At 43.2% G+C, this 66,684-nt stretch overlaps 1 protein-coding gene across 1 annotated transcript; it reads left to right on the forward strand.

Annotated features, from left to right (window-relative positions):
* Positions 1 to 20,750: 20,750 nt before the first annotated feature.
* Positions 20,751 to 59,149, forward strand: GIMD1 (GIMAP family P-loop NTPase domain containing 1). The gene is made up of 3 exons (XM_075849750.1): positions 20,751 to 20,837; positions 22,248 to 22,641; positions 58,738 to 59,149. Exons 2-3 carry the CDS (start codon positions 22,255 to 22,257, stop codon positions 58,996 to 58,998), a joined length of 648 nt encoding a protein of 215 aa, XP_075705865.1. The 5' UTR covers positions 20,751 to 20,837; positions 22,248 to 22,254; the 3' UTR covers positions 58,999 to 59,149.
* The last annotated feature ends 7,535 nt before the right edge of the window (positions 59,150 to 66,684 follow it).

A 66,684-nucleotide genomic window follows, 5' to 3' on the forward strand; every position in this document is an offset into this window, starting at 1 on the left:
TGTGGCAGGTGGGCTCATACAATTTGATCAAAATGTGCGCTAAGAACCTCCATATTGTAAGTAGATTTAGCAGTAATGCATATTTATTTATATTTAGTGGCTTAGGAGGCATTAGTGTTCATAGTGTGCTGTCACAATTTTTTTGTGTGCTGTATAAATTTGCAGTCACAGGCGTTCTTGCGCCTGCATACACGTTTTGTTTCTTTTTGTTTAAATGTGCTGTATATATGTATTGAGCTTGGTTCTGGGGTCATATATATGTCAGAGCTTGGTTCTAATGCAGTAATTATGTAGGGTATATTTATAATAACAAAATTGCAGGGCAGATGGAATTGTTTTCAATTCATTGTATATTTAATCAAAGTTAATGCCCAGTGTGATGTGTTAAGGAAGGGGTTGACGTTTTCACCCACAAACCCTTTTAATTTTTTCACAGCTCTGAAGGACTTGCACCTTTTTTCTAGAAAGGTAGTTCTGAAAAAATTACACAATAGGGGTGGTGTGGAATTGAATAGTCAAGCCGAGAGGGAGGCTCTTCGAGCCTTGGAGGACCTCCTACTGGAACAAACCTCAGAATTACAAGGTACGTTTCCATCTGCTGTTGTGCCCAAATCCACCAGATTTCCCCCCTTGTCCCTATGTCCACAGGTAGAAATATTTACAAAAATGGTTACCGAGGACTTCAGAAAGTTATCAACGAGAAATGTCAGAGATAATTTAACTCACATCCAAAGAAAGGCATTGAAAGAACTGCAAGCTTTGGATGATGTAGTAATTAAGGCCGCGGACAAGGGGGGTAATGTTGTGATTTGGCCAACAGTCAAATATGAGAAAGAGGTTTTCAGGCAGTTACGTGATAAGACGACATACGAAAAATTAGCAAGCAACCCAGTTGATCGCTTCTCTCAGGAACTAAGAAGTATCCTAGACATGGCTTTAGATTTAGGTATCATCCCTAAGAAAATATACTATGGGCTAACTATTGAGGACCCTAAAATTCCGACCCTATATCTTCTGCCCAAGATCCACAAGGATCCCACTGACCCCCCGGGACGCCCAATCGTGTCCGGGATAGAGGGATTATGTGATCCCGTATGTAAATTCATTGATCACTATTTGAAACCTATGGTATATGACTTACCTTCCTATGTCAGGGACACGACGGACGTCCTCGGTAGGGTCAGTGGTATCCAGGTGGAACCAGATATGTACCTTGTGACTGCAGACATCGAGTCACTCTACACGAGTATTAGGCATCAGGATGGACTGGAGGCGATCCGCTTCTTCCTGGGGACTGGTAACCGGGATGGTCAACTTTGTGACTTTATTCTTGAACTACTACAATTTATTTTAAGTCATAATTTTTTTGTATTCAAGGATTGTTTCTATTTGCAGCGACGGGGCACAGCGATGGGGGCGGCGTGCGCGCCGTCCTACGCGAACCTGTTTCTCGGGCTCTGAGAGAGACAGGTTTTTCTGGGGGACGGCGTTCGCGCTGCCGACCAGGTGCACCTGTGGCTGCGATATATTGATGATATTTTCTTTATTTGGCAGGGATCGGAGTCTGGCCTGATGAGTTTCATGCAGCAATTGAATGTAAATCCATTCAATATTAAGCTTACATATAAATACCACCGCCATCATGTGGAATTCTTGGATATACAGATTTTTTCTGATAATCAGGGTTTTCTACACACAGATGTATTTCGGAAATCAACATCGGTTAATTCATTGCTGCATGCCTCATCGGCCCATACTCCATCCACGATTAAAGCCATCCGGTTGGCCAATTCCTGAGGATGAGGCGGATCTGTTCCTCTGATGCCCTATTCGAATGCCAATCAGCAGATCTGAGGAATAGATTCATGGATAGAGGATATATCAATAGGGCTATTAAGTTGGGTTACAGGAGAGCAAAAACGACATTACGGAATGAGCTTCTGAAACCTAAAAAACAATCGGACAACCAGTCTGGGGTACGCTTCATATCCACGTACAATGGGCAGTGGAACAAGATGCGTAGCATTTTGGAGCACCACTGGCCCATTCTCCTGTCTGAACCTCACTTAGCTCAAAGTCTATCTGAGAGACCCTTGATGACTGCAAGACGAGCCAAGAACCTAAGGGATTTTCTTGTAAAAAGCCATTATGTCCCCCGTCAGGTATCACCCTTTGGTTCACGTGGACCGAGAAAAGGGTGCTACCCGTGCGGCAAATGCAGAGCATGTGCTAATATTTGTCGGGCAACAAGCTTTTTCTCAGCAGATGGAACACGCAATTTTAATATCCGTGAATACATTTCATGCAGCACGACACATGTGATTTACCACGCCACATGTGGGTGCCCAAAGATATACATCGGACTGACCTCCCGAGAACTGAGAATCCGTACTAGAGAACATGTACGTGATATCTTGGGGGCCAGTGAGGTAGATGATCCGACACAACTGAAGACTATACCTCGGCACTTTAAGAGGTATCATGACTGCAATCCGAAATCATTTTCGGTCAAAGGCATTGATAGGATACATTGTGGCATCAGGGGGGGGAATGTGAAGAGGGTTTTGGCGCAAAGGGAATCCAAATGGATTGTCATGTTGGGCTCCATGACACCACGGGGCCTTAATGAAAACCTTAGTTTCGTTCCATTTCTGTAACAACCTATCTCACAATCTCTATCACCGACTTGTTTTTATTATATATTTTCTGTATTTTAATTTTGTGTTGCTCTATATGTTTCCTGTTCATTAGGCATCATATGTGGTATATTAAATATCTGCTGCCCTGCTATGTGGATCGAGTCGGATTGGACTCTTGAGAGACGGCGTGCTCAATATCAGCCTACCTGTCTCCAATATATTTGAACTGTACCTGCTGTACGCAGACAGTGTGGAATAATATATTTTCTCCTGCTGTGTCTCTCATTGTATGTATGTCCAGTCTTTGATATGTATATTGAGCCGTGCGAACTACTGTCACTATTTGTATGTATGTTTCTGTGTATCTAATTGATGCATGTGACCATTATTATACTATTGGGGATATTTTAACTGTTTTATTCATTGCTATCACGTTTTTTATCGATGTGCGTGATATGGATCTATAACCTAATATATATACACTATGATTCAACTATTGTCTGTATAACACGCTGATTGATGGCATAATCATGTATTATGAATATTATATATTGGTATCGGGTGGGGATTGATTGGTGTACCTAACTAATAATCCTGTTATATGATATGCGGGATACTTATGATTGAAAGGACTAATTTTATGTATTGTGTCACTGTAATATTGTGCGAAACCTTTGTCGTACAGTATACCAGTGTCCTTTGTCACTGTATGGCTTATGCCTCTTCTGTTTGTAAATGCACGTGAGTCACTTGTGTACCCCCTAATATTATTGTTTGTACCCTTTTACTTTATTTGGTGTCACGCCAGGCACTAGAAACTTTTCTTCTGTTTTGTTCCCCTTTTTTTCTTCACTTTTTATATACTTTATAACATATAACGGCATCTATTCGCCTCCACACACACAAATGGTTGGTGGCCGTAATTTTATACTACCCCGTTTTTACATCACCACACACACACATTGCTCCATATACACTATATGACCTTTCTACTGTAAATATATCTAGATCTCTCTACATGCATAGATACATATGTACAGACAAATAGGTGGCTCCTGACCAATGATATGGTTATGACAGGTGCATTCGGCTTTATTTTACGGGGCTTAGTGTAGATATTTCAATAATATGGGGACGAGGTGATTCGCTGGTGTGTTACATCAGGGTCACGGCTACATTGGATACTTCTATGCCCGGACTGTGGCGCCGTTGTGCGCATGCCCGCTGTGGCGGCTGACGGCGACGCTCTCCCCCTTCGCTTTCTATGGCTCATTGCGCATGTCCGGAACTCTCGTTACGCGTCGGGAGCCCGGACATGTGCTGCAGTGCCGGAAGCCGGATGTGGGGATTTCCTCGCTTCCGGCGGTCCCAGCTGGGATGCGCCGCTGAATGGCATCACGATCCTATGGCATGGGTAGTATAAATGGGACTAAACGATAGAGCACACATCAATCTACATCCCCCTGAGGAAGCACTACGTGGCGAAACGCGCGTCGGGGTCTATGTTACGGAGCGGACACCTCTCATTTCATACCACTTCATCCCATCTATGGGTAAGTCTGCATTTTAGTCATTTTTGTTTGATTCAACTACCATCCAGCACGATATATATTGCACCCTTCTTCCACTCAAACCAGTTATTTATGGAGACATTGCTCTCCCTTCCTTACTCTTGAGCTAAATGGTGTATTATTGGTATACTTAATTGTGAATCTGATACTCAGTCTAACATGTATGCAGCTACCCTTGGTTAATTGGTGGTTATAACACTCGGTGCGGTCTCCGCTTTTTTACTAGAGTTCTCTTTGTGCTATTTTAGTATGTACATTGTCTGTATAATAAAGATTTAACTTTTTATATTATGTACATTGGCGTTAAAGGCTCTTATTTGTCTCTTAGTGGTATAAGTAATTATTTATGGTATATTTATAATAACAAAATTGCAGGGCAGATGGAATTGTTTTCAATTCATTGTATATTTAATCAAAGTTAAAGTACGAGCGCTGCACCCCTTCAAAACAGCTGATTGGTGGGTTGTCCCTGGAGTCGGAACTCGACCCATCAGCTATTGACTGTCTATCATCCGCTGGTCGTATCGTCTTAAAAAAGTTAAATATTATCATTGGCGGCAGCACATCTCCCTGTGTAAATGGGAAGATGGGCTGACAACATGATAGTAATGGATGGGGAAGAGCGATCGGAGTAACGACTGCTCGTCCCCATCCATAGCTCCGTGCAAACGAGCGCCGATCAACGATGTAGAAACAATTAATTTCTTAGATCAGTTTGCGTCTCATTTTGTCCTAAAAAAAATCTAAAGGATGTTCGAAAAATGATATCATTATAAAGTAGACATATGAGAAATGTTAATTAGTAACTATTTTGTGTGGTATAACGATATGCCTTACAAGCAGAGAAAATAAATACTAAGTTTTCCAAATTTCCAATACATATTGGTTTTTTTTCACAAATGAACAATGAATGTGTCGACCAATATTTACTACTAACATATAGTACAATGTGGAGCGAGAAGAGAGTCTCAGAATCGCTTGGATAAGTAAAAGCATTCCAAAGTAATCACATAAAGTGAGACAAAATTTGGCTTCAGTGGCAAGGGGTTACATTTGGTGCACGCCATGTACGCTTTCTTTTAATTCAATTTGCAGCAGAATTCTAATGCATTCTGCTTAGTACACTTTCCTCATTGTGGCTCGTCTGCATCCTGTTGGAGATATTTTGATCCCATTTTCCGGTATTTGTTTGTAATGTTAGTGTAGAGCCTTACAAGGCAATAAGGACCCATGGCGCAAGTTGCGAGCTTGCATATTTTGGCCAAAGTATCAACTAATACCTCGTGTTAATTATTTTTGCAGAATGCAGTCTGGCCTTGTGATGTTGGCTGGAGAATGAGAGTCAGCACTTGTGGTGTTTGGTATACTTAAAGGGACAGTTCAGTCAAAACTAAACTTTCCCATGTGTACCATTATGGTAGTCCATGTGTCAGCCTCTAATCTGTTATTTTTCTTGCTGCTTCTAGCCCTATATATCAGACAGGGATGGTTGCTTAGCAGCAGTCTGAATCAGGCTCGGTGACACGCTTTTTCTACTTGTTTCCATGGAGATCTAAGTGTCACCCATAACAGGCTTCAGCAGTCCCTGTACCACACAAGTTTTGCAGAGGGTGGGGAACTTCTATCATCAGCTACCACTGATACTTAGACAGGTTCCGGTCACACATATAATGTAAAGGAATATAGTGCAGCCTCCCTGTCAGTATTCTTATAATTTTGCATCTTATTTAGGAGAATATAGAGAGAATTATAATCAGTGTCCCCCAGCATGCAGAAATGGTATGGTCTTTAGCTGGTCATGTGATGCTGTGCTGAAGCATCATGGGATTGATAGCAAATCAGAGAGGAAAAGAAAGCTGGTGAAATCTAAAAATCAAGACGGAGGCTTTTTCTAAGCACAGACAAGACAGCAGTTCAAAAAGTAAGTACAGTATACAAAAAAGAAATGTAGGGTGTGGTATACAATCAGGTGGGGAATGCAGACATGTAAAATTGTGTTTCCACTGGATGTCTTCTTTAAAAGATGCTGAACAGCCTGTCTGAACGAATGCACTACCTTCCCCATATAATATTTGGGTCCCCCTATATAACATATATGTATGCTGCTTTGAACAGGTATTTTAAGCTGCCCTTATATCAATAAGCTTTCATCGTCTCTCTCCTCACTGGCAGGGCCCTTGCAACCGGTGAACCCTATCTGGTAAAGAAAAGGACCAGATACCCGTGACTTCCAGGGGTTTATACAGACTTTTCGCATGGTGTTTGAGGAGCCTGGGCGAGTCTCGTCTGCAGCCGCTTCCTTGCTGAACCTACGCCAGGGAGACACCTCCTTGGGCAAGTACGTCATCCCCTTCCGCACCCTGGCTGGAGAACTGTTGTGGAACAATGAGGTCCTGGTGGCTACATTCTGGCATGGACTGTCTCCTAAGATTAAGGACGAGCTTGCCACCCGGGATCTACCATCTACCCTGGATGACCTCATCCTTCTGGCCGCCCGGATTGATATAAGGATCCGAGAACGGCTCCAAGAAGCTCGTCGGGAGGGAGGACTCCCTAGCCCGGTTCCTACCTTGCAGCAACCCCTGCTGTCCTCAGATGCTGATCCTCTAAAGGGGTCTGTGAGGACGGACCAGTGTAAGCGGTCTACCCAGGAGAGACAACACAGACGCACCTCGGGACTCTGTCTATATTGCGGCCTTGGAGGCCATCTTGTGCGTCTGTGTCCCTAAAAGCCCCAGAGCCTAGGGTTGGTGGCAGAGACAACCTTGGGTAAAGAAGGACTTTCGTCTAAATTATCCATTCCCGTGACCATAGCGTCCGGCAAGAAAACGCATCGGGTCTCTGCGTATCTGGACTCTGGATCCGCTGCTAATTTCATTCGTAGAGACCTGGTGAATCTTCTCCAATTGCCCACTACCCCTCTGGAGAGGCCGTTGATGGTTGCATCTGTGAAAGGACTACCTCTGCCAGATCCAGTTATAGCTGTGACCAAGCCACTGAGGCTTCAAGTGGGAGCCCACCACTCCGAGCTCCTCTCGTTCTTTGTCCTGGCTAAAGCCATCAATCCTGTGTTGCTGGGCCTGCCCTGGCTCCGACGACATGCCCCAGTCCTGGACTGGAATTCTGAAGAGGTTCTCCAGTGGGGCTCCGAATGTCTCAACCGTTCCCTGGTACAGATTTGTTCGGCTCAGTCTCCTCTGCCTCGGTCCTTGGCAGGACTGTCCGGTCATTATTCAGCATTTTCGGATGTCTTCAGCAAGAAAGAGGTGGAGACGCTGCCCCCACACCGGGTGTATGACTGTCCTATTGACCTAGATCCTGGTGCATCCCTTCCCGTGGTAGGGTATATCCTCTCTCCTTGCCAGAGACTCTGTCCTTGTCCGCCTATGTTAAGGAGAACTTGGAGAGGGGGTTCATACGGAAGTCTTCCTCCCCGGCAGGAGCCGGGTTCTTCTTCGTCAAGAAAAAGGATGGTTCTCTGCGTCCTTGCATCGACTACCAGGGTCTCAACCAGATCACGGTAAAAAATAGGTATCCGTTGCCATTGATCTCTGAACTGTTTGATCGAATACGTGGTGCCAAGATTTTTTTTTTACAACCTAATCCGGATTCGCCAGGGCGACGAATGAAAGACTGCATTTAACACCCGTGACGGACACTATGAATATCTAGTAATGCCCTTCGGCCTGTGTAATGCTCCCGCGGTCTTCCAGGAGTTCGTTAGTTACATCTTCCGTGACCTCCTCTATGTTTGTGTTGTGGTCTATCTTGATGACATTGTAATGGCAGGAGGAAGGTGAAGGGAAAGTGAGCCCTAATCTACCCACCGCCCTGTCCCTGCCTACTTGCAACGACCCACCCTAGGCGACGGCGTACAACTGGGCGGCGGTCCCTACGCTGTCTAAGTGCACGGGAGAACAAACAGGGAACACGCAAGGGAAGGGGCAGTAGCCCACGGAACGCCGCGAGGAAACGGAGCGGTGAATGAGTAGTCAGGACCAGGATGAAGTGGAGTATACCAACGTGAGCACGGAGAAGGAAGCAAGCCAGGGGCAAAGCGAAGCAGGTTAAGCGGAACTGCAGCAAGGCAGAAGCACGGCAGAAGCAGGCTGGAGCAAGCAGCAGTGGGGCCAGGAATCCAGAAGAATTACAAGCACTGAGGAAGAGAACACGGCAGGTAATAAAGGACAGGGGGCGGAGCTAACTCCGACTGACCAGGCCGCGATAGGCTCTCCGACTCCTGAGCCTGCCACCCTGGTTGGTGGGAGACGGTGTCAGTCTAACAGGTCTGGCCTCAGGTGTGGATTGATTAATCCCAGGAGTATACCTAGACGTAGTACCTGGCAGATCCCTAACAGTACTTCCCCTTTTATGAGGGGCCACCGGACCCTTACTAAGAGGACCCGGTTTAGTAGGGAAGAGAAGGTGGAACCTCCTGATCAATACCACAGCGTGAACATCACGGGCAGGTACCCAAGTCCTCTCCTCCGGCCCGTATCCTCTCCAATGGACCAGGTACTGGAGGGAGCCCTGGACCATCCTACTGTCCATAATCTTGGCCACCTCGAATTCCACCCCCTCAGGGGTGAGAACGGGAACAGGAGGTTTCCTCGAGGGGGACTAGGACGGGGAGCAGCGTTTAAGGAGGGAGGCATGGAAGACGTCATGTATGCGAAAGGATGGGGGCAGCTCCAGACGGAAGGATACAGGGTTGAGGACTTCAATGATCTTATAAGGTCCAATAAATCGGGGAGCAAACTTCCTGGACGGGACCTTAAGGCGCAAGTTCCTGGACGACAACCAGACCAAACCCCCGACGACAAACCGGGGGTTAGCAGAACGTCTACTATCAGCCTGAATCTTTTGTGCGCTCTGGGACGCCTCTAGGTTCTTCTGAACCTGGGCCCAGACTGTGCACAGTTCCCGATGAACATCCTCTACCTCAGGATTATTGGAAAAACCAGGGGAAACGGAGGAGAACCTTGGGTTAAACCCGAAATTACAGAAAAACGGGGAGACCCCTGACGTGTTACTGACCCGGTTATTCAGGGAAAATTCAGCAAGGGGAAGGAATGAGACCCAATCGAATTGACAGTCAGAGATGAAACACCTTAAATATTGTTCCAGGGATTGGTTAGTCCTTTCCGTTTGGCCATTATTTTCAGGATGGAAGGCGGAGGAGAAGGACAGATCAATCTCCAACTTTTTACAAAAAGCTCTCCAAAATAAGGAAACAAATTGTACCCCTCTGTCAGAAACGATATTGACTGGGGCCCCATGGAGACGCAGGATGTGTTTCACAAACAAAGAAGCTAACGTCTTGGCGTTAGGTAGCTTCTTAAGGGGCACAAAGTGGCACATCTTGCTGAAGCGGTCTACTACCACCCACACCACCGACTTGCCCTGAGATGGGGGCAAATCGGTGATAAAATCCATGGAGATATGGGTCCAAGGTCTCTGGGGAATGGGCAAGGAACGTAGTAGGCCCGCAGGTCGGGACCTAGGGGTTTTGGACCTAGCGCAAACCTCACAAGCGGCGACGTAAGCCCTAACGTCTTTAGGCAACCCAGGCCACCAATAGTTTCTGGTAATGAGGTGTTTGGTGCCCAAGATGCCAGGATGACCAGATAGAGCGGAGTCATGGTTTTCCCTGAGTACCCTTAGCCGGTATTGCAGGGGAACAAACAGTTTGTCCCCAGGGACGTTCCCGGGAGCTGAACCCTGATCAGCCGCAATATCAGAAGCTAAATCAGAATCTGTGGCAGAAACGATTATACCAGGGGGTAAAATACAAGCAGGATCCTTCTCGGAAGGAGGATTGGCCATGAAACTATGTGACAGAGCATCAGCCTTAATATTCTTGGACCCAGCCCTATAGGTAACCAAGAAATTAAATCTGGTAAAGAATAGTGCCCACCGAGCTTGTCTAGGATTAAGCCTCCGGGCCGATTCTAGGAAAACCAGATTCTTGTGATCCGTAAGGACCGTTACCTGGTGTCTGGCCCCCTCCAGGAAGTGCCGCCACTCTTCAAAAGCCCATTTAATGGCTAGAAGGTCGCGGTTGCCAATATCATAGTTACTCTCCGTGGGCGAAAACTTCCTAGAGAAGTAAGCACAGGGGCGGAGATGGGTGAGGGAGCTGGTACCCTGGGACAAGACGGCCCCCACTCCCACCTCGGATGCGTCAACCTCCACAATAAATGGCTCCTCTTAGTTGGGCTGAATCAGCACGGGGACCGAGATAAAGCACTTCTTGAGGGTCTCAAAGGCCTGGACGGCCTCAGGGGGCCAATGGAGGACATCAGCACCCTTGCGAGTAAGGTCCGTAAGAGGCTTAGCGACGACCGAGAAGTTGGCAATAAATCTCCTGTAATAGTTGGCGAACCCTAAAAAACACTGTAACGCCTTAAGGGAGGCAGGTTGGACCCATTCCGCCACAGCCTGAACCTTGGCAGGGTCCATGCGGAATTCATGAGGAGTGAGGATTTGCCCTAAAAATGGTATCTCCTGTACCCCAAAGACACATTTTTCAGTCTTAGCAAACAGATTATTCTCCCGAAGGACCTGGAGCACCTTCCTGACATGCTCCAAGTGGGAGGACCAGTCCTTGGAAAACACCAGTATGCCATCAAGGTACACAACAAAAAAATTACCCAGGTAATCTCTCAGGATTTCATTAATAAAATTCTGGAAGACAGCAGGGGCATTACACAACCCAAAGGGCATGACCAGGTATTCGAAATGACCCTCGGGTGTGTTGAACGCAGTTTTCCACTCATCCCCCTCTTTGATGCGGATAAGGTTATATGCCCCCCGTAGATCGAACTTAGAAAACCATTGGGCTCCCTGAACCTGATTAAAAAGATCCGGAATCAAAGGAAGTGGGTACTGATTCCTTACGGTGACCTTATTCAGGTTACGATAATCAATGCACGGCCTAAGACCACCATCCTTCTTCCCCACGAAGAAGAAGCCAGCACCTACAGGAGAAGTCGAGGGGCGAATGAAACCCTTGGCCAGGCATTCTTGGATATACACCCTCATAGCTTCACGTTCAGGACATGAAAGATTAAATATCCTACCCTTAGGAAGCTTGGCACCAGGCACCAAATCGATGGCGCAATCGTAATCTCTATGGGGGGGCAACACCTCGGAGGCCTCCTTAGAAAACACATCGGCGAAGTCCTGAACAAACTCAGGAAGCGTGACATTCATTACCCCATTTGGTAAGCTCCCCAGTATTCCAATCAAACGTGGGATTATGCAACTGCAACCAGGGAAGACCTAATACCAGATCAGACGATAATCCCTGCATCACCAGTACAGAGCACTGCTCCAAATGCATGGAGCCAACCAGGAGTTCAAAAACAGGAGTATGCTGAGTAAAATAACCATTAGCAAGGGGAGTTGAGTCGATACCTACTACAGGGATAGGATAAGATAAATCAATAAAAGGCATCTTTAGAGACATAGCAAATTCCACAGACATAATATTAGCAGATGAGCCAGAATCCACGAAAGCACTGCCCGTGGCAGACCGGCCAGCAAACGAGACCTGAAAGGGAAGCAAAATTTTATTGCGTTTCACATTAACGGGAAATACCTGTGCGCCCAAGTGACCTCCCCGATGATCACTTAGGCGCGGAAGTTTTCCGGCTTTTTATTCTTGCGCCTGGGACAGGTGTTCAGTAGATGCTTGTCGTCCCCACAGTAGAAGCAGAGACCATTCATTCTGCGAAACTCCCTACGTTGTTGAGGGGACATGGAGGCCCCGAGTTGCATAGGTACCTCCGAGTACTCCGTGGAGGGGCGAGGGGACGGGACCTCGGGGGGGATCGCAGAAAAGTCAGAGGGGAGCACATTGAAACGTTCAAGCTGACGTTCTGTGAGACGTCGGTCAAGTCGTACTGCTAGGGCCATAATCTGGTCAAGGGAGTCAGAAGAGGGGTAGCTAACCAGCAGATCCTTCAGGGCGTCAGATAATCCTAACCTAAACTGGCACCTTAGGGCCGGATCGTTCCACCGAGAAGCTACGCACGACTTTCTAAAATCAGAACAGTATTCCTCAACCGGTCTCCTACCCTGACGTAAGGTCACCAGCTGACTCTCGGCTAAAGCAGTCCTGTCAGTCTCGTCGTAAATGAGTCCGAGGGCAGAGGAAAAACGATCAACAGAGGAAAGTTCAGGGGCGTCAGGAGCCAAGGAGAAGGCCCACTCTTGGGGCCCTTCCTGGAGTCGGGATATGATGATACCCACCCGCTGGTTCTCGGAACCTGAGGAGTGGGGTTTTAGGCGGAAATACAGTCTGCAACTCTCCCGGAAGGAGAGAAACGTCTTACGGTCCCCTGAGAACCGGTCAGGTAACTTGAGGTCGGGTTCTAGAGGTGAGGTGAGGGGTACTACTAAGGCAGCGTCACCCTGGTTGACCCTCTGGGCCAGGGCCTGGACCTGTAGGGAGAGGCCCTGCATCTGCTGGGTCAGGGTCTCAAGGGGGTCCATGATAGCGTCAGCGTAGGAGAAATGGTAGACTAGGTATGGGCTTGTAATTATGTAATGGCAGGAGGAAGGTGAAGGGAAAGTGAGCCCTAATCTACCCACCGCCCTGTCCCTGCCTACTTGCAACGACCCGCCCTAGGCGACGGGGTACAACTGGGCGGCGGTCCCTACGCTGTCTAAGTGCACGGGAGAACAAACAGGGAACACGCAAGGGAAGGGGCAGTAGCCCACGGAACGCCGCGAGGAAACGGAGCGGTGAATGAGTAGTCAGGACCAGGATGAAGTGGAGTATACCAACGTGAGCACGGAGAAGGAAGCAAGCCAGGGGCAAAGCGAAGCAGGTTAAGCGGAACTGCAGCAAGGCAGAAGCACGGCAGAAGCAGGCTGGAGCAAGCAGCAGTGGGGCCAGGAATCCAGAAGAATTACAAGCACTGAGGAAGAGAACACGGCAGGTAATAAAGGACAGGGGGCGGAGCTAACTCCGACTGACCAGGCCGCGATAGGCTCTCCCACTCCTGAGCCTGCCACCCTGGTTTGTGGGAGACGGTGTCAGTCTAACAGGTCTGGCCTCAGGTGTGGATTGATTAATCCCAGGAGTATACCTAGACGTAGTACCTGGCAGATCCCTAACAGACATCTTGATTTTTTCTCCAGATCCAATGACTCATCAGAGACATGTCCGTCAAGTTTTGCTGCGATTAAGGGAGAATCGCCTTTACCCCAAATTGGAGAAGTGCGTGTTTGAGAAAGATGCTCTACCCTTCCTGGACTACATCATCTCGAATCAAGGCCTCAAGATGGATCCTGAAAAGGTAAAGTCCATCCTGGAATGGCCACGCCCTCAAGGCTTGAGGGCCATACAGCGCTTCCTGTGATTCGCCAATTTCTACGGACAGTTCATTCCAAACTTCTCCTCACTGACATCTCCTATTTCTAACCTCAACAAGAAAGGCATGAATGCCAAGGTGTGGACTCCAGAAGCAGAGGTCACATTTAATAGCGTGAAGAGTGCCTTCACGTCAGCCTCTATCCTCCATCATCCAGATGTTTCTCGACAGTTCTCGTTGAAGGTGGACGCCTCCTCTGTCGGTGCTGGTGCACTCCTGTTGCAGAGAGGTTCCAAGGGCAAGTCAATGGTATGTGTCTATTACTCTAAGCTCTTCTCTTCTGCAGAACGCAACTACTCGATTGGGGATCGGGAGTTAATGGCCATCAAATTGGCTCTGGAGGAGTGGAGACATCTATTAGAGGGCGCAGTTCATCTGATCTTGATATTTACGGACCACAAGAACCTCACTTATCTCCAGACGGCCCAACGACTGAATTCCCGTCAGGCCAGGTGGTCGCTGTTCTTTGCTGTTTCAGTTTGAGCTCCACTACCGTCCAGCCGACAAGAGTGTGAGGGCCGATGCCTTGTCGAGGTCATTCGAGACAGAGGACACTATGGAGTCTCCACAGAGTATGATTAACCCGTCCTGCATCATCCCTGTCAACCCTCTGCAAGTTAGAGACATCCCCCGGGGAGGACTTTTGTGCGTCTGGCTGACAGAAGAAGAATCCTCCGCTGGAAATACAGTTCCAAATTGGCAGGTCACGCGGGTGTCCGTAAGACCCGAGAACTGATTGCTCGTCAGTTCTGGTGGCCCACGCTGCCCAAAGACATCACAGCCTTTGTCTCCTCCTGCACGGTGTGCGCAGCAAATAAAGTTGCTCAATCCAAACCGGCGGGTCTGCTCCTGCCTGTGCCCGATGCCCCCTGGCAACATATTGCTAAGGACTTTGTCGTGGACCTGCCTCTTTTTGCTGGTTGCAGTACGGTCTGGGTGGTGGTGAACCGATTCTCCAAGATGGCTCATTTTGTTCCACTGACCGGCCTACCGTCCGCTTCCTGACTGGCCAATCTCTTCGTCCCACACATCTTCCGTCTACATATTGTGTCGGATCGGGGGTTCAGTTCACCTCAAAGTTCTGGAGAGCCCTCTGCGTACTCCTCGTGTGAAGTTGGACTTTTCCTCTGCCTACCATCCCCAGTCTAATGGTCAAGTCGAGAGAATAAACCAGATTATGGAGAACTATCTACGACACTTTATCTACAGGCAGCAGGATGACTAGGTGCAGCTGCTTCCTTGGGCTGAGTTCTCCTACAACAACCACACTAGTGAGTCCACCGCTAAGAGTCCATTCTGCATTTTTTATGGCCAGCACCCTCAAATACCTCTTCCTGTTTCCACTATGTCCCATGTGCCTGCAGCTGACTCTGCATTCAGGTACTTTCTACAGATCTGCCAGCAGACTCGATCTTCTATTCGACCGCATGAAGAGAAAGGCAGACACAAGAAGATGAGAGCCTCCCCAGTTCCTTCCAGGCACTAAGGTCTAGCTGTCCACTAGGAATATCCGGCTGAGGGTGCCATCGTACAAGTTTGCTCCCAGGTTCCTTGGATACTTCAAGGTTTTGCAAATCATGAACCCTGTTTCCTACAAGCTTCGGCTGCCTCCTACCCTCAAGATCCCCAACTCCTTCCATGTCTCCCTGATGAAGCCGGTGATCTTGAACCGCTACTCCAAGACTTCCACTCCTGCTGTGGCTCCCAGTGGTTCATCAGAGACTTTTGATGTTAAGGAGAACCTGGACACCAAAAGAGTGGGTGGAAGAACCTTTTCTTTGGTGGATTGGAGGGGGTTTGGTCCTGAAGAGAGGTCCTGGGAGCCTGAAGAGAACCTCAATGCCCCTACCCTCCTGAAGAAGTTTCTCTCTCGTTCTGGCCCCAAGAGGAGGGGGCATAATAGGGGGATACTGTCATGCCCATGGTCCCCATCTCCTCCTCAGGAGACGCCAGTGCTCACTTCCGCTTCTCCCAGCCGGGTCCCGTAGGGTGCTCTTAAAGGGCCAGTGCGCGCACCCGAAATTAGTACAAAATTAGCCCATGAGCCCTGGACTATAAGAGGGGCCCAGCCCCTTCCTGCCTTGCCTGAGCCTTGTTGTCGTTACCCTAGTCTGTCTAAGCAAATGGTCTTCTAAGTGTTTTTCAGTTCCCCGTGTTTCCCGTTCCTGCTACCTGTAACCTGTGCTTTCCTGGTCAAGTACCATGTTGAGCTGAAGTCATGCTGTGCTGGATACCATGCCTGTCCTGCTACACCACGCCTGACGCCTGCCTGCTGCCTAGTCCCAGCCGAGCCTGTCTTGCTACTGTCTAAGCTACCACAGGTACACTATATGAACTATAGACTGTGACCTGTGTCCTGTTGACCAGCTGCAATACCGTCAAGTTGGTACGGCCCAGTGGATCCACGTACCCAATGTGACAGTATGTGCGCCTATGCCTAGAGATATCAATACTTAACCCCTTCCCGCTCCTTGACGTACTATTACGTCATGGCAGCTGTATCGTTCGCGCTCCATGCCGTAATAGTACGTCTCGGGAGTAACGGCCGTTTCGGCCGTCCTCCCGACACATACAGGAGCTGTGACGCTGCTGTCTTGTTCAGCAGCTGTCACAGCTCCTACAGCGGGGACCGATCGCTGTGTCCCCGCTGATTAACCCCTTAAAAGCCGCGTTCTATAGAGATCGCGGCTTTTTAGGGGTTAAGCTGCCATCGCCGGCCTGCTACGCGATAGCGGCCGGCGATGGTGACTATGGCAACCGGACACCAAACAATGGCGTCCGGCTATGCCATAGACGGAAGCCTAGTGGGTCCTGACAACGTCAGGACCCACTATGCTTGCTGTCAGTGAGTAGCTGACAGTTCTAATACACTGCACTACGCATGTAGTGCAGTGTATTAGAATAGCGATCAGGGCCTCCTGCCCTCATGTCCCCTAGTGGGACAAAGTAATAAAGTTAAAAAAAAGTTAAAAAAAGATGTGTAAAAATAAGAAAATAAAAGTTTTAAAAGTAATAAAAGTAAAAGTCCCACTTTTTCCCTTATCAGGCCTTTATTATTAATAAAAATATATAAACAAACAAATAAACTATACATAATTGGTATCGCCGCGTCCGTAACGGCCTGAACTACAAAATTATTTTGTTATTTATCCCGCACGGTGAACGCCGTAAAAAAAAATATTAATAAACCGTACCACAATCACAATTGTTTGGTCACTTCACCTCCCAAAAAATGGAATAAAAAGAGATCAAAAAGTCGCATGTACCTAAAAATGGTACTGATGGAAAATACAGTTCGTTACGCAAAAAATAAGTCCTCGCACGGCTTTATTGATTGAAAAATAAAAACGTTATGGCTCTTAGAATAAGGTAACACAAAAAGTGAATGATTGTTTACAAAACGTATTTTATTGTGCAAACGCCATAAGACATAAAAAAAAACTATAAACATCTGGTATCGCCGTGATCGTATCGCCCCGCAGAATAAAGTTAATATATCATTTATAGCGCACGGTGAACGCTGTAAAAAAAAAAGTATACAAAAACAATAGTAGAATTGCTGTTTATTAGTCACCACGCCACCTAAAAATGGAATAAAAACTGATCAAAAAGCCGCATGCACCCCATGAAAACTACAATGGATTCCTCAAGGGGTCTAGTTTCCAAATTGGGGTCACTTTTGGGGGGTTTCCAATGTTTTGGCACCACAAGACCTCTTCAAACCGGACATGGTGCCTAATAAAAAAGAGGGCTCAAAATCCGCTAGGTGCTCCTTTGCTTCGGAGGCCGGTGCTTCAGTCCATTACCGCCCGAGGGCAACATGTGGGATATTTCTCTAAACTGCAGAATCTGGGCAATAAGTATTGAGTTGCGTTTCTCTGATAAATCCTTTTGTGTTATAAAACAAATGGTATAAAAAGAGTAAATGTCACCTCTACTTTGCTCTAAATTTCTGTGAAACACCTAAAGGGTTCATAAACTTTCTAAATGCTGTTGTGAATACTTTGAGGGGTCTAGTTTCTAAAATGGGGTGTTTGATAGGGGTTTCTAATATATGGGCCCCTCAAAGCAACTTCAGAAATGAACTGGAACCTAAAAAAATAAATAAATGAGGCAATACTTCGCTTCTTACATTATACTGATAATGAGCCGTGCCCACTCCGAGATGACCCCATTTTTGACCGTTTGTATAAACGGAGACCCCTATTAGACCGTTCCAGTGCCCGGTTTTCCCAAGCATACACCCCCGAGAAGTGTTTTTCTATTGATGAGTCCCTGGTACATTTTAAAGGGAGGGTTCAATTCCGCCAGTACCTGCCAGGTAAGAGGGCAAGGTATGGCGTGAAGATGTATAAGCTGTGCGAGAGTGCATCAGGGTATACCTACAGGTTTAGGATATATGAAGGAAAGGCCACCCCCAAACCAGACTGCATCCTGGACTACAATAGGTACATGGGAGGGATGGACTTGTCAAATCAAGTCCTGAAGCCCTACAGCGCCATGCGGTGTAGTATAAGAAGCTGGCCGGGCACATCATACAGATGGCTTTGTACAATGCGTATGTGCTACGTCGATGTGCAGGCCAGAGGGGAACTTTCCTGGAATTTCAAGATCTAATCTTTAGGGACCAGGAAGGGGGGGCGCATCGTACCAGGGCAACACTTTCCAGGAGAAGGTCCCCAAACCGGTGGAAAGGGAAAGAGTCAAAAGAGGTGCAGAGTCTGCTATAAGAGGGGGATAAGGAAGAACACAATATACCAATGTGACACGTGTCCCGAAAAACCAGGGCTCTGTATAAAAGATTGTTTTAAAATGTATCATACATCCCTTGATTTTTAATTTACCCTGATGCACTCCACACAGCTTACCCCCCTCATCTTTCCCTTCTGAGCCCTGCCGTATGCCCAGGCAGCTGATAACAGCCACATGTAGGGTATTGTCGTACCCAGGAGAACCCACATTACAATTTAAGGGGTGTATATCTCCGGTGGCGCATGCTGGGCACACTATATTGGACACTGAAATGGCATATACATATATAAAATTGCAAATCTCACTCTGCACCATCTGCTGCGCATTATCTTTTACACAGTACCTGTGGGGTCAAAATGCTCACTACACCTCTAGATGAATGTCTTAAGGGGTGTAGTTTTTAAAATGGGGTCACTTCTCGGGGGTTTCAACTGTACTGGTACCTCAGGGGCTTCTGCACACATGACTTAGCACCAGAAAAGCTCCAGTAGGCCAAATGGTGGTCCTTTCCTTCTGAGCCCTCCCATGGGCCCAAAGGGCAGTTTATCACCACAAATGGGGTATTGCCGCACTAAGGACAAATTGTGCAACAAAATGGGGTATGTTGTTCCTTGTGAAAATAAGAAATTTTGATCAAAAATGACATCTTATTGGAAAAAATATAATTTTTTTCATTTCACAGCCCAATTCAAATAGGTGCTGTGAAAAACCTGTGCGGTCAAAATGATAACAAAAACCATAAATGAATTCCTTGAGGGGTGTAGTTTCCAAAATGGGGTCACTTCTGGTGGGTTTCCATTGCTTTGATACCTCTGGGGCTCTGCAAATGCGACATGGCACCCGAAAACCAATCCAGCAAAATCTGGACTCCAACAAACACATAGCGCTCCTTTCCTTCTGAGCCCTCCCATGGGCCCAAACGGCAGTTTATCACCACAAATGGGGTATTGCCGCACTAAGGACAAATTGGGCAACAAAATGGGGTATGTTGTTCCCTGTGAAAATAAGAAAATTTGATCAAAAATGACATTTTATTGGAAAAAATATAATTTTTTTCATTTCACAGCCCAATTCAAATAGGTGCTGTGAAAAAACTGTGCGGTCAAAATGATAACAAAAACCATAAATGAATTCCTTGAGGGGTGTAATTTCCAAAATGGGGTCACTTCTGGTGGGTTTCCATTGTTTTGATACCTCAACGCCTCTTCAAACCTGGCATGCTGCCTAAAATATATTCTAATAAAAAAGAGGCCTCAAAATGCACTAGGTGCTTCTTTGCTTCTAGGGCTTGTGTTTTAGTCCACGAGCGCAGTAGGGCCACATGTGGGACATTTCTAAAAACTGCAGAATCTGGACAATACATATTTAGTAGTGTTTCTCTGGTAAAACCTTCTCTGTTACTAAAAAAAAATTGAATAAAATTGAAATTCAGCAGAAAAAATGAAATTTGCAAATTTAATTTCCACTTTGCTTTAATTCCTGTGAAATGCCTGAAGGGTTAAAAAACTTTCTATATGCTGTTTTGAATACTTTGAGGGGTCTAGTTTTTAAAATGGGGTGTTTTATGGGGGTTTCTAATACATAGGCCCCTCAAATCCACTTCAGAACTGAACTGGCACCTTCAAAAAAAGGCTTTTGAAATTTTCTTAAGAATATGAGAAATTGCTGTTTAGGTTCTAAGCCTTGTAACGTCCAAGAAAAATAAAATAATGTTCAAAAAACGATGCCAATCTAAAGTAGACATATGGGAAATGTGAACTAGTAACTATTTTGGGTGGTATAACCGTCTGTTTTTCAAGCAGATGCATTTAAATTCTGAAAAATGCTATTTTTTGTAAATTTTCTCTAAATTTTGCAATTTTTCACAAATAAAGACTGAATATATCGACCAAATTTTACCACGAACATGAAGCCCAAAGTGTCACGAGAAAACAATCTCAGAATCGCTTGGATAGGTTTAAGCATTCCGACGTTATTACCACATAAAGTGAAATATGTCAGATTTGAAAAATGGGCTCTGAGCCTTAAGGCCCAAACTAGGCTGCGTCCTTAAGGGGTTAAAGCTACTGATGTGATGTCTAGCCCGTCAACATAGCACAGCTTTAGACATACCTTTATTACCACCGACTTTTGTTACTTTGGATTTGTATTTAATTATATTGAGTTATATAAGGATAGAGCATAAATTTACTTTCCACTACAAAAAATTAATACTCCGGATCGTCACTTGTTGATACAAGGCATCATACTGTATATCCTGTTGGGAGTAGTAAATAAAGGGATGAGAAACCCGTGCTCCACTACAAGATCTTGTATGCACACAATATTATCTACAATAAACTTTGATCTTTCTGTAACACATTAACTAATAGAAAGATTCTGCATTCCCCTCAGAGTGGTACCAGGGACGCCATCATCTCAGAGTCAAAGTTCACTCATATCCGTGGCTGTGCCATATCTTGTTCTACAGTAGATGCAGTCTGCATGCTAAGGTAAGCAGACACGATAACCATTTTATTATTATTAGATGACAGGATAGTAATACTAATATACTTAGACATTTAAACTTGTGTGTGTATGTATTAATAATTAGTTGTATGTTAATCTGTCATTAGTATATTCTCTACATATCAAATTGATAGTATTAATTCATACTTTCTCGTAAAAGATATTTAAGAACAAAGCAGCTGCAGTATACATAGTATGGGGTGTACTTATGGTGAATTGTGACTGCTGTGGTACCAACTGAGAGAAAGGCACCTTTTTCATTGGTGGTGTAAACATACACATAGAACTCTTTTTCCAGGTAAGAATGGAGCGAATAACGGCCGTATTCAGCACCAGGCCGGGCACCCTATCCTTTATGCATACCCCTGATGAATGATCGCTAGGGCTGGCCTTAGGTTGGTGCAGTATCTTTTTTTTTATGACACCCCCTTATGGTTTACTACATAGTGCCCAAGTATTATATTTGCATTGTACAGCGCATAAATAACCATACCAGACAATGCCTAAATAACGTTATAACACTGTTAGACATTTGCGTAAATAACAGTTCCTATAGATGCAGGCAAGAAGTGTGGGATCAGGTGCACATTCTCTGGGTGCCCAGGTTATAAGGGCCAGTGGTGCTCCCTTCAGTAGTGACAGGTGATGTGCCCTGTGCAATCACATTGGCCGCACACCCCTAAGGTCTACTGTCTTCTGTATTAGGTTCGATAAAAATGAGTGTTGTAATAGTATGGTAGAGTATTGTAACTCTCTGTAATATTAACAATATATCATTCATATTGTTATTATTGAATCTACAAAGATATCTTTGCAGGTGGTGACTTCATAGAACAAAATAATAATTTTAAAAAAAAGATATCTTTAAGTAGGTGACGTCTCTTTCTCAATTTGTTATTTGATTTTCAATATACCCTATTTCTCATTAGGGGTAGTCCTATCTTATCATTACAAATTAAGTCGCCTTGGCACCTTGACTTCTTTATTTGATAAAATAGAACTATACTTTATCTGTAATCGAAAAATATGGCATATTAAAGATCTAATTGGAGACATCAACATAAAGATATCCCTAAATGTACAGAAGTTTGTTCTTGGAAGTCGTCACAACCGATGAAATGATTGTATTTTGTGTGACAACAATATGAACTAGGCTGTACAATAGTGTATAGTATGAAAAAAAGCAACTGCTATTATCTCTGTTATTCAATGGCCATAATAAAATCTTATCCACATGTCCTCAGTACTTATTTTTGTATAACGTCACAGAGTTATTTCTCTAAATACTTGGCTTGAAACCCAACCATTTCTAGGTATTCATTATGTAACCTTCATCACATAAATCTTAAGAGAACGCGTATTAATGTTGTCCAATTATTACTATTGTTTGACAGAGAATAAATGGATGATAACAATGAGATCACTATTAATCTCCTTCTCCTGGGAAAGACGCAATGTGGTAAGAGTTCTCTTGGAAACAGCTTGCTGGGAAGTTATGAATTTGAAAGTAGGATTTTCCCACAATCTGTGACTAAGGAGTGCCGACTCCGCAGTATGCGAATACCCAATTTTGCTCGGCGGATGGGGAAAGAACTGGGCCTGAGACTGCAGGTGCTGGACACACCTGGCATTCCTCATAGCAGCCTGAACCAGGATGAGGTGAAGACGAGAGTGAGAAAAGCTCTCTCTGAGCACTTTCCAGAGGGGTTACATATGGCTCTACTTGTCCTAAGGGCTGACATACCACATTGTGAAGAAGATAACCAGCACACTGTCAAATTAACAGAGGTAATTCCTGTAATAAGATGAGTAATTTCTCGCACTTGCTAAAGATGAGCGATTCTCTCTCCGTCTGTTTTGTATGCATGTCTTTATCAATTTTCGTGATAAAGAGAAGAATAGATAAATTAAGATGTTTAGCCATTGTACAAGGGGAGGTTTTTCATTCTGCTGCCAGGCCCTCCAGAACTGGAGTTTTATCTTTAATCCCATATCGGGAGATCTGCCTTGTATGTTTTTCAAAAAAACATGGATGAAATTGTTAATTGCTACCAGATGAAAACAGCCTTGATACAAGCTTACCTTCCTTATTCCCATCAAGGCCAGGCCAGGTTACGCTATTCACACACGTCCTGTCAAGAGGTATTAGGGTCTAAAGGAGAGAGAAAGTGTTGGATGTATGTTAGACCAATATTGTGACCTTTATCATTGCAATGGCTTTATTGGCAAAGAATTTACTGAAAAAAAACCTGAAGATTAGATGATTTTTATAAATATGTGAACATTTTTTTTGTGCTTAGAATCAAAAAGTGGCAAAAATCATTAACATAAAAAATGTATATATAATATGTTGGCATGGAAGCCATATGGTGTGCATAAAAATTTGCGATGCATGTGATAAACTACAAATAATAGACAAATGTGATATATTGGTAGAGATTTATCAAAACTAGTGCAGGGGATGGGTGGTGCTGTTGCCCATAGCAAATAATCACGTTGTTGCTTTTATTTACTAAAGGCCCTTTGAAAAATAAGAGCTAAAATTGGATTGGTTGCTAAGTTGCACCACTGTTTTCTTTTCCTTAGCTACGATATATTCCCCCTTTTTTGTATTTATAGGGCATCTCCAAACTGTTAATGCCAGCATGCCTAGCTAGTAAATTATTATTTTTTTTTCACCTCTAATATGGTGAATTCACACAGTATTTGTTGCGGAATTTAGCAAAATTCATCAACAGACACCATTTACTTACAGTGTAAAAAAAAATCACAGCAAATACTAGAAATGCTTCAGATTTTTAAGTCTGCAGCATGCCTTATATGTTGTAGAAATGTGGGAGATTTTTACAGCGGATTTAATTAATTGTAATACTATATCCACACAAAACTCTGCATGTAACACAGCATAATATACACTTTTTGTGTGCCTAATAAGATAATTATGTAATCGCTACAAAGTCTCTTTTGGGGTCCCCAATTTCTAAGATGAAAGAATTAATCCAGTCTATGCCAAGCAGGAGTGAGCAGAACTGTCTGAATTTACTGGTAACTAATAGTAGTGAGCAATAAATCCCTGTCTATAGAAATGCATTAGGCTAGTGCTATTCATCTCGCGACAAATAAGATCACTGTGATATCGCTGTCCATAGGAATGCATCGAGTAACTTGAAAATCTCTTCTTGCTGGGATTTCAGAGCTGCACACGAGTCTGGAGAAATTCTGCAGAGATTTTCAAGCTGCTCAATGCAGTAATATGGACAGCGATTTATCATTAGCGATATCACAGCGTTTTATTGTAGCGAGATAAAGAGCTGTAGTCTAATGCATTCCTATGAATAGGGATTTATTGCTCACTGCAAAAAAAAAAGTCTAAGTTTAGCCCTAGCCTAAGGGAGGCTTGAGGGAAACATTTACGACAGTCAGGCTCAATTTTCAGAAACTTCCTATTTACTGTATTTCAAATTTTGTAGATTGCCCCTTTGGAGACGCAGCCAATATTTGATTTTCTATTTTAGTTATTTCCTCCCCGCATTACAAAAGCCTTAACTTTTCACATTTTCCGTAAACATAGCCGTATACTGGCTTGTTTTTTGCGGGGACGAGTTGTAGTTTTTAATGGCACCATTTAATGTACCATATAATATACAGGGAAACAAAATAAATTCTTTGACAGGTGAAATGCGAAAAAAAAACAGCGATTTTGCCATTGTTTTTGGGATTTCAGAACAATAGTGGTAGCTGCAAATCTCTAGAACTATTTTTTTGGAATTCCTAACTGCATACACAAACAGGTCGAGTATCGTAATTAGATAAAAAATGCCATAAAACACATGATTTATGCTCCATTATAAAATGACATCCTCTTGTTATATATTGGTAGCTGTTTATGGGACTCTTAGCATCTGGAGACATGGTGAAATAAGAGTGCAGAAACCAACTATTACATCGCAAAGAGTATAATTATGTAGGGAAGTTCCACATTTTAGATTATTGTATAATATATATTTCGTAATGAAGCATAAATCCTGTTTTTTATGACATTTTGTAATCTAAAATTACAGTCTCTACCTGTTTGTGTATGTAGTTAAGAATTCCAGACAAATTGTTCTAGAGATTCATTTGCGGCTACCACAATTAGTCTGAAATGGAAAGAAACCAAAAATAACAATTGGCCATGTTGTCTCTAGACAAAAGTTAAGCCTGGAGGCGAAGTTTATTCATAGTCCTCATTTACCATGACATTACTGAGTACAGATCTGAAACGCTCTCCAGTGCAGCCGGCATTTTTCATATTGGTAACTAGATTTTCCACAATTTTAGGTCTCACGTTGGTAAAGTTAAAAATGAACTTTAGTATAAATTTGTATGCGCATAACATGGCGCCGCCAGGACCCAGCTAATTAATGCACAATCTGCCATTTTGGTAATGTCTAAACCTATCACTACAAAGATACGGCTTAAATGATAGTCTAAATAACAGCATTAGATAAACGCGTGGTTATTACCAAACTAAATATTTTGTCCTCCTCGGCCAGTGCTGATCACGTATCAGCTGCGCTGCTCAATGCCATCTGCCTGTCCATTGACCTATAAATCCTTATAACTAAAAGTAATTTGTATAAGTCTTTTTTAGAATTGTGTCATGATTTAAGTACGGTATTTAGGATATGCCTTAACATTCTGATCATGAGGCCGACACACCAGGTGGCCAGGAGCATTACTGCACCAGGAAACCCTGTAATGGGCCACAGCGCTTAGCTGGCTGATTTTTTTGCAAACCAATATCCAAAACACGCAGTCTATGGAGGCATGAAAGTTTATGTACATGTGTCTAGACTGTGTTGTAAGGAGGAGTGTGCTACAAAACACATTAGACCAGATATATCAAAACTGGTGCAAAAAAAACGAAAAACGTTGACTATTTACCCTTGGTAACCAATCAGATTCCACCTCTCAATTGTTTTTTTTTTAATCAGTTCAAATTTATTTACAAATGCAGCAATAACATAGTCCAGCTGACAAATACATTTGAATCTACATCTCATCACGGACTGTCATGTACAATCATGTACTTAAACAAAACAGTGAAACCTTTCCCAACTCCCCCCTGCCCCCCCCCCTACCCGCCACAGCTCTCCATCCCAGTTTTGTCAGCTCTTTCCAGAAAAATCCCTTCCGTCAACTCTCGTCCCAGGAGTTGTCAAAGTGCATATCTAGATACCTCAAATCACTTGTGTTAAATGTCAGGCAATATATATTCATAAACTGTCTCATCCCCTTCCTGTCCTAATTTTGCTTTCACCCCCACCCAACCAGCCTTCATTCTAGTGTCCCTCCTCTTAAGCAACTGATCAAAGTGTAAGTAGTTCACCCGAAGCCAAACCTGAGTGGTTTATCCATCTATCCCGTTGTTTTCCAAATTTCTTATCAGCCACCATTTTTAAATAAATTTTATACTCCATCAGAACCGAGTGGTTTACTGTCCCAATAATTTTATTTATTGAGGAAGGCATCTCATCCAACCAGTGTTTAACTATTCCTTCACGGGCCAGATATAGCAGCTTAGCAATGGCCAACCTTTCCCCCTCCAAACCTCCAACATATCCCAAAAGCAGCACTATCGGGTCCATTGGAAGCTGTATGCCATACACTCGGATCACCAATTCGGAAATCTCTCTCCACAGTTCCCTCAGAGACCCACAAGTCCAAAACATGTGCAGCATGTCAGCTTTCTCCTCTGGGCACCTAGGGTATTTAGCATCTGTTCTGATTCCCATCTTCATCAAGACCCATAGGGTCCCATACACCCTATGTACTAGAAAAAGATTAGAACTTCTCTGAGCTACATTAGGAGATAGCGTGCTGGGAGATGCAATAATGTCTTCCCAGTGTTCCTTAGGTATGGGATCTACGTCTCTCTCCCTTTTCTATTCAACAGGTTCCATAAGATCCCCTAGGTGCTTTGATAGTAAAAGAGTACGCCCATGAAATCAACCCCTTAGATGTAGACACTTTCACTATACAATCCATTAGTCCCAAGGCGTGTATCTCTAGAACAACTGAATTGGATTGAGTCTGAATTGCATGCCGTATCTGCAAGCATTGGTAGAACATATTATGTTCCAACTGAAATTCTTCTTTCAGCTGCTGGAAGGATTCAAGATTGGTGTCCTCGAACAGCCGTATTATGCCCTTTTGTTCCCATCCATTCATCCCCTCTAACTGCTATAGTTCCCACAGAAAGGGATTCCTCCAGATTGGGGTGTAGTTATTACATACCCCCATCTCCAGTATCTGCTTACATTGCCACTATACTTTGTGCAGTAGGAGTAAAGATTCAACAAGATTAAACAGACTGTTTCTTGCTATCCTCTTATACGTATCCGCTTCCAGTTCCTCTAATGGACCACTCAATTTTTAGAGGCCACTTTTCCTTTGCACCAGATTTGCTATATCACCATTATTGGGCCTTATTTATGAAACTGTCTAACAGAAAAACTGGCCTTGTTGCCTATAGCAACCAATCAGAGTTCAGCTTTAATTTCTTAAACTGCTCTAAAAAAATAAAAGCTGCCCTGTGATTGGCTGCTACGGGGAACAAGGCCAAATTTGCTGTTAAACAGTTTTGATAAATGGGGCCCAATGTATGTTCATAAAGCTTTGGTCCTAAATCGCTCAGCACAAAGACTGCATTGGCACTGTTTAAATTACACGTCACGTTTTTGTTTCCAATTTACATAAGCAAGACCTAAAATGGCATTGAACCCCTTTAACCCCTTAATGACCAGCCTATTTTAGACCTTAATGACCAGGCTATTTTTTACGTTTTTGAATCGTCGCATTCCAAGAGCTCTAACATTTTTATTTTTGCGTTGACATAGCTGTATAAGGTCTTGTTTTTTGCGGGACAAGTTGTATTTTTTAATAGCACCATTTTGGGGGACATATTATTTATTGATTAACTTTTATTAACTTTTTTTTGGGGGGAATAGAAAAAAATCGGAAATTTTGCCACTCTTTTTTGCGTCCTAAATCTACGCCGTTTACCGTGTAGTATAAATAACACAATAACTTTATTCAGCGGGTTGTTACGATTGCAACGATACCAAATTTGTATAGATTTTGTAGATTTTACAACTTTTACACAGTAAAAACGCTTTTTTTCAAAATTATTTGTTTTTGTGTCTCCATATTTGAAGAGCCGTAACGTTTTTATTTTTTCGCCGATGCAGTTGTATGAGGGCTCTTTTTTTGCGGGAAGACTTGTAGTTTTTATTGGTACCATTTTGGAGTAGATGTGACTTTTTGATCACTTTTTAATCACATTTTTTTAAAGTCAGGATTCACAGAACACAGCTATTTTTCCGTCGTTTTTTCTTTAATTTTTTACGACGTTCACCGTGCGGGTTAAATAATGTAATAGATTTGTAGTCGGGGTCGTTACCAAAGATGTGTAACTTTTTTACTTTATTTTGTTTTTTCATACTAAAGCAGTTTGTAAGGGGATAAAGTGGGTTTTTCATTTTTTTCACATTTTTTTTTTATTAACTTTATTAAACTTTTTTTTTTCACTTTTTCACTAGTCCCACTAGGGGACTTTAATATGCGATGGTCCGATCGCTATTATAATACACTGCAATACTTTTGTATTGCAGTGTATTACTGCCTGTCCGTTTAAAACGGACAGGCATCTGCTAGGTCATGACAGGCAGACCTGGGGGCCTTTATTAGGCCCCCGGCTGCCATGGGAGACACAGACACTCGGCGATCGTATTGCCGGGTGTCGGTGGGAGAGAGAGGGAGCTCCCTCCCTCTCTCCAAAACCACTCAGATGCGGTGCTCGCTATTGAGCACCGCATCTGAGGGGTTAAACGGGTGAGATCGATACTGATATCGATCTCCCCCGGCAGAGCAGGGACGCCCCCAGCCCTCACCTGCCTCTAGCAGCTGAGAGCAGGGAGATTTGACAGCTCCCTGCTCTGTTCACTTATTCCGATGCCGCGACGTAATAAGGCGACCGACGTAAAAACACGATGGGCCGGTCACTAACGGGTTAAGGCAGAAGCACCGACTGGGATCTTAACGCCTTCCCGCTATTGGGCGTGACTGTACGTCCTCATTTACAAAGCATAAGTAGTGCAGTGTATTGCACCGGGGATCAGATCTTCAAGTCCCCAGGTAAGTGTAAAAAAAAAAAAAGTGAAAAAAAAAAATGTTAAAGAAAAATAAATAAATAAAAAGTTTTAAACTAATAACAATAAACGCCCTGCTTCCCTGATCAAGTCCTTTATAATTGGGGAAAAATGAAAACATGAAAAAAAACTATACATAATACACATCGCCGCATTCGGAACGGCCTGAACTATAAAAATATAGTGTTATTTTTACCAACCGGTGAACACGGTAAAAAATTTAATAAATAAAAATGACAGCATTTCATTTTTTGGTCATCTTGTGTCCAAAAAAAATTTACAAAAAGTGATCAAAAAGTCGCTAGTACTCCAAAATGGTACCAATAGAAACGACATTGTTTGTCACGCATAAAACAAGCCCTCCCACAGCGATATTAACTGAAAAATAAAAAAGTTATGGCTGACAGAAAATGGAAAGTAGTTAAACGTAGAAAAAAACAATATCAATTTGGTGTCAAAATGGAACCAATAAAAATTACAGCTCATGCAACAAAAAACAAGCCCTCACACGGCTCCGTCAACGGAAAAATAACACGTTATGACTCTCAAAACGCAATGATGCTAAATGAAGGCCCAGACAAATTTTTTAGGTCCAGTAGAATTTCACTAAAAACCCAACATCATCATTTGCTAGATCCCACAGGTGGACCCCATAGATGCAGTGGAGATGAGGAAATTGTAGGGCCTTGTGCTGCTTATAGGGCTAGTGAAGAAGTCAAAGATTAGGCAATACTGGAGCGCAGATATTTTGTATAATACCCAAAAAACCCGGCCTGTGCATAAAGGATTGGTTCAAAGCGTACCACACAAATCCATGGATTATTCATTTTATTATTCATTCACCTCATTATTACATCATCCTATTATGCCCTGATGCACTCCACCCAGCTTACATATACCCTGATGTACTCTGCCCAGCTTACATATACCCTGATGTACTCCGCCCAGCTTACATATACCCTGATGTACTCCGCGCAGCTTACATATACCCTGATGTACTCTGCCCAGCTTACATATACCCTGATGTACTCCGCACAGCTTACATATACCCTGACGTACTCCGCCCAGCTTACATATACCCTGATGTACTCCGCCCAGTTTACATATACCCTGATGCACTCTGCCCAGCTTACATATACCCCGACGTACTCCGCCCAGCTTACATATACCCTGATATTCTCCGTCCAGTTTACATATACCCTGATGTACTCCGCCCAGCTTACATATGCCCCCACATTAGAAGCTGAAATACCAGTAAAACCCCAAGCAAAATCTGCGCTTCAAAAGCAAAATGGCGCTCCTTCTGGGCCTGGCAGTGTGCCCAAATGGCAATTTATGACCACATATTGGGTATTACTGCACTTTGGAGAACCCGCTTAACAATATGTGTGTGTGTGTGTGTGTGTGTGTGTGTGTGTGTGTGTGTGTGTGTGTGTGTGTGTGTGTGTCTCCAGTGGTACAAGCTGGGCACTGAAATGGCATATCTGTGGAAACTGCCAATTTTCAATCTGCAACATCTATTGTGTACTAATTTTTGCAAAACACTTGTGGGGTCAAAATGCTCACTACACTTCTAGATGAATTCCTTGAGGGGTGTGGTTTCCAAAATCCGGTAATTTCTCGGGGGTTTCCACTGTACTGGTACCTCAGCCCAATGCAACATGGTGTCAAAAAACGATACTTGTAAAATCTCCACTCCAAATACCAAATGGCGCTCCTTCCCTTGCCTTGCTGCGTGTCTAAATAGCAGTTTACAACCACATATGGGGTATTGCCTTAGTCAGGAAAAAGTGCTTTACAAACGTGGAGTTGCTTTTCTCCTATAGACCTTGTGAAAAAAGAAAATGCAAAATTTTGAGCTAGAACTACATCTTATTGGAAAAAATATATATATATTTTTTATTTTCACATCCCAATTTTAATAAATTTAGCAAAAAATGCTCACTACAGTCCTAGATTAATTCCTCATGGGGTGTAGTTTACCAAATAGAGTCACATTTCAGGTTTTGTTTTTTTTACTGTACTGGTACCTCAGGGGCTCTGTAAATACAACATGGTGCCCAGGAATCAATCCAGCAAAATCTGCGCTCCAAATTCCAAATGGAACTCCTTCCCTTCTGAGTCCTGCTGGGTATCTAAATAGCAGTTTATGACCACATGTTGGGTCTAGGGAAGTTGCTTTACAAACGTTGGGATGCTTTTTCTCCTTTATTTGTTGAGAAAATGAAAAATTTTGAACTACAGCTACGTCTTATTGGAAAAAAAAATAATTTTTCATTTTCGCTGCTCATTTCTAATACAATCTAGGAGACACCTGCGGGGTCAAAATGCTCACTACACCCCTAGCTGAATTCCTCAATGGGTGTAGTTTGCCAAATTGAGTCACTTTTGGGTAGTTTCCGCTGTACTGGTACCTGAGGGGCTTTGCAAAAGCGACATGGTTCAGAAAAAACAATCCAGCAAAATCTGCTCTCCAAAAGCCAAATGGCGTGCCTTCCCTCCTGAGCCCTGATGTGTATTCATACAGTAGTTTATTACCACATACGGGGTATTTCCGTACTCTGGAGAAGTTGCTTTATAAATATTGGGGTGCTTTTTCTACTTTATTTGATGAGAAAATTAAACATTTTGAGCTAAAGCTATGTCTTGTAATGTAATTTTTCATTTTCACTGCCCAATTCTAATAAAATCTATGGAATACCTGTGGGGTAAAAATGCTCACTACACCCGTAGATGAATTCCTTGTGGTGTGTAGTTTGCAAAATAAGATCTTTTTGGGGGAGTTTCCACTGTTTTGGCATCACAAGACCTCTTCTAACCCAACATGGTGCCTAAAATATAATCCAATAAAAAGATGGCCCCAATATCCACTAGGTGCTCCTTTGGTTCTGAGGACTGTGCTTCAGTCTATTAGCACACTAGAGCCACATGTGGAAAAACTTCAGAATCTGGGCAATAAATATAAAGTTGAGTTTCTCTGGTAAAACCTTCTGTGTTACAGAAAAAAAAGGATTAAAAAATTCTGCAAAAAAAATGAAATTTGTAAATTTCAGCCCTACTTTGCTTTAATTCTTGTGAAATGCCTAAAGGGTTGCCTCTCAAAGCTACTTCAGAACTGAACTGGTCCTTGTAAAAATAGCCTTTTGAAATTTTCTTGAAAATGTGAGAAATTGCTGCTAAAGTTCTAAGCCTTGTAACGTCCTAGAAAATTGTTACGAAACTTTCTAAATGTTGTTTTGAATACTATGAGGGGTGCAGTTTTTAAAATGGGGTAATTTATTGGGGGTTTCCCAAAATATAGGCCCCTGAAAGAAATTTTAATTAGTAAATTTTTTTGTGTGGTATTACTAATCGGTCTTAGGGCGGATTCACACGAACGTGAATTGCGTCCATGCAGGCCGCATGGTTTTCACGCGGCTCGCATGGACCAATAGAAGTCTATGGGGCAGTACAGACAGTCTGTGCTTTTTGCGCAGCGTTTGTCCGCTGCGTAAAAAGCGCGACACGTTCAATATCTCGGCGTATTTCGCGCATCACGCACCATTGAAGTCAATGGGTGCGTGAAAACCACGCAGGTCGCACGGAAGCACTTCCGTACGAACTGCCTGTTTCGCGCAACAGCTGTCAAAAGGATGAATGTAAACAGAAAAGCACCACATGCTTTTCTGTTTACAAACATATAAATGGCGTTTAATAATGATGGCGGCTGCGCGAAAAGCACGCAGCCGCGCATCATATGATGCTGCCTCACGGAGCAGGTAAGTGGCTTTTGCGCAGGCAAAACGGCGCGTGTTTTGCGTGCGCAAAAACGCCACGTTCGTCTGAATCATGCCTTAGAAGCAGATACATTTAAATTTAGAAAAATGCAAATTTTTGCAATTTTTCTCAACATTTTGGTGTTTTTCACAAATAAGCAATGAATTTATCGACAAAATTTTACCCCTGACAAAGTACAATTTGTCATGGGTTAACAATCTCAGAATCGCTTGGCTAGGTGAAAGCATTCCAAAGTTAGTACCACATAAAGTGACACGTCAGATTTTAAAAATGGGGCTCTGTCATTTAGTCCAAAAGTGGCTGCTACGGGAAGGGGTTAAAACGCATTCTATTTCTTTTATCTCTCTCAAATACTGAAACAATACACCCAGAATGGTATAGTAAGATCATTTACATTTATGGAAAAATCACAAAACTTTTTCAAGAGGGCATTCTTTAACATATATTGAGGCTCCGAAACCTGTAAAATTCAGTGCCAGAACGGGGTGTATTAGGTTTCATCATTTCCACAATTTGTTTAAAAATGAAAACATTCTTGAAGATCATGAAACAGGAGTCGTGTTTCGTCTCTCTGGATACAATCACAAGGTAAAAGCAGTAACCGAGAGTCCACACAAACTTGTGATCATTTCTTTTTATGTTAACTTTTATGCATTACTTGATATGAGCACTTGCAAGCTTCAAATTATGTATGCTTAAATAAAATATGATTTTACATATGTTTATGGAGCATTTTGAAGAAAAGCATGTTACTCCTGTCAACTGACCATGCTATGGAAAACACTTGGGTTTGTTATTAAACTCAGCTCATTCCTAAGTGTGCTTAAAAAGAGACAATGGACGGCAGCTAATGACACATGCATATTGGCACTTAGTTTTGTAGACATAACAGTGGAGACGAAGGTGCCATTACTACTTTCAATGCTGACTGACCAGACATAGCCCATGGACCATATTGGCGTTGTAAGGGTAAGTTTACACGGGGCAGATACGCTGCATAAAAGTACACAACGTATCCGCCCCGGTGGCCGCAGAGAATTCTGGGCAAAAAAAACGCACCAAATTGTGGTGCAGTTTTTCGCCCGGAATGTCCACTGCTGAAAAATGCGGCATCGGCCGGCCTTTTGGCAGGCCGACCTCCTGGGATGACCTGTAGCGGTGGTCACATGGGATGAAACGTCAACCCAGGAGGCTGGCCCTCTGACATCATCCAGGCCGGCCTCCTGTGATGACGTTTCATCCCATGTGACTGCCGCTACAGCATGTGATTGGCTACAGCGGTCACATGGGATGAAATATCATCTGAGGAGGCCGGCCTGCAGAATGTCAAAGGTAAGTATAAGGTTTTGTTTTTTTTCTAAGTTGCGATTTTTGCGGCATAATTGCTGCGATTACGCCGAAAAAAGTCGCAACATTTGACTGTTTGTTGCGGGTTTTAGATCCCCATTGAATTCAATGGGGAAAACTCGCAACAAAATACAGGTGGTATTTCACAACCACAATTAACATGCTGAAAAAAACGCACCGTAGATCAATTTGTGTGGTATCTCTGCATTTCCCCTACACCATGTGTGGATGAGATTTCTTGAAATCTCATCCACTCCTCTACCACTGTATTAGGCTGCGGATTTTCCACAACGAAATAAGTTGCGGAAAATCTACAGTATTTACAACACGAGTAGATTAGCCCTAACTATGGGGATTTTTTTTTCCCTCTAAGAAGAGTTGAGTCAGAAACTTGACAGAGCAGACCCTAAAGTGAGTGTACATACAGTCTAAGGCTGGGCTCACATGTTACGGTAGTGTACAGCACAGCAAAACCATGTGCCGTTACAGCGAATTGCCACAGTTTTGCAATGCGGTTATTGGCAGTGGTTTTTTTACAGGTGAAACACATATTTTTAACATGTCACCTGTAAAATATGTGCAGCCATAAACCGCATTGTAAAACCGTGGCAATTCGTGGTAAACCGGGTGCTTAACTGCCAGGCAGTTTGGTTGTGCGGCACCCTACATCAACATGTACCCAGCCTAAAGCTGTAAACTTTAAGGGCGGATTTACACGAACGTGTAATACGCACGGACCTATGTTAGTCTATGGGGCCGTGCAGACAGTCCATGATTTTTGCGCAGCGTGAGTCCACTGCGTAAAACTCACGACATGTCCTATATTTCTGCGTTTTTCGCGCATCACGCACCCATTGAAGTCAATGGGTGCGTGAAAATCACGCGCACCACACGGAAGCACTTCCGTGGGACGCGCTTGATTCGCGCAACAGCAGTAAAAATTATGATTGAAAACACCACGTGCTTTTCTGTTTACAAACATACAAACAGTGTTATAATGACGCAAATCACGCATCATATAGTGATGACACACGGAGCTGTTAAGTGCCTTTTGCGCGTGCAAAATGCCGCGTTTTTTGCGCGCGCAAAACACACACGCTCGTGTAAATCCGGCCTTAGAGTGAGTCTAATGACCCAAGGCAACGAGTTCCATATTATAAGTGCAGTGCGGAAGAAGTCCTGGAAGCAAGAGAGTGTGGATAAAAACTGTAGGCCAAAAAGAGCATGGGTAGGTTGGTAGAGAGTTAAAGGGGTTGTCCAAGATAAAATGACTTTGTGTTAATGCTTGCAATATATAAATGTAAATATATTTGCAATATACTTACGTTTTCCAAAGTGGCCCCGTTTCCAGATCCTGCCGTGGGGAACTTGACGGGTGACGTCACTCTCTGCTCTGGCCGCTTTGTTGATCTTGAACTCTTTTCCGGGTATACGACACGTCACTTGTGACGTGGTGTATATCGGCTTGTTCTGTTGTAATGCGCATGCGCGGCCCCTGCTGTTATCTCGAGAACAGCAGGGACCGTGAGAACAGCAGGGACGGCGCATGCGCATTACGGGCTGTGAAGCAGAACAAGCCGATATACACCACGTCACAAGTGACGTGTCGTATACCCGGCAAAGAATTTAAGATCAACGTCACCCGTCAAGTTCCCCATGGCAGGATCTGGAAACGGGGCCACTTTGGAAAACGTAAGTATATTACAAATGTATTTACATTTATAAATTGCAAGCATTAACACAAAGTCATTTTATCTCGGACAACCCCTTTAAAGGGAACCTGTCACCAGCATTTCACCTATTGAACTTTACTTATCCCTCACTGGCCACTGCTATATAAAGGTCATTGCTGTTATCCCCTCTCCTATACACCTCCTCCGACTATAAATAACGGTCTGCAAACATCTTGCACCTTTTATAGTAATAATCCGGTGTCCCTTTGTGTGCACACCCCAGAAGAGGACATCAATGCACGAGAGCGGAATTTTGTGTGCTGGGGGAAGGCGAGGACCTGTCAATCGAAAGTAAGGAGGTGGGGTAAACTCGGAAAGACTTGAGGAATGAAGATATGACTCTTTTTATACAAAGATTTGACTCTTTTCAAACGAAGATATGACTCTTATGCTCATTAGCATACGATGTGGGAACACAAAAAAACTGAATACTAGGGGGCGTGGCTTAGCTATGGAGCCGTGAGCACGCGTTTTGGGGGAGCTCCGCACTAGCAGCTGAATACCAGCCATCTTTCCCGGGTAAAACCGGCAGGCGATGCCAGGAAAACAAAGTGGAACCTGCCCTGGAACTTCCCGGTCCTTACCTCGCTCCTCTGGCCGTTGCAAGAGCATGGAGCGCTTTCTTTCCTCCTCACAATCGGCCGCGGACGAACGAGCAGCAATGGCGGACGCATTGCCGCCACATCCGGCCTCAGACACTCTGGCTCCTTCTCCTCCTGCTCCCCTGTTGCAGTCAGCACAAGCGGCCACGACTGCTGATACGAGTCCTCCCTGCTGCAGCTCTCAGGATGCGGTAAGCCTTGTCTCTCCCCTCAACATGTCATCAGTGAGAGATTTGCCCGCCATTATACCACACACATATGCCCCTGAAGTTCAGGCTGGGCCATCGGGCTTACATGCTGACCTACAACTACTGAGGGAGATGATACAAGCCCTCCCCACCTGACAGGATCTTGACTCTTTGGTGTCCAGGGTTGAGCAGGCACATCAGCAAGACATAGCTGACCTGCGTCAGGATGTGGTCAGACTAGACTCTAGGGCGCTAACATCTGAGAATACTGTGTCGGCCATTGACTCTAGAGTAACTGCATTGGAAAAAGCTGCCACGGATACTAGAACACATTTACAATCCTTGGCGCTTCAATTAGATGATCAGGAGAACAGAGGATGCAGAAACAATGTACGTCTGAAGGGCCTTCCAGACCTCGGCCCACGAGATGAGCTGGTGTCTAGAGTATCTATTATATTCAACAAGCTCACTAACCGACCATCAGAAGCGACTTTTCTCCTAGATCGAATTCACAGAGTTTCGCGCCCAGGCCCGCTCGATTTGTCCTCTCCTCGCGACGTGTTATGTCGCCTTCACTATTATACCGACAAAGATGCAATTATCCGGGGGGCATGGTCACATGGACCGGTCTCAGTTGAAGGAAGTACGGTTACTATATACTATGATGTCTCCCCACGGACACTCTATATGAGACGGCTCCTACATCCTCTGCTTGAAAAAATCAAGTCCGCAGGCGCCACTTATAGATGGGGACACCCGTTCCATGTTGTCGTGAAGAACAACTCTGGCTTCTATCTCCTGCGCCACTCCTCGGATCTTGAGGGCCTATTTCGATTTCTTCAGATCGAGCCGTTCCCAGTCCCGGATTGGCTAGCCCTGGACAGAATTGAACAACCTCAACGTCGTCGCCTCAACAGGACTAACCAGCCCATACGAAGCAGATCCATCCCGGGTGCACCACATTTGCCGTTAATCGACCTCTCCCGCCGGGTCCCGCCTGAGGCTTAAAGAGGACTTTCCTGCAAATATCCTTTTATTTGTCAATGTTTTGCTAGGCCGCCGGCAGCATTGCTGCTCAAGGGACTTAAGGTCGTCAAATGTTATTTTGCTCACATAATGTTTTGATGGTTATCTAGCAGGGCTCTTTTGCAAATAAGTGTTTTGCCCAGTTTTTTTCATAGGATACTCAGGTTTCGTGTATAGATAGAATGGCCGCAAGGGGCCTTCACTTAGCCCTCAGGAAATACGTGCTGCTTATACCGTATTAGTTTAAAAGTCAATTATAGACCGCCACATGAGGTGTGTGGGTCCGAAGTTGTTTAGAGGATGAGCTATCACCTGCAGCGCTGGAGGCATTTAGCCTACTGGTACCTCCCCCACCCACACCCTTTTGCTGGTTATATATATTAGACAAAGGTTTGCGATGCGGGATATGGGGAGTTCCATATGATTCTGTTAGTCGGTATCTCTGATAATTTTAAAATGCAATGTTTGCCGGGCATACATCAGTTGCGTGTTAAATTTCAAATCCTCTTAGCAGCTAATTTCTGGTTGATAGTCGGTTATAGCAGCCTTGTATACTTAAATAGAAGGGTGTGGCGTCGCTATAGGTTGTTCATCAGAGATCATGGCTATTAGCACAGGTTTTGGGTTAACCTCCCTTGGCTAGTAGTAGCTGAGAGATACACGTCGGTTCTATCATTGATTGTGCCTCCGTCGCCTCCCCAATGGTAGGCGATGGAAGAAATGGTTTACCGTTTGATGATTATGTATGCGGTGCGGGGCTCCCCCCCCCCCCCCCGTGGTTTTCCAGGTCCCCACAAATTTAACAACCTTCCTTTACAGGTTTTTACACCGTATAGGAGTCGGCCTGCGGGCCTCTTTCTTGTGTATCGTCTTATTCTCTTTCTCTCCTATCTTTATCTGTCCTCCTCTTGCCCTTTACTTTGCTTTCCCCTCCCCCTCCACCGCAGCCCAGGACAGATATGTCGCAGCATACTCAAACGGACCTGACTATTGGCTCATTAAATGTCAAGGGGTTACACAGCCCTGGAAAACGATCCATACTTTTCAATTTGCTGAAAGGCAAAAATATACAGGTGGCGTTCCTCCAAGAGACGCACCTATGTCAGCAAAAACCTTTTAAACTCTCTAACGCATGGTTCCCCAATGCATATCATAGTCTTTCTCCGGACACGAAATCCAGGGGGACAAGCATTTTGATCTCTAGATCTCTTCCTTGGGAGTTCAGGGGGTCTCGCAGTGATGAAGTGGGACGAATGCTCTTGATCAAAGGAGTTATTGACTCTCAAGTATACACTTTTGCCTCTTTTTACCTACCCAACTCTGGTCAATGCACAGCCCTTGTTGGCTTTCTGAATGCCCTGGAGGAGTTTGGGGAGGGTACCATTGTCCTGGGAGGGGATTTCAATGTTGCGTTGGATCCCGCACTAGACACGTCCGTAGGTTCTTCTTCATTCTCGAGGGCACATCTGCGCCGCATTATGAAATCATTTCACGAACACCAATTAGTGGACACATGGCGTCTCCTACACCCAGCAGATAGGGACTTTTCCTTTTACTCCGCAGTACACGACAAATATTCCAGAATTTATCTTTTTTTCGTCAAACATCACTCGCTACATTCTATACGCGCGGCCGACATTGACTCGATTTCCTTTTCAGACCATGCATTAGTCACCTTGACCCTCTCTCTACATTCCCCTCTATACCGCCAATCTCAGTGGAAACTGAACCCAACGCTTCTCTCGGATTCAGTGGTTACTGCTGATATCCAACGTAATATAGCTGACTACTTCGCAACTAATGCCACAGAGACCATTAACCCTCGCATTATCTGGGAGGTGCATAAATGCGTGATCAGGGGTATATTTATTAAACATGGTGCACGTCGGAAAAAAGAAAGGGCGGTGGCCACGGTCCGCTTGCTGTCTGAAATTGAAGTACTTGAGATCTCACATAAACGTTCCCATGACCCGGAGTGTAGGATTGCCCTCCTCTGTAAAAGAGAGGAACTGCGAACCTTATTGATGGCTCGAGCCAAGGCTACGCTTTCTAGATGTAAACGTCATTACTACGAATATGGCAACAAAAGTAGTAGGTCTCTGGCTAGAGCCTTGCGGACCCAACAAACCCAGAATTACATACCCTCCATAGTATCCCCCTCACAAACACGGCATCGTTTGCCGTTGGACATAGCTTCCGCATTCCGGGATTTCTACGCTGCCCTATATAATACTGACTCTACCAATCCGTCTGTGACATCCAGTGAATTCAGGTCTAAAATTTCTAAATATATCGCGGATTCTGGTCTACCTGCCCTATCGGAAGATCACATTACTAGCCTGGAAGAACCACTTACCACACAAGAACTCTCATACGCTTTAAAACACTCCAGAACAGGAAAGGCACCTGGCCCAGACGGATTTACAATTCAATATTATAAAAAGTTTCTGACGTCCCTAGGCCCACATTTTCTAGCCTCCTTTAATTCATACTCGGCCTCCTCCCCCATCCCTCCTGACGCCCTCAGGGCGCATATCGCGGTGATCCCCAAACCTGGTAAAGACCCTACACAATGTGCCAGCCACAGACCCATATCCCTCCTCAATACAGATATCAAATTGTTTGCTAAAATTCTAGCGGATCGTCTCGCTCCACTGATTGGAGGAATCGTACATACGGACCAAGCAGGGTTCATGGCAGGTAGAGAGGCACGAGACAACACAACTAGAGCCATCAATCTGATCCACAAGGCCAAAATCTCCAATATACCTCTTAAGCTTTTATCAACAGATGCGGAAAAAGCGTTTGATAGAGTTAACTGGACCTTTATGGAAGAAACCCTCTCACGTCTGGGCCTTGGATCACATATGCTGGGATGGATAATGTCGCTATATTCATGCCCATCCGCCCGAGTTCGAGTAAATGGCCTTCTCTCAGACGAATTTGCTATACACAACGGCACCAGACAGGGTTGCCCCCTCTCACCCTTGATATTTATATTGACACTAGAACCCCTTTTACGCCATATACGTGCAAACACGGATGTGAAGGGACTAGAAACGAATACCTCAACTATGCAGACGATCTGCTATTTTTCCTGACCAATCCAACTGTCTCCCTTCCTAATCTCATGCGGGAATTCCAACGGTTTTCAAGTTTATCCAACTTTAAAATTAATTTCTCTAAGTCCGAGGCCCTGAACATCTCTCTTTCACCTCATCTTTCCACAACCTTAAAACAATCTTTCAGTTTTAAATGGAACCCAACAGCGTTGAAATACCTTGGGGTTCGCTTAACAGCAGACCTGAGAGATCTCTTCCAACAAAATTTTCCTCCACTCCTTGCTGAGCTTAAGGCAGATTGTGCCAGATGGGCCAAAGGTACCTTTACTTGGTTGGGCCGTTGTAACATCTTCAAAATGAATGCTCTCCCTAGGCTACTATATTTATTTCAAACCCTTCCCATAGCCATCCCAACACAGTTCTTTAAAATGGTCAATTCTCTTCAGATTAAGTTTGTATGGAATGGTAAGACTCCACGTCTGTCCCGCACGTTATTATGCCGATCTAGGGCATCGGGGGGTCTATCATTACCTGATGTCCGCACTTACTACATTGCATCTCATCTTGCTCGGGTAGTTGATTGGTGCAGACATGCGACCGTTAAGTCTTGGGTGTCTTTGGAGCAGAGTTTTTACTCTATTCCAATATCGGCCCTTCCATGGCTGCACCGTAGCCAACTCAGACATCTCCATCATCACCCTACTATAGGCCCAACACTAGTATGCTGTTCTCTCCCCTCGGTAAGGGCATCTTGCTTGCCAGTCCCTTCCTCTATGTTTCCGATACTGGGCAATCCATCCTTTCCCACTGGCTTGACGGACCCAATTTTCCGTATATGGCAATCCTTGGGATGGTATCGTGCAGATCGGTTCTTAAAGGATGGTGAATGGCTTTCTGTTGCAGACCTGGCCCAGATTGCTGATCTCCCTCCGTTGGGACAATGGCGTTCGCTGCAGCTGCGACACTTTTTGACGTCTATCCCAGCCCCTAGGTCCTACCAGGAGGAAAAAACTCCACTAGAGACCCTCTGCACAGGCTCTGACCTGATTAGACATACATTGTCCGCTATTTACAGAATTCTCATGGACCCCCCAGATATGCCCACTCCTACATACATGTAAAAATGGGAAGAGGACCTGGGGATATCCTTCTCCCCTGCACAAGGGCAGCGTATATTCCTTATGGCTCCAAAAACCTCCATCTGCTCAAGATACCAAGAGGCAAGCTTCAAACTACTCTCACGTTGGTATAGGACCCCAGCCCGCCTACATAACATCTTCCCCACAGTGTCCCCTATGTGCTGGAGATGTGGGCAAGACAGTGGTACCCTCCTCCACACCTTCTGGTCATGTCCTCTCCTTACCCCATTTTGGGAAGGTGTAAAGAGGGTGATAATGGAAGTTACAAATACAAATGTAACTATGGATGCGGCCCTTTTCCTTCTTCATCATTGCGACATTCCAGCGAACAAGTATAAGCGTTCCCTGCTTCACTTTCTAGTGATGGCAGCTCGTCATTGCATCCCACTAAGATGGAAGGATCCATCTCCTCCAACACTATCCCTCTGGGTTTCACAGGTTAACGACATCATGCATATGGAGGACTTGACATCCGTTATCCACGACTCAAGCTCCAGGTTCTGCCAAACTTGGGCCCAATGGATGGTTTTTCAGGATTCGAACTCCTATAAAGACATCATCTGAGAACCGTATCCTTTTAATCGGCCGCAATAACACCCTGGTCTGTGGGATGCTGTGGAGGGTTCCCCCCCCCTCTCCTTCTTCTTTCCGCTCACCCCTTCTTTCTTCATTCTCTTGTCTGGGAGCTTAGCTCCATCCACACTTTAGGGATTCGTGTTCCCTTGTCGTTATTCCCTCTTTTTCATTCAGTATGCCATTATATAACAATGTACTTATTGTTTTTTCTGTACATTTGTCTTTGGATTATGTATTCTAAATGTACATTACCTTGTTGTATGTTCCCTTTATGTTATAAAATGGACCTCATAGGTCAACAAAAATAAAGAATTAAAAAAAAAAAAAAACTGAATACTAAAGCTACAGAGCCGACTAAGAATATAATTATGGGTCATATAGAAATGATTTTTCACCCACTACCACCAGGAATTGCTGGTTTAATAGGTGAAATGCTGGTGACAGGTTCCCTTTAAGGGCAGAAATGTAGAAAATTGCATCATAGTAGACAGCTTTGAATAAACACCTATAGAGACATAAGTGCCAGACCCAAGAAATGCAATAAAAAAAGTATAAAGTTTATTGATATACATTAAAAACATACATATTGTGAAAGAGAAAAAGTACAGCCCACATAAAACAGAAATGAGTATCATGGACAAAATATCTGGTCACATAAGTAAGGCAGATGAGCAATCCACCAGACCTATAATTCAAGTTCTAATAGTAGGGGCAGGATGGTCAGGCTGCTAGTGCAAATAAACAGTAAAAAAAAGGAAACATTCTGAATCAATACATAAAAACCTGCAAGCCTATCATAGAAATGCAATAGTTAGTAAGGCAAGTGCCTTGAAAAAAACAAAAGTATACGAGGCAAGTGCCTGAGACCAGTAGCCATGCATACCCAGAAACAACCAACATACATTTTGCTGAGAAAAGCTTAGTCTGGGGCCCCGCATTAAAAAATTCAATACAAATATGGTGAAATCCTGTTCCATGTAAAACTCCCTCAAAAAACATGGGGACTGAGGGCTGAATCTATCTAATCATGATCATCTTCACATAAACATAGTGGCGGCCTAAATTTTTCTGACGGCGGGAGCAGGGGAAGATCTGAAGTCTAACTGGTCTACTGGTTTTCAAATGGACTTTAATGGACTCTTTTGGTTATATTTGGTTTTATATTCCATTAATATCCCACAAGGTCTTAAAAAAAATCTGTGCAGGGCTAGGATAAGGAGAACGGGGGACCAAAAATCCCCCATGAGAAGCTTGGGACTTGCGTGTTCTGTGTCTGGCTTCTCCATAAAAATTAATGGAGCGCCAGTCATGCATGCGCACCGGTGCTCCATTCATTTCTATGGAGAAGTTGGACACAGAGCACGCAAGTCCCAGACTCTCACGGAGCACTTAGGGGGACTTTCGGTTGCCCGCACTCCTTATCGCTGAGTGTCCCAGCGGTCGGATCCCCAGCAATCACACATGTATCCCTTATCCTGTATCCATATGAGATATATATATATAAATATGAGCCATATATATATATATATATATATATATATATATATATATACACTACCGTTCAAAAGTTTGGGGTCACCCAGACAATTTTGTGTTTTCCATGAAAACTCACACTTATATTTATCAAATGAGTTGCAAAATGACTAGAAAATATAGTCAAGACATTGACAAGGTTAGAAATAATGATTTTTATTTGAAATAATAACTTTCTCCTTCAAACTTTGCTTTCGTCAAAGAATGCTCCATTTGCGGCAATTACAGCATTGCAGACCTTTGGCATTCTAGCTGTTAATTTGCTGAGGTAATCGGGAGAAATTTCACCCCATGCTTCCAGAAGGCCCTCCCACAAGTTGGATTGGCTTGATGGGCACTTCTTGCGTACCATACGGTCAAGCTGCTCCCACAACAGCTCTATGGGGTTGAGATTTGGTGACTGCGCTGGCCACTCCATTACAGATAGAATACCAGCTGCCTGCTTCTTCCCTAAATAGTTCTTGCATAATTTGGAGGTGTGCTTTGGGTCATTGTCCTGTTGTAGGATGAAATTGGCTCCAATCAAGCGCTGTCCACAGGGTATGGCATGGCGTTGCAAAATGGAGTGATAGCCTTCCTTATTCAAAATCCCTTTTACCTTGTACAAATCTCCCACTTTACCAGCACCAAAGCAACCCCAGACCATCCCATTACCTCCACCATGCTTGACAGATGGCGTCAGGCACTCTTCCAGCATCTTTTCAGTTGTTCTGCGTCTCACAAATGTTCTTCTGTGTGATCCAAACACCTCAAACTTCGATTCGTCTGTCTATAACACTTTTTTCCAATCTTCCTCTGTCCAATGTCTGTGTGCTTTTGCCCATATTAATCTTTTCCTTTTATTAGCCAGTCCCAGATATGGCTTTTACATTGCCACTCTGCCCTGAAGGCCAGCATCCCGGAGTCGCCTCTTCACTGTAGACGTTGACACTGGCATTTTGCGGGTACTATTTAATGAAGCTGCCAGTTGAGGACCTGTGAAGCATCTATTTCTCAAACTAGAGACTCTAATGTACTTGTCTTGTTGCTCAGTTGTGCAGCGGGGCCTCCCACTTCTCTTTCTACTCTGGTTAGAGCCTGTTTGTGCTGTCCTCTGAAGGGAGTAGTACACACCGTTGTAGGAAATCTTCAGTTTCTTGGCAATTTCTCGCATGGAATAGCCTTCATTTTTAAGAACAAGAATAGACTGTCGAGTTTCACATGAAAGCTCTCTTTTTCTAACCATTTTGAAAGTTTAATCGAACCCACAAATGTAATGCTCCAGATTCTCAACTAGCTCAAAGGAAGGTCAGTTTTATAGCTCCTCTAAACTACAAAACTGTTTACAGCGGTGCTAACATAATTGCACAAGGGTTTTCAAGTGTTTTCTAATCATCCATTAGCCTTCTAACACAGTTAGCAAACACAATGTACCATTAGAACACTGGAGTGATGGTTGCTGGAAATGGGCTTCTATACACCTATGTAGATATTGCATTAAAAACCAGACGTTTGCAGCTAGAATAGTCATTTAGCACATTAACAATGTATAGAGTGTGTTTCTGATTAATTTAATGTTATCTTCATTGAAAAAAACTGTGCTTTTCTTTCAAAAATAAGGAAATTTATAAGTGACCCTAAACTTTTGAATGGTAGTGTATATGAGATATATACAGTTAAGTCCAGAATTATTTGGAAAGTGACACAAGTTTGGGCATTTTAGCTGTTTACCAAAACATATTGAATATACAGTTATATAATCAATATGGGTTTAAAGTGCAGACTCTCAGCTTTAATTTGAGGGTATTCACATCCTAATTTGAGGAAGGGTTTAGGAATTACAGCTCTTTAATATGTAGCTGCCTCTTTTTCAAGGGACCAAAGGTAATTGGACAATTATCTCAAAAGCTATTTAATGGGCAGAATGGGCTATTCCCTCATTAATCCATTATCAATTAAGCAGGTAAAAGGTCTGGAGTTGATTCCAGGTGTTGCATTTGCATTTGGAAGCTTTTGCTGTGAGCCCATAACATGAGGTCAAAGGAGCTCCCAATGCAAGTGAAACAGACCATCATTAGGCTGAAAAAAAAGTAAAGAAATCCATCAGAGAGAGAGAGCACAAATCTTAGGAGTGGCCAAATCAACAGTTTGGTACATTCTTTTTTTCTTTACCATCAATATTTTTATTGAAACATTTTCAAAATGACAAATATAATACACAATAACCACAAACACATGGTTGTACAAAAACGCAGTATAGCACATAATATACTTAGTACATAGAACTAGCATAGTGTTGTAAATTGGCAACTCAGAATCATTCTAAGCACCCCCACATTTATACATAGTACTAACCATGCGGAGAGAGAAAATACATTAAAACATGTTGCATGTGGTCAACACACACAAAAGGCCCTGAAAATAGTGCAAAAACATATATACAAAAAAACAAAAATAGAGAGTTTCAGGTTTAAATATATCGGTTTCAAAACAAGACATGCATTACGGGGATATACAATTTTGAGGAAAAAGATGCCAATTCTTCCAGGTCTCTACATACTGCGGGTATCTGTGATCTTTATATGCCATCATTTTTCGTAAGCACATGTAGTATTTAGCATGTCATATATTTCCCCAACAGAGGGAAGGTTCACACTCTTCCAATACCTAGTTATCCCTAATTTAGTATCCAAGAGGATATGTGCCACAAGTACCCTATTTTCTATAGGTATCTCATTTATTCCGAGAAAAAAAAGTGCTAAAGATGGTGATAGCGTAATGACCCTATTGCACAACTCGGAAAGCAGTTGAAAAATCGATAACCATAGAGGAGCGAGACAAGGGCAAGACCATAGTATATGTATGAGAGTACCTCTGTGCCCACAACCCCTCCAACAAAGATCAGAAGAACCAAGGTACTTACGGCTCAATTTATCGGGTGTATAATACCATCTGAGGGCTGTCTTGATAGCGGCTTCATAATGAGATACACATTTAAAAGTAGAAACAAGGAATTTCAAGGAGTATGTCCATTGGGATACAGTGAAGGTCTGGCCTAGGTCCCTCTCGCAAGCAAGGAGGGGGGAGGTTTTAACAAACGAGGATTTAGAGCCAAATACAGAATAAAGGGGTTTAAGGCGGACTGGGGTATCTGATGGGGCTGACCATAATTGGAATACATCCGCATTGGCTGAAAGTACGCTCAAATCCATAGTGGGTAAGAAATGTCTAATTCGTAAGTATTTATAAAAATCTCTATGTGAAATACCATATTTATGGGCCAGTTCCGAATACGGGGCTAACTTCCCGCCATCCAATAGATCCGTTAAGTATACTATGCCCCTCTCTTTCTAAGAGTCCAGTTTCATGTCTAGAAGAGCAATGTGAAATATCTCAATAGGCGTTACATGCTGTAAGGAAATTTGGGAAGATTCGCTACCAGAATGACATTTTTTCCAATAAAACAGAGACGTATACAAAAGATAGGGAAGACGGGCTGGTAAAGCTATTGTAGTCAAAGCCGCTATCAATAAAGCCCTCAAATTTTGACCCGGAGCTAAAAAGGTCTCTATGTGTATCCAGTGTTGAGACATCCCCAATCCACCAATTCCTTAATAACGATACTTGAGTTGCGTAATAATAATCTGAAGTGTTAGGCAGACTTAAACTGCCAAATTTTTTATCTCTGTTAAGGATTGAAGAGGCAATTCTAGGTTTGCCCGGTTTCCAAATGAAGTTGTTTAACAGTTTCTGTATTTTATTAAAAAAGGAAGCTGGTAGACGGATAGGGACGGTTCTGAAGATATACAAAATTTTGGGCAGAATTAACATTTTGAAGGCTGCTATATGACCCACCCATGAGATTTCAGATTTATTATACAATTGCATATCCTGTTCTATAGTTTTCAACAAAGGGATGTAATTATATTTATATAAATCCTGTACCGAGGTAGTAACCTTTATACCAAGATACCTCACATGTTGTGACTGCCAATCCATAGGGAATTTACATTTTAGCGAAGCCAGTGCTTCCGCCTGGATATTAAAAGGCAAGATTTGGGATTTATGCTCATTAATTTTGTATAGGGAGAGAGATCCAAATTCCTTAATTACCGCCATTGCTACCTCCAAGGATGTCTCCGGCTGCTCCAGTGTCAACAAAATATCATCAGCAAATAACGAAATACAATGCTGTCTATCACCTATCCGGACTCCTCTAATTTCTGAGTGTGACCTAAGCGCTTGGGCCAATGGTTCTATAGACAATACAAATATCAAAGGGGACAAGGGGCACCCCTGTCTGGTTCCATTCGTTATATCAAAGCTCTCAGATAGTGCTCCATTCACAAAAACCTTCGCAGAGGGTGTAGAGTATAGTGCCCTGATGGCTCTTAATATTCCATCCTGTATTCCCATTTTTTCCAACACCGAGAAGACAAACGACCATCGCACCCGGTCGAATGCCTTCTCCGCGTCAAGAGTCACCATTACCGACGCCCTACCCGAACTTTGTACAAAGTCCATAATGTCAAGAACCCTCCTAGTGTTTTCCGTTATTTGTCGGCCTTTCACAAAGCCCACCTGATCTCCCCCTATCAATGAGGGTAATAAAGGTGCCATACGATTAGCTAAAATTTTCGCATACATTTTTACATCCGTGTTTAACAGCGAGATCGGTCTAAAATTTTGCGGGGCATCAGTAGATTTCCCAGGTTTCGGGAGTGTAACAATCATTGCTGAAACCATTTCCCTTGGAAATGATCCTTCATTAAAAGCATGTACTAGAGTAGAATGCAAGTGTGGGAGCAAAACATCCAGGAAGGTTCTATAGTAGAGATTTGTTAGTCCGTCTGGACCAGGAGCTTTCTGCATAGGTAGGGCCTTAATTACACCCTCAATTCTAGCTTTGTAATGGGAGCACTCAGGGTCTCCCGTTGTTGTTGGGATAGGGTAGGGAGGCTCAGGTTACTCAGAAAGTGGGCACTAGAAGGCGCAGGGTCTCTTAGAGAACCATTCTGATCATCTAAATTATATAGGTCGGAATAGAATTCCATAAATTCCTTAGCTATGTCCTGGGGATCATATATTTTTGACAGGGAAGATCGGCGAGAAAGATACGGAATCCTAGTTTTGCACTCCTTCTTTTTTAAACGACTAGCCAACAGCTTGCCTGCTTTATTATTTTGTGAATAATATTGGGCCTTAACCTTGGTCAATGATTTTTCATAAGCATATAACAAGCAATCTTTCAACTGAATATGAAGGTCTCTAAGCTGTGACGATTGAGCAGGTAGGACAGAAGCTTTGTTTAACGTTTCCAGAGATCTTAGTTTGGTACATTCTTGAAAAAAAAGAGCACACTGGTGATCTCGTGAACCCCAAAAGGCCTGGATGTCCACGAAAGACAACATGGTGGATGATCGCAGAATCCTTTCAATGGTGAAGAAAAACCCCTTTACAACATCTACTCAAGTGAAGAACACTCTCCGGGAAATAGGTGTATCAGTATCTAAGTCTACCATAAAGGGAAGACTTCATGAGAGCAAATACAGAGGGTTCACCACAAGGTGCAAAAAAATTAATCAGCCACAAAAATAGAAGGGCCAGATTAGACTTAGCCAAACAAAATCTAAAGAAGCCAGCTCAGTTCTGGAACAGCATTCTTTGTACAGATGAAACGAAGATCAACCTGTACCAGAATGATGTTGGGAACAAAGTATGGAGAAGGATTGGAACGGCTCATGATCCAAAGCACACCACATCCTCTGTAAAACATGGTGGAGGCAGTGTGATGGCATGGCCATGCATGGCTGTCAAAGGCACTGGGTCACTAGTGTTTATAGATGATGTGACTGAAGACAGAAGCAGCCGGATGAATTCTGAGGTGTTCAGGGATATACTTTCTGCTCAGATTCAACCAAATGCAGCAAGATTGATTGAACGTCGCTTCACAGTACAGATGGACAATGACCCAAAACATACTGCGAAAGCAACCCAGGAGTGTTTTAAGGCAAAGAAGTGGAATATTCTGCAATGGCCAAGTCAATCACCAGATCTCAACCCGATCGAGCATGCATTTCACTTGCTTAAGAAAAAAAACTTAAGGAAGAAAAACCTACAATGAAGCAACAACTGAAGACCGCTGCAGTAAAGGCCTGGCAAAGCATCACAAAGGAGGAAACCCAGTGTTTGGTCATGTCCATGGGTTCCAGACTTCAGGCAGTCCTGCAAAGGAATCTCTACAAAGTACTAAAAAAAAAACACATTTTATTTATGGTAATGTTAATTTGTGAAATTACTTTTGAGCCCCTGAAATGAGGAGGCTGTGTAGAAAAATGATTGCAATTCCTAAACGTTTCACAGGATATTTTTGTTCAACCCCTTGAATTAAACCTGAAAGTCTACACTTCAATTGCATCTCAGTTGTTTCAATTCAATTCCAATGTGGTGGCATGCAGAGCCCAAATCATGAAGATTGTGTCACTGTCCAAATAATTCTGGACCTAACTGTATATATATATATATATATATATATATATATATATATGTATATATGAGATGTATATATATATATATATATATATATATATATATATATATGATATATATGAGATATACATACAGTGAAGGAAATAAGTATTTGATCCCTTGCTGATTTTGTAAGTTTGCCCACTGTCAAAGACATGAACAGTCTAGAATTTTTAGGCTAGGTTAATTTTACCAGTGAGAGATAGATTATATAAAAAGAAAAAAAAGAAAATCACATTGTCAAAATTATATATATTTATTTGCATTGTGCACAGAGAAATAAGTATTTGATCCCTTTGGCAAACAAGACTTAATACTTGGTGGCAAAACCCTTGTTGGCAAGCACAACAGTCAGACTTTTTTGTAGTTGATGATGAGGTTTGCACACATGTTAGATGGAATTTTGGCCCACTCCTCTTTGCAGATCATCTGTAAATCATTAAGATTTCGAGGCTGTCGCTTGGCAACTCGGATCTTCAGCTCCCTCCATAAGTTTTCGATGGGATTAAGGTCTGGAGACTGGCTAGGCCACTCCATGACCCTAATGTGCTTCTTTTTGAGCCACTCCTTTGTTGGCTTGGCTGTATGTTTCGGGTCATTGTCGTGCTGGAAGACCCAGCCACGAGCCATTTTTAATGTCCTGGTGGAGGGAAGGAGGTTGTCACTCAGGATTGACGGTACATGGCTCCATCCATTCTCCCATTGATGCGGTGAAGTAGTCCAGTTCCCTTAGCAGAGAAACACCCCCAAAACATAATGTTTCCACCTCCATGCTTGACAGTGGGGACGGTGTTCTTTGGGTCATAGGCAGCATTTCTCTTCCTCCAAACACGGCGAGTTGAGTTAATGCCAAAGAGCTCAATTTTAGTCTCATCTGACCACAGCACCTTCTCCCAATCACTCTCAGAATCATCCAGATGTTCATTTGCAAACTTCAGATGGACCTGTACATGTGCCTTCTTGAGCAGGGGGACCTTGCGGGCACTGCAGGATTTTAATCCATTACGACGTAATGTGTTACCAATGGTTTCTTGGTGACTGTGGTCCCAGGTGCCTTGACATCATTAACAAGTTCCCCCCGTGTAGTTTTCGGCTGAGCTCTCACCTTCCTCATGATCAAGGATACCCCACGAGGTGAGATTTTGCATGGAGCCCCAGATCGATGTCGATTGACAGTCATTTTGTATGTCTTCCATTTTCTTACTATTGCACCAACAGTTTTCTCCTTCTCACCCAGCGTCTTACTTTTTGTAGCCCATTCCAGCCTTGTGCAGGTCTATGATCTTGTCCCTGACATCCTTAGAAAGCTCTTTGGTCTTGCCCATGTTGTAGAGGTTAGAGTCAGACTGATTAATTGAGTCTGTGGACAGGAGTCTTTTATACAGGTGACCATGTCAGACAGCTGTCTTTAATGCAGGCACCAAGTTGATTTGGAGCGTGTAACTGGTCTGGAGGAGGCTGAACTCTTAATGGTTGGTAGGGGATCAAATACTTATTTCTCTGTGCACAATGCAAATAAATATATATAATTTTGACTATGTGATTTTTTAAATTTTTTTTATATATAATCTATCTCTCACTGGTAAAATTAACCTAGCCTAAAAATTCTAGACTGTTCATGACTTTGACAGTGGGCAAACTTACAAAATCAGCAAGGGATCAAATACTTATTTCCTTCACTGTATATATATATATATATATATATATTATATATATATATATATATATATATATATATATATATATACGAGATATACATATATATATATATATGAGGTATATATGAAATATACATATATATATATATGAGATATATATGAAATATACATATATATATATATATATATATATATATATATATATATATACACACCGCGTTCCAAATTATTATGCAAATGTTATTTTTCGTTGATTTTCCTAAATAGTCGATGAAAATGACAGTCAGTATAATCTTCAAGCCATCAACCGTTGGAGTATAATGCAAATTTTATTGAACATATCTCCTAATGATAAGAGATTTTTTTTTTAGAAGTAAAAAACTCAAAATGCACTGTTTCATATTATTATGCACAACAGAGATCAAAACATTGTAAAGTTTGTAAAGGGAACTAAAATGGTAATTTGTTGAATTTGCAGCATCAGGAGGTCATATTTACAGAAATCAAAAGCTCTTTCAATCAAAAAAAACTTACCAGGCCAAGTTACATGTTAACATAGGACCCCTTCTTTGATATCACCTTCACAATTCTTGCATCCATTGAATTTGTGAGTATTTGGACAGTTTCTGCTTGAATATCTTTGCAGGATGTCAGAATAGGCTCCCAGAGCTTGTGTTTTGATGTGAACTGCCTCCCACCCTCATAGATATTTTGCTGGAGGATGCTCCAAAGGTTCTCAATAGGGTTGAGGTCAGGGGAACATGGGGGCCACACCATGAGTTTCTCTCCTTTTATGCCACTAGCAACCAATGACACAGAGGTATTCTTTGCAGCATGAGATGGTGCATTGTCATGCATGAAGATAATTTTGCTCCGGAAGGCACGGTTCTTCTTTTTGTACCACGGAAGAAAGTGGTCAGTCATAAATTCTACGTACTTTGCAGAGGTCATTTTCACACCGTCAGGGACCCTAAAGGGGCCTACCAGCTCTCTCCCCATGATTCCAGCCCAAAACATGACTCTGCCACCTCCTTGCTGACGTCGCAGCCTTGTTGGGACATGGTGGCCATTCACCAACCATCCACTACTCCATCCATCTGGACCATCCAGGGGTGCACGGCACTCATCAGTAAACAACACGGTTTGAAAATTAGTCTTCATGTATTTCTGAGCCCACTGCAACCGTTTCTGCTTGTAAGCATTGTTTAAGGGTGGCTGAATGATAGCTTTATGCACACTACAAACCTCTGGAGGATCCTACACCTTGAGGTTTGCGGGACTGCAGAGGCACCAGCGGCTTCAAATACCTGTTTGCTGCTTTGCAATGGCATTTTAGCAGCTGCTCTCCTAATCCTATTAATTTGTCTGGCAGAAACCTTCCTCATTATGCCTTTATCTGAACGAACCCGTCTGTGCTCTGAATCAGCCACAAATCTTTTCACAGTACGATGATCACGCCTACGTTTTCTTGAAATATCCAATGTTTTCATACCTCGTCCAAGGTATTGCACTATTTCACGCTTTTCGGCAGCAGAGAGATCCTTTTTCTTTCCCATATTGCTTGAAACCTGTGGCCTGCTTAATAATGTGGAACGTCCTTCCTGGCAAACTACTTATCACAGGTGTCTGAGATTAATTACAATGATCCAAAGAGCCATAAGACACAATACCATCCATGAGTTTAATTGAAAAACTAATAATTAAATGTTTATGACACTTAAATCCAATGTGCATAATAATTTGGAACACGGTGTATATATATGTATATATATATATAGATAAACAGGCAGATCCAGCAGCACCGGTATAGTGTGGGTGCAAGCCCAAAGGAACAGACCAGGATCCCAAAGATATACAATGCAAAAAACAGGCAGCACTCCGTTGGTTTTAGGTGAAAAAAAGTGGGTACTTTATTGCCCCATGTGCAACGTTTCAGCTCCAGGGGAAGGAGCTGAAACGTTGCACATGGGGCAATAAAGTACCCACTTTTTTTCACCTAAAACCAACTGAGTGCTGCCTGTTTTTTGCATTGTATGTAGATAGATAGATAGATAGATAGATAGATAGATAGATAGATAGATAGATAGATAGATAGATAGATAGATAGATAGATAGATAGATAAAACAGCAGAAAGCAGCAGCACTCAATAGATATAGATGTATAAGTGCCAGGCAAGTTGTCCCGATCCAAGGACAGAGCAATATACAAAAGTAGAAATCTTGCAGCACTCCAAATGTGAAAAGATGGTGGTTTTATTCAGCCAACAAACAGCAACGTTTCTGTCCAACAATAGGACCTTTATCAAGCATAGTGACACACTAAGTGATAACAGTTTATATAGAGCAAAAAATAATGTACATAATTAATCTAATTAAAATACAAATAAAGTGCATAGTGCAAAAAATACATTATATCCATGTGTTATACGGCATCAAATACAATAAAAAAATTGATACATAAAGTGCAAGTGCATATAGATATATGATGAACAACAATACAACATAGCAAATATACAAAATTACATGATTATAGCATAATCATATATGTGCCAGTCGTGTCAGAACTGGTTTACTTCCTGACCTCCTGTCACCTCCGATCCGCAGATACCAGGAACGGAGCGGAAGAATAAGCATATCCACTACACTGAAAGTATCACGAATTATATATAAAAATATTAAAAGGGTGAAAAATATATATAAAAATATAAAATAATAATAAAAAATATAATAAAAATATAAATAATATCAAGAGATCTTTTCATCCAGACAGGAAGAATTTGAAACTCTTTGATCTACTTTACTACATTTATGGTGTCAATGTAAAGTGCACAGGCACTAGAAATAAAGGCATATTATTGCCATAATCAATTCATGCCAAAATGACAAATGAATGAACCGCATTTAGATGGAAATATATAATATATCCCTTGAGATATAAAATACAGTGAATTTTCATCTTGAATTCAAGGGAAAACTATAAGGAAACTAATATTCACAGTGAATTACTAAAATATGTGCAGCTGTGTTCAGCTGGTCTTTCCGGGTACGGCCTAGGCACACGGCAGGGCTAAGAAGAAATTTTATTAGAAAGTTTGGATAAAATTTTGGAGAGAAAGTCCTGGATTAAAAATCAGTCAGGGCAATGTCACTGAGTAGCCAGAGGGATGCAGGACTGATATATGTGCAGCTGTGTTCAGGTGGCCTTTCCGGGTACGGCATGGGCACACAGCAGGGCTAAGAAGAAATTGTATTTAAATGTTTGGATAACATTTTGAGGGGGAAAGTCCTGGATTATAAATTAGTCATGGCAACATCACTGATTAGCCAGGGGGATGCAGGACTGACATATGTGCAGCTGTGTTCAGCTGGTCTTTTTGGGTACGGCTTGAGCACACGGCAGTGCTAAGAAGGGAAAGAGTGGCATACGGCATAATATTACTGTAGCTGTGCGAAGTGCATAAGGGTAAATATAAAAGGCGTTTCAACAACACGATCAGAATTTCAGCGACGTATGGTATATTTTAACACACTGCTTCATGCACAGTCCTGGCTTCTCAGGGCATGTGTTGCACTGATAGGTGGTATCTTTTTTATGCTGTTTTTAAAGCATACCTTGCAGCGTTTTTGGCTCTTTCCCTTCTTGCCAGTTTGGGGAACTTCTCTAGGGAAATGTTGCCCTGGTACAATGCGTGTGGCCCCGCTTCCAGAAGTACTGGGTCCCTCCCCTTCCTGATCTCCAAATATAAGGGACTGTATTACCACCTCTTGAAATTCCAGGAAAGTTCCCCGCTGGCCTGAAGATCTGAATAGTGCGTAAGCATTATAGAATGCTATTTGCATGATGTGCACGGCCAGCTTCTTGTACCACACCCTTGATTTCTGCATGGCATTGTATGGCTGCAGCATTTGATCTCAGTGATCAACCCCTCCCATGTATTTATTGTAGTCAAGAATGCAATTGGGTTTGGGGGTCCCTGTACTGGTAACACGTACAGGGACGGGGGGGGGGGGTGATGCCATGGCCATCTATTGTTTTCAATACAAGGACATCCCTCTTGTCCTTATATTTGACACACAGTAGGTTGTCACTGCATTGTGCTCTACTCTCACCTCTTTTGAGCTTTTGCCCGAGCAGCGACCTAGGGAGGCTTCTCTGGTTCTTGCGAACTGTGCCGCATGCCACTGTGCTTCTGGAAGCGAGGCTCTTGAAAAGTAGTACGCTGGTATAGTAATTATCCAGGTAGAGGTGGTAGCCCTTGTCCAGCAGTGGATGCACCAGGTCCCACACTATCTTGCCATTAATTCCAATGAAGGGGGGGCACTCTGGGGGATGAATAGTGGTGTCCTTCCCTTCATTTATTTTAAATTTGTAGGTGTGCCTGATGTACTTTCTCACAGCATGTACATCTTCATGCCATAACTTGCCCTCTTATTCGGCAGGTACTGGCGAAATCGAAGCCTCCCTTTAAAATGAACTAGGGACTCGTCAACAGCAATGCAAATTTGGCACTGAAATGGTCTAATAGGGGTCTAATTTTAAATAGGCGGTCAAAGCTGGGGTCACCTTGGGGTGAGCACTGTGCATTATCGCAGTAATGCAAAAATCTGAGAATTCTCTCAAAACGAGTCCTGGCCCTCGCCATGCGGTAAATTTGGGTGTGGTACAGTATATCTGTGCTCCAGTATGTTCTTATAGATGGATTTTTCAGAAACCCCATATTGAGCACAATACCCCAGAACTTCATCATTTCCATGGCGTCTACAGGGGTCCACCTGTTGGGCTTGGCGTAACTAGATGAAGCATTCTGGGCGATAAACTGTTGGGCATATAGATTAGTTTGGGTCACCATTAAGTCAATACATTCGTCAGTGAAATAAACGTAAAAAAATAGTATATTTCCTGTAACCCTGCCGTTTCAAATTGAATCCCTGGGGTGCCCGTAAACTAAACTAACATAGGTCCGTACAACACGCGTGAAAATCACGCGCGTTGCACGGACGTAATACATGTTCGTGTAAACAAGCCCTTAAGCAGGGATAGTCTGCTGTCCAGGACAGCAGCTATCACTGCTCTAAACCTGTGTCTGGAGACACAGCTGCCTGTTAACCACATGATGTAATAGTCCGTCAGTTTGCATTAACACGACAACGCATGTGACTGACTATTAGATCACATAGCGGGAAGGGGTTAACAGGAATCATCATTTGATACAATTCAATATAGTTCACAGACTTTATTACACTCCGGTGTTCCTGAATACAATCTATAAAAAAAAGTCATCTAACGGTCCCAGATGTGAGGTAGTGGAGGCTGACTATATGCACATCCTATGGAGCTGTCCGACAGTTGTAAAATTTTGTGTAGCAATTTTTAAAGAAATTTTGGACCGTAGGAAATGGATATTCTTTTCTCTCCCCAGTTAGTATTACTGGGAGATGTTTCTGCTTTAAATGTACCTAGAGATAGGAAAAATGGTGTAATAAAGTTATTGTTTATCACCAAACTTCAGATCGTTAGAAAATGGATCTCTAACACTCCTCTGGCTGTAGAAGCAAAGATCCATAATGTGAAAACAATAATAAGATATGAAAAAATAAACAACAATAGTACCTCCTGGAGTAACCTTAAAAATTGCTACTGGGGCCAATGGTAGTGATTCTAGTCTTGCGGTGGGTAAGGGCGGGGGGCATTATTGGGGGGGGGGGCGGTGTCAAGAGTTGTGGTAAAAGATTTAAAAGTCATTTTGTATTATAAAGTGTCTATTGCAATATTCTGTTTTAAAAGTGATTATATTCCTGTAAAAATTTCACATTGTGTTGAATAAAAATTTTACAATTTAAAAAAAAACGGGGCACTTCCTCCATCTGGAGAAAAAAAGGTTCAACCTGCAGAGGAGACAAGCCTTCTTTACTGTGAGAAATGTGAATCTATGGAATAGCCTACCGCAGGAGCTGGTCACAGCAGGGACAGTAGATGGCTTTAAAAAAGGCTTCGATAATTTCCTAGAACAAAAAAATATAAGCTCTTATGTGTAGAATTTTTTTTACTTCCCTTTTCCCGTCCCTTGGTTGAACTTGATGGACATGTGTCTTTTTTCAACCGTACAAACTATGCAACTATGTCCTGCAAAAAAACATATGGCAAAATTGACCAAATAATAAGAAAGTTATGGCTTTTGGAATGTGGAAATAAAAAAAAAAGCGTGTCAGACACGCAGGACCTGTGACACTGAACCCGTCAGTGCCGCGGACCTGACGGATACAGGTTTCAGCGCAAGATACACAGCTGCTCTGTATACAGTGATACAAAGCAGTTGTATCTCAAAAAGTAAAAATTATTTTTAACAAAAAGTAATTAGAAAGTTGCACCACACACTGATACATATTTTTTTTCTAATGTTTTTAAAGTGGAACATAGTCTTTAATGTTGCTCGTTAAGGTTCCTTGAGGACAGGATTGGAAAATACTGCCAGACTATGAATTGTATTGTACAAATTATTGGTATATCTGATTTAATAAATTAATGGACATATCTTGTCTACAGGATCTCCTGGGCCGTGACTGGAAGTATTTTACGGCTGTCATATTTACTCATGCAGAAACATTAGAACACATGAGGATGACAGAAGAGAAGTTCCTCAGCTTGGCCCCAAAAAGTCTTTCTACTCTTCTGGAAAACGTGCATGGTCGATGCATTTTTAGGGACCATCCACATGAAACACTGTATAAGGAGAGAGCAGCATTGGCCAATCAAATCTTGCATTTCGTCAGGCAAAACAGTTACCAGACATTAAAGTCTATCTAGTACTCACCTGCTTGGAATGAAATTACAACATATACTGAAATTATTTAATAATTACTCTAGGATTGGCCTTCAAATGTATTTCAGAGCTGTACGTACTGATTTATGTATTCAGACTGACTTTGCTGTATTTAATAAATTATAGTGTGTTATATATTGTTACACTTCCCAACATTTAAATCTTCAAAATCGTAATGTAAAACATTTAGGCTTCGCCATATTCCACCTGTGAACGTCCCCAAAATGGGTGGAAACAGCTAATTTAGGTAAATTTGCATAAACCCCATCACTTTTGTGGTCAGGTTCGCAAGTATACCATATTTTTCGGACTACAAGACGCACCTGACCATAAGACGCACCCAGGTTATAGACAACAGAAAATAGGAAAAAAAATATTTGTTAAAAAATAATTAATTTTGTTTCACCACATTCTGAAACAAAACTTTTTTTTATATTTTTTTTATCGATTGAGCGGTGTGAGGGCTTATTTTGTTGCAGGACAAAATTATTTTATTTTTTACATTGTGCTTGGGGAAAAATGGGAAAAGGTTTTGTTTTTACACTCCTAAAAATTAATCTAATATATATATTTTTTCAAGTTGCGGAAGCAGCGTAGCATGTGAGCTACGCGGTTTCTGTAACTACTGTTCAGTTCTATGGGAGTTACAGAAACAGCGTAGCTGAGCAAGTTACGCTGTTTCAGTAACTCCACATGTAATCAAGTGGCCGGGAGAGCACAGTAAGCTAGAACAGGGTTTAGGGGGCCCTGTTCTAGAGATAGGTGCAGGTCCCAGAGTGGGACCTACATCTATCTGACATTTATAGAAAAACCCCTATAAATGCCACAGTCGCTATTGACCACGGCATTTAACTAGTTAAACGGGTTTTCCATAAAACACATGTATCCCCTATCCACAGAATAGGGGCTACATGTGAGATCGCTGGGGGTCCGACCGCTGGGACCCCCAGCAATAAGGAGAACAGGGGACCGAGTCACCCATAGCGCTACATGAGAAGCCTGGAATTCCGGGTTCTGTGTCCGGCTTATCTGTTCTGCAGCTCCATAGAGATCAATGGAGAGCTGCTCGCGCATGCGCAGAAGAATCCCATTGATCTCTATGAAGCTGCCGGACACAGAACGCAGAAGTCACAGCTTCTCATGCAGCGCTCTTGGTAACTTTCAGTCCCCGTTCTCCTTATCGATCACACATGTATCCCCTATCCTGTGGATAGGGGATACATGTGTTTTATGGCACAACCCCTTTAAACTGCCAGGAACAGCGAAATTGCTGTTCCTGGCCGTTATAGCAGCGTGTCAGAAGCGGACACCTGAAGTGTATGGAGCAGGTTCAGTGCGTGAGCCCGCTCCATACATCACCCCCCTCCAGCTCCATGATGTGCCGGCACGTCATGGGTCGGGAAGGGGTTAAGTACTGATGCGGACAGGGGGCTCGGCGATGCCGTGTCCCTTGACTGCGGACTATTAGACGCAGGGACTTTTTGGCAAGATTTATTCTTGCTAAAAAATGCGTCTTATAGTTCGAAAAATACGGGTATGTTGTCCACCAAATGTCCCTTAACCCATAGAAAATGTATACATTGTAAGTATATCCGTTAGTCAACCTTGCATTGATCATCTTTTTCTTCTGGAGCCTCACCATTGGTCATAGTCCATGCCAACATTGAAAAAAAATTACCTCACTTGATCTTAAGTCCATCACCTGAACCCAGTATAACATTAAAATAAGTACAAAAGGTGCCAATGTTGCTAAACCAGACTCCTGTAACTATAGAAAACCTATGCAGTGTATATCTTCTGTAAAAACTGCCTCTCCAGCAACCAGCGGCGGCTTATAGTTTCATTATAATGGTATTAAAAAGAGCGGCAAATTATGTAGACAAAGCATTACCCAAGTAAATTACAAATTGTTATCATTAGTAAATGAAGGTCCATTATCATAGCAGAGATGTTAATACCAAGAGCTCTCCATATAATGTGCCGAGTGCATGTAGGGGGGCGGGCAGAGCAGGAAGTCCGCGAGGTAAAGCTTCAGCCAATAGCTGCAGAGCACTTATTGATGTCACAGAGGGGGAACATTGTTTTGGCAACTTGTCCTGTCCAGCCCAGTAATATTTGGTCATTTCTTGTGGTGTTAAGGCATACCTCCATTTATACTGAAACTATTTAGCAAAATGATTATAGTGCAGGAGAGTGCACAATAATCATATTTTTTTTTCTAAATCACTTGTTGTATTACCATTTTTGCTTCTAACTACAGCACGGATTGTCTATAGTCCGTGCTGCCAGCAGCTTATAACTCTGCCTTAGGGGAGAGAGCGTCCTGCTCGTCTCCATGGTTCCAGTTACAGAAAGGCGGCCAGCGCTGTGCAATGTAATTCTACAGCGCTAGCGGCCGTTCTGGAGACTGGAGCCTAGGAAACAAAGCAGGACGCTCTCCCAAAGCAGAGTTATAAGTCGCCAGCAAGAATAAATATAGACAGTCCATGCTGTAGTAAAAAGCAAAAAGGGTAAAACAAGTGATTTAGAAAAATGACTATTGTGCACACTTCTGCACTATAATCGTTTTTCTAAATAATGTCAGTATAATTGGAGGTACAGTATATTGTAAATGGTCACTAACTTTTCAACAAACTTTGCATAAATCATTAGTTCAAGCAAATATAAGAAACGTATATTATTAGAGAAAAATGCCTCTATACTTATCAGGCTCCTTTCCTTCCCCCGCCCCCTCCACATCTAACTGTTCAATCACTCTGATATTACTGCTTTTTCTGGAGCAGTGGAGTCATCAGAAAGGTAAATGCTTTTATTGTGGTACAGTGAGAGCAGCAACGCATTTCGGGTCCGAACCGGCTCCTTGCTCAGGCAATATCACATAAATGAAATAAAAGGCAGCAGTGTGGCAATTTATGCTCACACACAACTTCTATTGCAGTCAGTCTTTTACCTCAGACTGAGGCCTCATGCACACGACCGTAGTGTTTTTCTGGTCCGCAAATTCCAGGACCGTGTTCCGTGAAATGTCCTCCGCAGTTCATCCGTATGTAATCCGCAGTTCATCCGTATGTAATCCGCAAAATGCGGATAAAAAAAAAAGCCTAGGTAAAACAGGATGACGACAGAACTCATTCCCGATCGTCGCCTAGCAACACTTCCGCAAATCCGCAAACTGCGGTTGACACACGGAGGTGTACCCGCATTTTCCACGGGCACATTGACTTCTATGGGCATGTCCGCATCGAATTTGAGGGCCGTAATAAGACATGTCCTGAGTTTGTGCGGCACGGATTTGCGGACATGCGGGGACCCGTGAAAACACGGATAGTGTGTATGTGCCCATAGAAATGAATGGGTCCGCAATTCTCCCGTGGATTTTCGGGGGAATTGCGTACGCAAAAACAAGTTCGTGTGCATGGGGCCTTACTGAATGAGGAGTTGTGTGTGAGATTAAATAACGACACTGCTGCCATTTATTTCATTTATGTGATAATGCCTGACGAAGGAGCCAGTTCGGCCTCGAAACGTGTTGCTGCGGTCACTGTACCTCAATAAAAGGATTTACCTTTCTGATGACTCCACTGCTATTCTCATTTTGATACATGGAGCAGATTTGTATAAAGAAGGGAACAGTGCCTATCAGAGAACAGTTTTTTGCTTTTACACCCTACCACTGGTGCAAGTAGCATATCTACCATTACCAGAATGAGAGAGAGGCAGAGACACACAGATGCTGCAGCAGCTTCCTAGTAAGGCCCCATGCCCACTTCAGTTTTTTCCTTCAGGGTGCTAGCCATTTTTCTGACAGCTAGCACACTGACCCATTAATTTCAATGGGGCCATGCACACTTCAGTTTTTTTGAAGGTCCCGTTGCTCTGTTCCGATCCAAAGTAGAGCATGTCCTACTTTGGTCCGGGATTCCGTGACCGTGAGGCCCATGCAAGTCAATGGGGGCGTCAAAAAACTGAAGGCACACGGAAGGCATCCGTGTGCCGTACGTGTGTGACGGAGCCGTTGCCTAGCAATGGCCGGGCGGGCAGTAAAACATGACAGAAATATTAAACTAATCGGCAGCCACTTGTCTCTATCAATCACTGATAGAGAAAAGAGGCTGCTGATTAAACATAACATAAAAATCAGTTCATACTTACCCGGTCTTTGTCTTGGTGACGAGTCCCTCTTCCTTCCACCAGTCCGACCTTCCAGAATGACGCGGCAGCCTGTGATTGGCTGCAGAGGCCGCTTCAGCCTGTGACTGGCTGCAAAGGCGGTCACGTGGGATGAAGCGTCATCCTGACGTGCGTGACCGCAACTACAGCCTGTGATTGGCTGCAGCGGCAACATGGATGAAACGTCATCGCTGGAGGCCGGACAGGAGGAAAGTAAGTATGATTTTTTTTTTTTATTACATTAAAATTGTATTTTCCGAGCGCCGAGCATGGTACTGTCCTGGGTGCTGAAAGAGTTACCGCCGATCAGTGCAGACCATTAACTCTTTCAGCACCCTGGACAGTACCATGCTCGGCGCACGGAAACGGAAACAGAGTGCACACGGCCGATAAAACGGACACACGGATCCGTCAAAAACGGCCGTGAAAACCGTGTCGGAAGTGTGCACGTGGCCTAAGTGTACAATCTCACCCCAGTGCTGGATTATCAGCTACACTGCTCCTTACTTAATGTATGATGTCCTCTATGTTGCTGCCTCATATATATATATATATATATATATATCTATATATATAGATATATATATATATAAGATAATACAGTATATATGTAATATAGATATGAAAAAAGGATACTCTCTTATCTATGTGCACAGTGTATAGAAGACATGATAGCAGCCAAGAAAGTTTTAAAATAAAAACTGTTATTTAGAAAAACATATTAAAAACATGGAAGTGTATACTCCAAAGAAAGGGGGTCAGAATTCCTTAAGCTTCGGCTCTTTTTTATTTTAAAACTTTCTTGGCTGCTGGAACCACCTATCTTTTTGTCTGGATGGCATCAGACTTGGCCCAGTGCCTGAGTTCCGTGCACCGGCTGTCACGGCGGTGGGGAATGTGGACCCACTGGGCCACTCCACCGTAACGGAGTAGCAGCAGGTCAAACAAAATGTCAATGACGGTCACTAGGGTGAGAGTACCTGGATAACTGGCTTGTGCTGGATAATCGGACGCTGGCTTGTGCTGGATAATTAGACTTGTCTCGGATACAGGACACGGAAACTGTGGTCGTCAGAGACACTGGACTTGGCACAGACACCGGACAAAGACACTGAAGTCGTCACAGACACTGGACTTTGCACCGAACATCAATACTGAAGTCCTCTCGGACACTCGGCACAGACACGGATACTGAAGTAGTCGGACAATGGACTTGGCACGGACACCGATACAGGATAACGCTAGGGAACTTTGCAGACCAACACAGAGTTAGACGCAATATTGCTCAGGAAGTGGGCAGAGTTCTTTTTAAAGCCCAGGTGCTGGGATTGGTTAGGGGTGATGTTCCTGGTTTGCGCACTGGTCTTTTAAGAACGCAGACGAGAGGGCACGCTCACCCTACGGGCATCAGCTGGAGGAGTGAACAGTGTGCGCCGGCGTCTCCGGGGAAGGAGACACCGGCAAGGCTTCAGAGTCCGGCGGTCACAGCTGGCGGTAAGTGGGGAATGCCGGCGGTCAGCGACCGCGGGCATTACATCTGCCTTCTACATGCCTGAACCATACTCCTCTCAAACATTGATGAGCTAATACTATTATTTTCGATCTTATCGTTCTACCTTAAGAGGTGGAAAACTGACTTGTATACTGCATTTTTAGCAGTACACAAGTCATATAATGGCAAGAAATGTGTTATTCCTTATGTACACCCATATGACAGCTTATTCTGAAAAGTCACCTGAAAGGTTAGGTACACTTTAAGGACCTATAGTGTACAGAGCACCTTGGAAACTTACATTTGAGGGACCAGAGTGAAATAATGAAGGACTCTGGTATGTTACACTAGAAGCTCCATTTTACTAATTCTGAAAATTTGCCCAAAGTACCATAAAATGTAAATGTTACTTTGTCTATGGAAAACTATATTGAAGTACAGCATGTAGAAATTTGTTTTGTACATGTGCTTTTTAATGTTACGGTTATTCTTACTGAAGTCAACTGGGAAAAAGACATGGCAAATAAACATAAATACACAATTGTAAAACTGTGACACAGAAATATTGGAAGTCACTTTTAAAAATGGTCTAATAGAAAAACTGGCCTTGTTGCCCAGAGTAACCTTTCAGAGACTGCTCTGGAAAATGAAAGCTGCGCTGTTTTGGTAAATGAAGCCCAATTATGTGTATACAATGTCTTATACATTTTGTTCTACAGCTTGAACTGGAGTCCACTTATAGATGTCATATACAGTTGCAGTGTTGTTTTTCCTGCAAACATAGCTTTCTAAATTCATGCTAAAAAGTTCTACTTTTGTCTAATCTGTCCATAGGAATTTTCCCAGAAGCGCTGTGGAACATCCAGGGAGGTTTCGTGTAGACTTGAGATGGGCCACAATGTGTTTTTTTTTTTTTTGTACTGCAGCCGTTTCCTTTGTGGTGTCTTTCCATAAACACCATTCCTGTTCGGCGTTTTTCTAAGGGCTTGTCCACACATAACACCAGGAATTGTGGACGGAATATACATAGTGGGTGTAATTTAACAAATGTAACTTTATTTCTGCAGCATGTCAATTACTGCTGCGGAAAGAGCACTGATTTCCTGCGTTTTTTTCCACATAGAAATCAATTTGGAATAACCATTCCGCAGCAAACTGCGGAATTTGCTGCAGAACTTCTTACAGGGGATGAAAATGGCATCACAGAAAAAAAAAAAACATCACACAAATTCTCATCCACTTGATCTCATCCACTTTGCTGCTACTGTATATGCAGATTTTACGCAGCATAATACAGGTATTATAATACAGGTATACGCCGTATTCATGCAATGTGTGAACTGACTGACATTACCTGCGTTTTTGTTAATCAGCTAGTGCAAACTACGGAAACCGGCAGCATAGCATTCTGGAAAGGGCGGGGCTTAGACTTGTCTGGTAGCCGATAAAGTACAAGAAGAGGTTAAAGGGGTTGTCCACTAACGGACAACTGATGACCTATTAACACCGAATAGGTAATCGGTATACGATTGGTGGGGGTCCGACACCCGGACCTCGCACTGATCGGCTGCTCCGGCGGCTTTCGGGCACCGGACGTACATGCAGATGGCTCTGGTCACGGAATAGCGGCCAAGCTGCAGTACTGCTCTTGTTCAAGTGAATAGAAGCAGAGCTGCATTTCAGCAGCATGGCCGCTATGCAATATACGGGGCCAACTGCTTCTGGCTCCGTACACTGCATACTGTGCAATGACATCTGGTGCCCGGAGGCAGCTGGAACAGCTGATCGGTGCGGGGACCGGGTGTTAGACCACAACGATCGTATACTGATGACCTATCTGGTGGATAGATCATCAGTTGCCTGGTAGTGGACAACCCCTTTAAGACAGACTTATTTTTTTTACCTTTCGTACTGCAATTTGGAAAGGAAGACGAGCAAGGAATAGGATGAAATTGTGGTAATGCTTTCTAGTAACAAAGGGAATCTATCACCACCTTTATGCTTCCCT

This window comes from Rhinoderma darwinii, chromosome 1 (genome assembly GCF_050947455.1).
Source record: "Rhinoderma darwinii isolate aRhiDar2 chromosome 1, aRhiDar2.hap1, whole genome shotgun sequence".
Lineage (NCBI taxonomy): Eukaryota > Metazoa > Chordata > Amphibia > Anura > Rhinodermatidae > Rhinoderma > Rhinoderma darwinii.

Coding starts and splice junctions, on each gene's coding strand:
- GIMD1 (XM_075849750.1), top strand. CDS start 22,255: ATGGATGATAACAATGAGATCACTATTAATCTCCTTCTCCTGGGAAAG. Junction 22,642..58,737: donor ACACTGTCAAATTAACAGAG/GTAATTCCTGTA, acceptor TCTTGTCTACAG/GATCTCCTGGGCCGTGACTG.